Raw genomic sequence first — 72,089 nt, forward strand, 5'->3', positions numbered from 1 at the left:
TGTTTTACAGCGGTCTGAGTGTATGGGTGTGATGTGTGTATGTGTGTCAGGTGTGTGTAGTTTGAATTGTCCAATGTGGTGGTGTTTTATTAAATGTGTGTGTATTTTGAGCGCAGCGGTGTGTACCATGGTTGAAATACCGCTGCGGTGATTTGTGGGTCCTGATACTCTGGGCGTATTCCTGTTGGCATAACAGTGTGGGTTTTGGTACCACCAATGTATCACTGACCTTTGGTCTGGCAGACTTGTGTGGGTGTCTGTATAGTGGCGGATTTCTCTGTGTGGGTCATAATACCTGTAGCGGTATATCGCCACGGTCACGGTATCTTGGCAGCTGTCAGCACGGCTGTAGGTGGCATTTACCACCAGGGTTGTAATGAGGGCCATAGTGTTTATAGCTAACCTAAGAACCATGACCCATTGGTCACTAGTAGGTCCCCTCAATGCCCACTAAATGCAGTATTTAATGGGAACCCCTAGACCTGCAAATCAGATTCCAAGGACATAAGAATGCATGCAACAAAGACGACCCAAGGATCCAGAACTGCATTCTTGCTGCACAAAGATAAAGGTGCCAAGCCCTGCCTGCTGCACCCAGGACTTGACAATCGCTGCTGAGGGGTTGCACGGACATCAGATGGACTGTACAAAACCCCAGAAGACCTTGATCCTTCTGAAAATTGCCAAAGATATCTCTCCAGAGTGAAGGCATCACTCCCTATAACAAAGAAGCAAAAGATCAGTAAAGTTTAGTTCACTGACTGGCCACTGACCAAGGAACCAGACACAGCAGCTGGACCAAATTTCACCTGATAGACTCGGAGGACAAATCCTGCAAGTGTGCCATGTTTGGTGGCACTGCCATCTCCAGTGGCTGAACGGTGCAATAGGCAGGGGTACTAGATCCCTAATGTTGGACACTGAGCAGAAACGTCCAATCCGGACTCCAAAAGGACCAGGAGCAAGCCCAAGTTGTGGGACTTCATAACAAGTAAGAACCACCCCCCAGAATAGCCCACTGACTTGCAATCCACCCTCAAAATGACCTGCCTCCTGCTTCAAAGTGCACCTTTGCGCACAGCTCTGGGCTCACCTATCTGCTCTTCACTCGGCGTCTCTGGGCCTAGCACCGGAGAACCAGCTGTGCCCTAAGGGTCCCAGACCCCTTGTGACCTCTACACTGCAAGGGGACCCACTGGACTCACCTTGAAGCCCGCCTGTGCATTGCTTTTTCAAGTGATCCCCCGCAGTTGTCTTGCGCCAACTCCAAGGATTTTTCAGCAGCTCTTCCCGCAAAACCAGGAATCACCCGAACTCCACCGGCTGGCCCATAGGACTTCTTGATCACCTCAACCCAAAAATAAAAGGAGACATTAGTAAACACATTGCCCGATTTTATATGTATTTTAAACGTTTTCTCCCATTGATTCCTATGGTGCGTAATTATGCACAGAAAACAAAAGATCTCTAAACTTTGAAAAATCATAACTTAAAACAGAATTACCAGATGTTGATGACCTTGATCTTAAAACAATTGTAAAAATCTGAAGTACTTTTGTAAATTGGTCTTGAGTTATTCTTTTGAGTGTGTGTCCATATTTATTAATACTGTAAGTACAACAAATGCTTTGCACTTCTCCAAGATTGGCTTGAATGCTCAACAAAGCTACCATAAAAGTTAGGGCATGAAGGTCTAGTTTTAACCTTCGTGAACCAACGTGTGGTTGCCTGGACTCTCGGCACAGTATGGATGGTTTTGCACACTAAATAGAGAGCCAGCCTCCTACACAAAAGGCTTCCTGCAGCTACACTGCAGAGGAACTCTACCTGCTCCATGTTGGATGCTGCCATGAATGCTGCTGCCAAGCAGCACCTCAGTCTATGGTGGGACCCTTGGCCTGCTCGCATTGCCATTTCACCTGCCTACACACACACACCCTCTCACCATCCACACACACACACTGCATGCTTTGCCAAGCCAGAACTCAAGACCAGCAACTCACACAGCACCACACATACACCCCGCACAACAACACTCACTCGCATGCATGCTCCTCAACACACGCTCACTCGGCAAGCACCCCACCAAGATTTGGGATCTCATCGACTCCAACGCACCAGACCTCCTCTCCCTCACCAAAACCTGGCTCAACCCCATATTGGCACAGGAGATCCAAGCAGCTATCCCTCCTGGATACAAAATCCTGCACCAGGACCAACCCCATAAACCAGGAGGAGAACTCTCCATCATCCACAAAGACACCATGAAGTGTACCTCTTAAACTGACCTAGAGGCCACCTTTATGGAACTCATGCACTTAAAGCTTCAGATGGATTAAAAGCCACTACCAAAGGCACCCTCGCCTACCAGGCCTCAGGACCTCACACACACTTCAGCAACCTCCTCACCGACACCGCACTCCTTGCCCTGGGCACCAAAGACTTCATACTCCTAGGCGATCTCAACTTTCACCTTGACAACTCCACAGACTCCAATTCCACAGACTTACTTGAAAGTCGACAGAATATTAGCCTCACCCAGCTCATACACGGAACTAACCACATTGCCAGACACACCCCAGAACCCATCTTCTCCTCCAGCAACAAGGTTAAAGTCAGCCACATCACTCCAGTTACATAGATGGGCCACTCTATTGTCCACTTCCACATAACAGGACCACCAACCACCCCTATGGAATCTAGCAACACCCCAAGTCACTGCTCAAAGAAAGTTACAGAAACAAAATGTTTCAACACCCTCCAACTAAATTACCAAGGCCCCACGAGTGACATCATCAACGACACAAACAACTTCAACAACTGGATCATCACCTGCACTAATGCCCGAGCACCTCTGAAACTAAACTCAAAAGATCAAACAAGCATTCTAGCTTGTACAATGCTGACCTCAGAAACTACAAGAGCGTTTGCAAACAACTCAAAAGGAAATGGAGAACCACCCAAGGAACCACCCCAAGAAACACCTACAAGTTCTCACTTAGACATCATCACCATCAAGTGAATGAGACAAAAAAAAAGGCTGTGACCCTGAGAATCAAATCTAGCTCAAACAACGGTAAGGAACTTTTCATCATCACCAAGGTATTCACCACCCAAACAGCCACAACCTAAACCATCACCCCTACACAAGAACTCTGCAACAACCTCTCCGACTTCTACCATGAAAAAAACTGCTAGATCTACACCAACTTCGAACCCCAGCCACCACCCATCGACTGTCCCAGCCTGCTAACCTCATCAACCAAAGGTTACCAACGGACAGCATGGAATCCTCTATCCATCAAGGACACTGCAGCAACAATAATGACAGTCCACTTAGGGGTTCCCACAGACCACAACTCCCACCATATCTACAACCTGGCAAGAGCCACGATCAGTGCTGCATTCACTTCCATCATTAACACCTCCTTCAAGACAGCCACCTTCCCAGATAATTGAAAACATGCTGAAGTCACTGCCCTGCTCAAAAAACAAACCCTTAGTCGACCCTGAAGTACACAGCAACTACCAACCCATCTTACTTCTCCTCTTCCCAGCCAAAGTCAATGAGAAGACCATCAATAGGGAACTCTCTGACCGCGTAGAACACCACAGATTTCTGGATGACTCGCGATCAGGATTACAAAGTAACCACAGCACCGAAACAGCCCTCATCAATGCCACAAATGACATACGCACCATCCTCGACCTTGGACAGACCATGCCCTCATCCTCTTTGAAATTCCCGACGCCTTCCACACTGTCCCCCAACACACACTCATCGCCAGACTACACACAGCGGGAATATAGGGACCTTCACTCAAACTGATAGCTTCCTTCCTCTCTGGAAGGATACGAGTCAGGCTCTCGCCTTTCACATCAGAACTCAAGGACCTCATCTTTGAAGTCCCACAGGGATCATCACTCAGCCCCCACACTTTTGAACATATACATGACTCCTCTGGCAAACATCACGAGATCCCATACAATCAACATCATTTCCTATTCCAACGACAGCCAGCTCATTTTTTCCCTCTTAAACGACACAGCCACCACCAAGACAAACTTCATACAATGCAAGGCCAGCATGGCCAATTGGATGTAAGAAAACTGTCACAAGTTTGGGAATGAAAGCTCACCTCGGGATGCCACCTGGTGACTCATCAATCTTGGACCCACACCCAACCCAACCGACCATGCTAGTAACCTAGGCCTCATCCTGGACACCAACCTCACTATGAAGTCCTAGGTCAATGCCATCAGCTCCTTATGCTTCCACATCCTCTGCACATTACATAAAATCTTCAAGAGGCTCCCACTGGGCACCAGACATACCATCACATAGGCCCTAATCACAAGCAGATTGGAGTACAGCAACACACTCTACACTAGCATCCCAACCGAATCTTCTTCACAGACTTCAAACCATCCAAAACACTGCTGCCAGACTTATCCTCGACCTCCTGTGTGACATTGGGGTGTTAATAAGAAGGCCACAACCCAGACCCTGTATATTTTATTGAGCTCAGATGAATCATCTCTGCCCATTCATTACGGCCTATTGTGTGCTTCTGGGAGGAATTTCACACTTCTTTCTCACCTCATTCAAGGCTAAGCAGTGGTGGTTCAAGGTTAGCCAGAAAGGTAATGCAAATGAGACTCCTGAAAGCTCTAGTAGCTTGAGAGTAACTTTCTAAAAGTTAGTTTTCCTTAATATTAATTAACACTCAAACCTCACCACTGAATATGATTTTTTATGACAATTAAAATAGTGGTTTAATTATTGCACTATCTAGTCCTTTTCTTGAGTTAGCGGATTAAATATTTGAATCTGCCCTCTGTTTTCTACATATGACAGCTATGTGTGGAACAGTGAAAATAGCTTTTTGGGCCTTGTCACTGTAGGATCATGGCAACAATAATTTTCTATATGTCCAATTTTAAATACTATGCACACTACCTTGCAGGCCACAAAACATACAGAGGGGTGATTTACTAACATATGAAAGGGAGATTTTTTACACTGCAGCAGCCATTCCTTTGTCATACTAGTGGATGTCACAATAAGTACTGCAGTCCACAGGTGGCATTTTAACTTTCTATGCCATAAGTGTATTTTTCTGCACCGTATACTATGGCGCATAAGAAAGGTAACTAGGCCAGACAGGTATCAGTCAAATTCTAAATGCTTTAGGGGTCAGAACACATAAACTGGGCACTGGACAGCAGTGCCCCAGTATGCAGAGTCTAAAAACCAGCAAGAAGATTCAACAAGAAAATGAGGGTGACCACGCAAAAAAGGGACATTTTCTCACAGCCCTGCTCGAAACTTGATATTGTTTGCAATCTGGCTGACCATTCTGCCACAATTTCACAAGTTTTCCCATCTCAACATTATCCTGAATAAAATCCACCTATCTTTTACATTGGCCTTCTTCTTCTGGCTCTTGTCTGTGCATAACTGTCACCTCATGCTCACTTTCCGACCTTCTGTTTTTCTACAGTACACTAAACCTCTTTCTTCTCAATTAATTATATTTCCCCGGACCTCTGCCCGGCTCCAGTACTTTGTAGAGTGATTGACACCATTGCTTCAGCGCTCTCAATAGTTTGTCGTTTTTCCCTTGCTTGTTTTAACATTCCAACTCACTCGAAACGAGCCTTGGATGTCCCATTTAAAAATCTTCTGCAGACCCAAAGAATCAGATCAATTTTAGACCTATTTCCCTGTTCTCTTTCCTACTAAAATAGTTGAAAAGTCTGTCAATCCTTGATCAGCTCTATTCCTATAATAAGGACAACCAGCTGCTAGATGTTATGCAATCAGACTTTCATCCAATCTACATCACGGATGCAGCCTTGTTAGCCATCACAGCCATCACAGAGGACCCTAAACCCATCCTCGAAGAAGCGGATCAAGCAGACGACATTCCTCTTGTAGTAATTAAGACTTTTAGTATGACATCCCACCCTATTCAGCTCTGCCATTTATTCCAAGCTGATATTTGTGGCCCTGCCTTCCCTTGGTTTCAGTGACTCCTTTCTATTTATGCCTAGACCATTCTTCTCCCCTCCTTCTGGTCTTTTACTCAACACGATGTGGTATACATTACCCCACTGCTGACGCTCCTAAAATCGTTTGGACTCTCCCATATTCCATATGCTGATGATACTCATATTATAATTTATCTCGATGATAATACTGAAAGTGTTCAAAACAATTTGAAACTTGAGTTTTCACATGGCCAGCTGGATGCAAAATTGAGCTCTCAAACTAGACTGCACGAAAATGCACGTTCTTATCTTAGGCTGACTATCTACACTATAGTCTTCTTTGCGTTGGCAAAACAAACTATCTCTGCTCTACTGTTGGTCTCTACGGCGTGGAACTTCAGCATAATATTTTATAACCCATTGCAATCTTCTAGTCAGGTCATCAAATTCGTTTCTTTTTACACATACATATTTACCGCAAGCACTACCCTCATTGTTTGCTAAAATGGCTTTGCAGTGCTGTTTCGATTTCTAGGAAAAATCAAATGTAACAGACGTCGGATGGTAGGGCCTTCCAGTTCAGATGGCTTAGAAAAGGGAGTACTTACAACTTGGGGGTGACCCACAGTGGCTTAACTCTAAGCAAAAGGTTGAGGCTGGTGTATCAGAGGTTTCAAGTAGATGTCTGTCTTTAGTGAGGTAGGGTGGAGCCAGACAGTTTACTGTTTCGAACACAAGTGTCAGGAACTTGTACAAGGCTTAGCTTTTGGCATTAAGTCAGTTGACGTCATTCTGATAACTTGATGTTGGTGCATTTAGTGACATGAAGAAGTATACCAATAAATAGCCTAGTGCAAGAGCTATTCTGCTGAAAACAAACGTGATGATTAGTGACTTTTATGTGAGAGCGCTGCATAAGATTCTTTTCTAAGTCCCTGCAGGCTTCTACAAAACAATTGCTTAATCCATAACTTTATGCTAGCTAGTATACTGTAATTCTCTTTATTTTGTCATCTCTGCGTATTTACAGAATAATCTACACATTGTGGAAATTCAGTTGCATGTCTCACCCTGAGTCTGCCAGTATGCTCTTCCATTTCCAGTCACCACTTCTCCCTTAATTGGATTCATGTGGTAAAACGCTTAGGCCCATATTTATACTTTTTGACGCTAAACTGCGCTAACGCAGTTTAGCGTCAAAAAATTTTGCGCCGTCTAACGCCATTCTGAAGCGCCATGCGGGCGCCGTATTTATGGAATGGCGTTAGCCGGCGCAAGCAGACCGGCGCTGCCTGGTGTGCGTGGAAAAAAACCACGTAGACCAGGCAGCGCCGGCGTTGGGCAAAAATGACGTTAGGGCGTCTTAAAATGGGGCAAGTCAGGTTGAGGCAAAAAAATCGTCTTAACCCGACTTGCGCCATTTTTTAACGACGCCCATCCCCCATCAACATGACTCCTATCATTGTAAAGATAGGAGTCATGCCCCCTTGCCCAATGGCCATGCCCAGGGGACTTATGTCCCCTGGGCATGGTCATTGGGCATAGTGGCATGTAGGGGGGCACAAATCAGGCCCCCCTATGCCAAAAAAAATTATTAAAAAAAAAAAAAAAATACTTACCTGAACTTACCTGAATGTCCCTGGGGTGGGTCCCTCCAGCCTTGGGTGTCCTCCTGGGGTGGGCAAGGGTGGCAGGGGGGGTCCCTGGGGGCAGGGGAGGGCACTCTGGGCTCATTTTGAGCCCACTTGTCCCTTAACGCCATGCCTGACCCAGGCGTTAAAAAGCGGCGCAAATGCGCCGTTTTTAGCCACGCCCACTCCCGGGCGTCTCTTTTGCCCGGGAGTATAAATACCACGTAAAGGCCTGGGAGTCATTTTTTAAGACGGGAACGCCTCCCTTGCATATCATTAACGCAAGGAAGGGGTTCACGCTAAAAAATGACGCACATTCCGGGAACTTTGGCGCTAGACGCCTCTAACGCCATAGTATAAATATGGCGTTAGTTGGCGTTAGTTTAGCGTCGAATTTGCGTCGAAAAAAACGACGCAAATTCGGCGCAAACGGAGTATAAATACGGGCCTTAGTCTTTATGAATATTTTTTAGTGCCACGGGACCTTCTATGGCCATGGTCCGAATTATCTTTAGAATGTTCTTCTCTACAAGTTCCTGTAAGGACATCATGCCTTTCCTCTTATAAACTTTACAGATTCACAAAGTGAAGACAAGTTCAGAATTGGAGGATGGTGTTTTGTGTTTCAGGCACCAAATGTTGGAATTCCTCTCCAGTGAACTACACCTCATATCTAATCACCTTCAGTTCTGTAAACATATCAAATCCTGGCTATTTCCTATGACGTCTGCCTGATCTCAGCTGTTAGCACCCATTTCCGTTGGTAACAAACCACTTTACAAATGGCTGTTATTGAGATTAGGTTGTTCTTCAAGTCTCTGACCTTGTCCTATATTCCTCTCTCACGCCCTCTCCAATTACCAACAACCCTTTGCAGTAATATTTTAGAGGACGATACCTATGGCCGTGTTGATGATCTTTCTCATTGTCACTATCTAATACTATTCAGCACAGTTACTACATTCTAAAGCAGCCTCAAGGTATAGCAAGAGAACAAATTGCCTGGAAGAGAAAGAGAAAAGGGAACCACATCTCACACTGCTTGTTCATACAGTGGATAGGCAATCCTACCACTGTTTCACAACACTGAAGGCTGCATCCTCTTGCTTTTACGTTCCCCTCTTTCCCATTTTTGGTCCCCATGTAGCAATTCGAAGTAGCCTTGGGGTGCTTGCAGTTACACAAGCCCGAATATTCCACTCTTCCCTAAACTCTGTATCCTGCCTCACACTTCTCTTCCCTTTGAGCTAAAAGTCAACACTGCACTCTCTTAAACAGTGAGTTATCACATATCTTTGATGCCTATAGCCTTAGCTGAGGTACACTCTGCGGCACATCAAATAAAACAATTAGAGGCATCATTGATTTCCACCCTAGTAGGCAAGCATCGTTTGTCATATTAATACACAAACTTAACTTTCAGATGCAGAAATGGGTGGCTGACACTCAGGGTAAATTCACAATAATGGAGTGATAAAACCGGGAAGAACTCATCCTAATCCATATATACAGCCTGAATAGAGAATCCTCTGATTGATTAATTAGGAATTAACCCTAATACATGTACAGAATTTCAGGTTTGTCATATTATATGGGGAGGACCTTGCCCGTCTATTTCCACTAAAGCTTGATTGCCGAAATTATGATGTGTATATATTGTAATGTCAACATCCCCTAAGAAAGCAATTTACATTTTACTCCTCGGGCCTCAAATCAAGCTATTGAATGGTGTAGAGGGTACAAGATATAAAACTGATTTCAGGAACACTTTTTGGCCACTCCCCTATTCCTCTGACTTTTTAAAGCCCTTCCCAGTCACTGATATTGAGAACTTGGAGGTCACGCCCTATACTCAATGACTGTTTTAATATTTCTATTCCTGAATATCTCAAGAGAATGTTTAGATCTGTACCTAGAACTGAAACAATTTGGGGAATTTTTAAAAGTATTGTGCCCGTGGTATCCCAAAATTGTATACACCCGAGAATTTACCTCAATTAGAATGCCCACATTTCACTGGATCAATTGCGGTGTTAAACCTCAAATTCATGAGGTAATGAGTCCCCGTGTTAAGGCACCTCCCAAAGTATCAAAATCACAAATACAATTCATTGAGTAAATATACCCACTAAATATCGGAGTTCTAGATCAAATGAAAGTTAAAGAGTTTTATTACAAACTCAAAATAGGTGAAACAGGGTGAATGCCACGAAGTGTCTCGGTAAAAGTTGTTTGGAGAATGTAAAATCAGAAATTATACTAAGTCCCAAGTGGGCAGCAAAATTGAGCGAGTTATAGACAGCATGTCTAGTAGAACACAAAAGGCTTCTGGCTCACCCTCCAAATCAAGGGTTTTTACACATTATTTTTGCATATGAAATTACTGGTTCTACAGACTCTCTGAGGTGGGAGAAAATGCAGCATTTTATCATTAAATCAGAGCACATGACAAATAAACATCATATTTCCTTGCTACCTAGGCGCCACCCACGAGATGAATAATTATTTAGCATCCTTTAGCCTATGCTATGCTAATGTCGTCTGGAGATGCTAGAACATAACTAGATACATTAACATATGAATGAATATGGCACAGTGAACTAACAAAATTACATTGGTAATGTTGCAGGGTGTGACTGAGCTGGGGAACATTCATTGAGAGCAGAATAACAGTAGAAATACCAGTATATCTCAGCTTGACTGTGAGCTGCAGAGTTTGTGAGGAGAGAAATGGATGGAGGGGAAAGAAACTGAGTGACGGAGGTGACATTTCCTTTTTTAGAAAAGATGGTGTTTGTACCATATTTGTGGCCTGGTTAGCACATGGCAAGAAGCCGCATTTCTACGCATCATAAAGAATTTGTTCCAAAAACAATAGCATCATATTGGTATGTACATATGTAATCAAGTGCAGAAAAATATTATGTGTGTTGTTAATGATGCACAAAAATAAAATCCACAAAAATCTTGTACAGCATATATCTGGAGAGTATGGACTGCCAAAAAAGCTGAAACAACTGAGAATTCAGTTACACACAGTCTGGTCTAAACTCTTATAGCAGACATCCTGAAGGTACATAGAAAGCAGAGCAATATTTTACATATGCATGAACACAGAGGAAATCAACTATTCAATTAGCACTTCTATAATCAGTCAAGGAACCAATATGCTTCTTTTCTTATAGACCATGATCCCAATAGGATATTTGCTAAAATAGCTGCATGTAGGCTCATGCTGCTGATGTCTCAGATGATGTTGGTGGATCAATCTGGATTAATATCAAATGCATTCTTTACAATCTCTGCAGACTCACAGCTGTTCTCCATGGCATTGATCTGGCCTTCCTTACGGGTATTCCCTTTCTTGACGATGAGAAAGCATTTGGGGCCAGATGTCTGACATTTTTTTGCACTCTCAAACGGTGCGAATCGCAAAATTCGGCCGTTTACTAGTGCAAAAAAGTGGTCTGCGATGCATGAAAGGCATTCGCAGACCACAAATAAGAAATCGTAAAAATTTTGATTTCTTGCGTTGCAACCTGGTTTTGCGAGTCGCAATTTGCGATTTACAAAAACCAACTCGCAAGGAGATGCTGCAAAAAATCGTAAATTGCTATTTTTCGCAGAATGGCATTTTGCACATGCAAATGCCTCAACAGTTTGGGATTCTCACCCTTCTTCTGCATTAACCATCTGCGGGGTCTGTGGTCTGTCTGAACCCGGAAGAGAGTGCCAAACAGGTATGGCCTTAGCTTCTTCAGTGTCCAGACCACATCAAAGGCTTCCCTTTCAATCGCCCTCCACCTCTCTTACCCGGGAAGTAGTCTTCTACTGATGAAAGCTACAGGTTGATCCAGGCCTCTTCCTTTAGCTGTGAGAGCACGGCCCCTATGCCATGCTCTGAGGCGTCCATCTGTACAACAAACTTTCTGGAGAAATTGGGGACCTTGACTACAGATGCTGTGCACATTGCCACCTTCAGGGCTTCAAAAGCTTTCTGGCACGCCTCCATCCAGATCTCCTGATGTAGCTGCTTCTTGGAAGTCAGCTCTGTTAAGGAAGCAACTATAGTGCCATACTCCTTGATGAATCTCCTATAGCATATAGTGAGACTTAGGAAGGTCCTCACCTCTGTCTGTGCCTTGGGAGGTTCCCAAGTCAGAATGGTGTAAATTGTGGGTTGCAAGGGCCGCACCTTGTCACGCCCTACTTGGTTTCCCAAGTAGACCACCAAACCCTGCCCTATATGGCACTTACTTGCCTTGATAGTCAGACTTGCACTCTACAGAGCCTGAAGCACTTCCAACAGGTTGCACAGGTGGTCCTCCCAGCTAGAACCTCAATGACTTCTAGGTAGGTGGCACTGAAGTTCTACAGTCCAGCTAGGACCTGATTTACTAACCTTTAGAAGGCATTCTTTAACATGAAGGGCATGACCCAGAAGTGGAAGTGTCCTTCTGGTTTAGAGAATGCAGACTTCTATTTCGCTCCATCGGTCAAGGCAACCTGCCAGTACCCAGATGTTAGCTTATACCTTCTGAGGAAATTAGCAGCTCCAAGCCAATCTATGACGCTAATCAGCTCTGGGGAGGTGGTGTGCATCACTGCTGGTAACTGCATTGAGTCCACGGTAATCTACACAGAACCAGAGTTCAGATGTGACACCTGGTGGGGCAGCCTGAGGGACCAGCACCACTGGGCTGGCCGAAGGGCTGTTGGAGGGCTCAATAGCCTCAAGTGTTTGCATTTTGGAGACTTCCTTTTTAATGTCAGCCCTCACCTTGTCAGACAACCTGTACATTTTATTCTTCACAGGTGCACTGTCCCCTGTGTCATATCAATGGTGCACCATGTAGTGAGACCTGGACTAAGTAAGAATAGAGAGGTAACTGCCCTGGCAACTAGCGGCAGTCTCTCTGTTGGTCTAGGGTCAGTGTAGGGGAGAGGCTGACACCCTCCACTGGCCCATCCTGCACTTTGTAAGTCAGGGAGAAATTCACTCTCCTCTTCCACCCCATCATCAGTTACCCAGAGCATGGTAATATCGGACGGCTCACAGTGGGTCTTAATGCGGCTCACATGTAGAACTTCGAGTTCCTAGGAGTTTTGAGGTCCACCAGGTAGGTGACATTGCTCTTACGCTCCTTGACTTCATAGGGCCCAGACTAGCAGTCTGCGCCCAATGACCGGGGCTCCACAGGGGCTCCACGGGCTCCATCACCCACACTTTTTGGCCATGCTGTAACTCTATCAAAGTGGCATTCTCGTCGTACCAGCGTTTCATGTCCTCCTGGCTGGCTTTTAGGTTCTCTTGAACAAACTTCCTGAAGTGCGCTGTATGGTTGCGGAGGGACAGCATGTAGCTGACCCCATCCCAGACGGCCCGCCTGGGAATCTACTCCCAGCCCTCCTTCACCAGAAAAAGGCCCTCTCGCAGGGTGCCCATACAGAAGTTCTGCAGGGCTGTAGCCAACCTCCTTCCTTAGTACCTCCCTGTAGGCGAACAAAAGGCATGCAAGAGCATGTCCCACTTACACCGCATGGGTTCAGGTGGACCCAGAATCATGCCTTTGAGGGTTCGGTTTAATATCTCAACCAACCCATTGGTTTGAGGGGGTAAGGTGTGGAGAACTTGTATGTCAACCTGCACTCCTTTCACATAGCCTTCTTGTAGTTGTACATGATGTTAGTGCCTCTGTCAGAGACTACCTCATTGAGGAAACCCACACAGGTAAAGATCCCCATCAGTGCCCTGTCCACGGTGGGTACAGTCACTGTCCTCAGTGGGATAGCCTCAGGATACCAGGTGCCATGGTTCACCAAGACCAGAATGAATCTGTTGATTACAGCTGTCTTGGGATTCAGAGACCCCACAATGTCAATGTCAACCTGCTTAAAGGGGGTGCTAATGACAGGTAAAGGCTGCAGGGGGGCCTTTCACTTCCCCTCTGACAAGCCACTTGCCTGGCAGTTAGGACAGAACCTACCGTTTTCAGCTGAGGCCTGCCTCATTTGAGACCAATAAAAGTGGGTGACAACCCTCTCAAAGGTCTTGTCTTTCCCCAAATGACCTGTCAGTGGCACATCATGAGCCAGACCCAGTAGGAAGGTCCTGTAGCACTGGGAGACACCCACCATACAAGTTGCGCCGGGCCCAGGTTCCATAGGCTCGCTATACAGGAGATCATTCTCCACTAGATCAGTTGCTTGCTGGGGGTGTCACAAGCTGCCTGGGCCTGAGCCTGCTGCCGAAGACCCACAAGAGTAGGGCACTCTTTCTCCACCTTGCAGAAGTCCTACCTGGTGGGACCCCCTTCCTGTTGCCAGTTGGACAGCTCAGGTAGGTTCCCCAGTTTGGCTATCTCTTCCCCTGTAGGTATCAGGACTTCACCCTCTGAGTCTGTCTCCTTCCGGACCATGGAAATCTTAGAAGTGGGTTTCCCACACTCCTTGCCCTTCCTCTTCTTGGTAAGACTCTGGGCAGTTTTTCCAGGATCCAGGTTCACCCTCTCGAGCTGACATGGACTGTGTGGTCAGGCACACCTACTCAGGTAACCTAATAATCTCCAAGTGTGGCCTTAGCTCTACCTCCTTTCAGATGGTGTGCTCCATGTCATTGCCCAGTAGACAATCCACAGGTATGGAAGGGTTCACAGCTACCTTCAGCAGACCTGACCCCCCCCCCACTCAAAGGGAACCAGAGCCACTGCATAGTCAGTAGCAAGACTGATGGAAGATGTTATGGATACCTACTCTGAAGACATCAGATGACACTGGATGGTTGTCATGCTGGCTCCTGTGTCTCTCAGAGCCCCACCCTCTGCCCATTGATAGACAAATACTGTTAGGAATGGGGTCTTTGGTTGGCAGTCAGGTTACCCCCTGTCCAAGCAAGGACTCTCACTCTAGTCAGGGTAAAAGAGAATCACCCTCAGCTAACCCCTCCTTACCCCCTTGGTAGCTTGGCACGAGCAGTAGGCTTAACGCCAGAGCGCTAGGTGTAAAGTATTTGTACCAACACACACAGTAACTTAATGAAAACACTACAAAATGACACAACACAGGTTTAGAAAAAATAGAGAATATTTATCTAAACAAAACAAGATCAAAACAACGAAAATCCACAATACACAAGTCAAGTTATCAATTAAAAAGCAAAAAGAGTCTTTATGTATTTTAAAAGACACACTAACACTGTTAGCTTGAAAATTTACCTTGGGTGCATCAAAAATAACCTGCAAGGGTGAGTGTGCATCAAAAAGGGCTTGCGATGCGTCGATTTCACTCACGAGCAAGGCCTTGCGTTGTTTCTCCTTTCGTCGGTTCGGGGCGCGTCGTTTCTTCTCTCTGCAGGAGAGCGATGCGTCGATCGGGTCAGCACTCTCAGGTCTGGGCAGGCCTTACATTGTTTTTACATGCCCAGGGTGTTTTCGTCAGAAATCCAGCCACACGATGATCCGAAAACCACGCAGTGCGGGTTGCGATCTCCCAGCCTCCGTCAGCAATGCTGCGCATCATTTCTCCAGCTCTGTGTGTCGATTCTTTGGTTGTGTTACAGACGAGCGTCGATTTTCAGCTGCGAAGCCGGCGGCACGTTGATTTCCCAGCCGCAGATCGGAGTTGCGTCGATCTTTTCCTCGCACGGCATTCTGTGCGTGGATTTCTTCCTCTTAGGCTGCCAGCTTCTGCTGGCAGAGAGAAGTCTTTGCTGTCCCTGAAACTTCAAACAACAGGAGGCAAGCTCTAATCAAGCCCTTGGAGATCTTCACAAGATGGAAGGCACACAAAGTCGAGTCTTTGCCCTCTTACTCTGGCAAAAGCAGCAACTGCAGGATAGCTCCACAAAGCACAGTCAGAGGCAGGGCAGCTCTTCTTCCTCAGCTCTTCAGCTCTTCTTCAGGCAGAAGTTCCTCTTGGTTTCCAGAAGTGTTCTAAAGTCTGTGGTTTTGGTTGCCCTTCTTATACCCAATTTCTCCTTTGAAGTAGGCCTACTTCAAAGCAAAGTCTCTCTTGAATGTGAAATCCTGCCTTGCCCAGGCCAAGCCCCAGACACTCAACAGGGGTTTGGAGACTGCATTGTGAGAGGGCAGGCACAGCCCTTTCAGGTGTAAGTGACCACTCCTCCCCTACCTCCTAGCACAGATGGCTCATCATGAAATGCAGACTACACCCCAGCTCCCTTTGTGTAACTGTCTAGTGTGAGGTGCAACCATCCCAACTGTCAAACTGACCCAGACAGGGAATCCACAAACAAGCAGAGTCAAACAAATGGTATAAGCAAGAAAATGCTCACTTTCTAAAAAGTGGCATTTTCAAACACACTGGGGGTCATTCCTACATTGGCGGGTGGCGACCGGGAACCGCCGAATGACCGCACCGCGGTCAAAAGACCGCGGCGGCCATTCTGGCTTTCCCGCTGGGCCGGCGGGCGACCGCCAGAAGGCCGCCCGCCGGCCCAGCGGGAAACCCCCTTCTACGAGGATGCCGGCTCCGAATGGAGCCGGCAGAGTCGAAGGGGTGCGACGGGTGCAGTGGCACCCGTCACGATTTTCTGTGTCTGCTTTGGGGGCCCCACGACACCCGTTACCGCCATCCTGTTCCTGGCGGTGAAAACCGCCAGGAACAGGATGGCGGTAAGGGGGTCAGAATCCCCATGGAGGATTCCCTGGGACTGGGGTAAACCGGCGGGAAACCGCCGGTTGCCCTTTTCTGACCGCGGCTTTACCGCAGCGGTCAGAATGGCCAAGGAAGCCCCGCCAGCCTGTTGGCGGTGCTTCCGTCATTTTAGCCATGGCGGTCGCCGACCGCCAGGGTTAGAATGACCCCCACAATCTTAAAATCAACTTTACTAAAAAATGTATTTTTAAATTGTGAGCTCAGAGACCCCAAACTCCACATGTCCATCCGCTCCCAAAGGGAATCTACACTTTAATCAGATTTAAAGGTAGACCCCATGTTAACCTATGAGAGGGACAGGCCTTGCAACAGTGAAAAACAAATTTAGCAATATTTCAACGTCAGGACATATAAAACACATTACTATATAATCTACCTTAACCATACACTGCACCCTGCCCTTGGGGTTACCTAGGGCCTACCTTAGGGGTGTCTTATATGTAAGAAAAGGGAAGATTTAAGCCTGGCAAGTGGGTACACTTGCCAAGTCGAATTTACAGTTAAAACTGCAGTGGCAGGTCTGAGACATGATTACAGAGCTACTTAGGTGGATGGCACAACCAGTGCTGCAGGCCCACTAGTAGCATTTGATTTACAGGACCTGGGCACCTCTAGTGCACTGTACTAGGGACTTACTAATAAATCAAATATGCCAATGATGGATAGGCCAATTACATACACATCTTGTAAAGGAGCACTTGTATTTTAGCACTGGTTAGCAGTGGTAAAGTGCCCAGAGTAACAAAAACAGCAAAATCAGAGTCCAGCACACATCAACAACCTGGGAAACAGAGGCAAAAAGTTAAGGGAGACCACGCCAAAGATGAAAAGTCTAACACATATTGACTGTACTGTTTAGTATTTTCAGGCATGTTGGTTCTCTGGACCATCTCTTCATCACCCAGGGACACTAGGATCAATTCTACACTCCCCCAAAGCTATCTGAGGTAATCTCCTCCCCAAGCACTACACTAGCCAACCCCAGTGACTGCCCACTAGTGGGAGCTGTGCCCACTTGGGGTACTCTGCATCTCCCTTGTAGGACCCTTCCTGCTGACATTCATAACACTTCACAGGAGCCTTCCTTGCAAACTTGTTCTCAGGGAATCGCTCCTTCTTTTTCTCCGGGGGGAGGGGATTCTGTTCCACAGAACTGGTTTTGGGCCCTTTAGAGAGCTCCTTACTCTTTTGTCCCCCTTCTTTCTTCTGGTAAGGGCCCTGCTCAACTTTGGCATGATCTACCCCCCAGGTATCTTCTTAGGGAGGTGGGTACTAACCCAGCAGCCCAGCTCCTTAGCAAGGTCTCTGGGGTCATTGATCTCACTGTCCACAAGGTGTTGCTGTAAATCTGGAAAGCAAAAACTGAAAATGTGCTCTGTTGCAAACAAATTATACAACCCCTGGTAATCTTTTACCTCACTGCTCTTCACCCAACCATCCAGTGCCTTGCAAAAAGAATCCACACAATCCACCTAGGCCTGTTGAGAAATCTTTTGACTATGCCTGAATTTCTGTCTATACTTCTCTGGGGTTCACCCACAGTTTCTGATTAGGGCCTCCTTTGTGGAGGATACCTCATCCTGTCACTCCTTTCTAGGGCAAGTAGAGTGTTCCTCCCCTCACTAGGGATATGCCTCCACAAACTAGCTCCCCAATCTGCCTCAAGTACTTTGTGCATTTGCAGAACAATTCCGTAGGCCTCAAACCATCTGTCTATGTTGTCTCTCACCAAAAAATCAGACACCAGATCCTTGGGTTTGCGGACCCTACTGTCAGATGGTACAGAAGATTTGCTGCCACCACCACTACTGGCCTCTATCTGTCTGGCCTTGATGTCCAGCTGTCTCAAGCTCAGTTCCAGAGACAACATCATTTTCTTCTGTTCCATGGCCAGTCTTTACTCCCCTAAGGCCTGTTGCCTTTCCTCGAAGGCATTTTCTCTCTCTGAGCTTAGCATGCTCCAATTTCATTTCCCTCTCCTCCCTACTGTGCCCCAGCTCCTCTGGAGTTAGGCTTTTAGAGGACACACTGCTTCCTGCCCTGGGGAGGACCATCTCTCCTTGCATGCTGGTTGGCCCCTGTCCCAAATGCAGTCCCAGATTCTCAACAGAATCCTGGTTCAGCTCGTCATCCTCCTTTATTTCCACATGATCCTCCTCTGGGGTTTCATGTAGTGCATCCCTTTATTACAACCAGGCCCTCAGAACCTTTTGCAACTCCACCCTCTTGGTGAAGGCTTTAGTAGAAACCCCAAACTCCTTGCAAAAATTCTTGATCTGTTGCACCTTGTACTTCTCCAACTCAAAGTTCAGTTTTGCAGGTGTAGGTGTAGATGCAGTTATGGAACCTCGAATCAGAGACATGATTTAGAATAAAAAGTAAAAATGAGGGGGAATTGAAAATTAACAAATGCCAATTTAAAGAGAGCAGGAAAAAAGTGCCAAAGAACAACTGATTTGAATTGGTCTAGATGTGCATATTTGGTTACACCAAATTACTGTAAGGTACTGAACGAACGATATTTGCACCAAAAATTTAATCAAAAATATTTAGTAACAGAAATATTGAGTTTTTAATATTGTGACACATAAATGTTGTGATGCAGAAATATCGTTGAAATAAATATAGATTTTGAGGTAAGTAATATCATTTTCAATAATATCAGTGTTGTCAATATGGTTTTCAATGATATAATTGTTTTTAATTATTATTCTGTGTTTTAGTCATATTTTAATTGTTTGTCATATGAAGTTAGGTATTATTTTTATTTAAATGCTAATAGTAATTTATAGTGCTGTAATGGGTTGTGAGGATTGCAGGGGTGCAGGGTAGGAAGTTAATTAGGTATAAATAATTAACAATTAAAATGTAATAATTATTTATTATTTAAGTAATAATAATTATGGAAATGGTATTATTATTATATTTTTTAGGTTATATTTTAGGTGCATGTTATTGAATTTATAGGTGTGTACTGTGAGAAGGTAATTAAGTAATAATTAATTGTCAATTAATTATGCATTTTATTCCAATATTTAATTGAATTGTAATTATGTATATTGTTTAATAATTTTATGGTATATATTATTGGATTGTCGGGTTTGTAGGGATATAGGGTGGGAAGGTAATTAAGTAATGATTGATTAATATTTAATTATTAATTAGCTAATTTTAATTATGATATTTGTTGTTATATGTTAGGTGTCGGTTGTTGGGTTTCAAGGTGTATAGGGTGAGAAGATAATTATTTAATAGTTGATTATTAATTAATTCTTTATTTTTTATAAATTATTTAATTGATAATTATATATGTAAATTGTGTTATTATTAATATTGATTTTTGAATTTGTAGGGTAATAAGAAAGTATTTAAATAATAATTAATTATCGATTAATTATTATTATATTTTTTAATTACTTTATATGTTGTGTTTGTCTTTTTTCACTTTAATTATATTTTAATCTGGACTGCTAAATTTGTAGGAGTATGGTGTGGAAATTTAATTAAATAATCAATTAATAATTTGATTTTAGTTGATAATAATTAGTTAAAAAAATCAATAGTTCTGTCAAATGTTTAATTGTTTTTACATTTATGTATGTAATATGTATATTAACATTTTTATATTTTTGGTGAATTAATTGAATTATTGAATTATGTTATGTGTTTTAAGTGAACGCTTTCCCTACTGTTGCACAGACTGGCACAGGAAAAGTAAATTTGACCCCTTCTTAGTCCAACGCTTTCCCTTCAATTGCACAGATTGGAGTGGGAATAGTAAATGTTACTTCTTCCTAGTCCAATGCTTTCCAAACTGTTGCACAGACTGTAGTGGGAATAGTGACCTTTACCTCTCCTTAGTCCAACACTTTCCCTAATGTTGCACAGACTAGAGTGGGAATAGTAAATGTTAGTCTTCCTACTGTTGCATAAACTGGAATGGGAATAGTACATTTTACCCCTCCCTAGTCAAACACTATCCCTACTGTCCCACAGACTGGAGTTGGAATATTACATTTTACCCCTGTGGACCCCAACACTTTCCCTACTGTTGCACAGGTTGGAGTGGGAATAGTAAATTTCACTCCTGCTGAGACACATCCCTATTGTTGCAGAGACTGGAGTGGGAATGGTAAATGTAATGCCCCCTTGGAGTCCAACGCATCCCTACTGTTGCAGAGACTGGACTGGGAATAGTAGATTTTACCCCTCCATAGTCCAACACTTTCTTTACTGTTGCACAGACTGGAGTGGGAATAATACATTTTACACCTCCAAAGCCCAACACTTTCCCTACTGTTGCACAGACTGAAGTGGGAATAGTACACTTTTCCTTTCAGAGTCCAACACTTTTCCTACTGTTGCACTGACTGGAGTGTGAATACTAAATGTTACCCCTTTGGAGTATAATGCCATTATTGCTAGACTTTATTTTATTCATTATTATTGATTAACGATATGTAATCTTAATATTTGATTTTTCATGTTGTTTTATATTACCATTTTCATTTCCACACTTTTGGTTTTCTATGTATCTGAATTGTTACAAATAAAGGAATGATTGCCGCAAACAGACCTGGTTGTGCCTTCCGTCTCTTCACTGTCCATGGAAAATGTTGACATCAGTCAGGAAGACTGGTGCAGACCGAGACACATATGCATATATTATTTATAGCATTTTTTTTTTTAGTTTAATTATTTTGGTATTTAGGTATTTCATGTTTTGTATTTAATTTTGTTACAATTTTTATACTTTATATTTTAAGATATAAATTAAATATATATGTTTCTATAGTAGTGAATTGAAAGTAATTACAAAAAATATATAATGTGAAATATAAAATATATATTTTTAATAACTGTGTTATATTATATATATGTGTATGCATAAACATACACACACATATGTATTTATATGTTTACATAAGTGTATATTTATTTTTAATATTAAATGTTACTTAAATTTGTTTAATATACATTATATTATTGTTATGTATTAAACTACTTAACATTTACTATTTTAAACTATTTATAGAAAAACAATATTTTTGTGTTATATTTTACGATATTACAATTTTTTGAGGTATTTTTATGCTCACCATTGTAACTATAGAAAAATTATATTTTTGTCAACAATATTTTTCACATGATATTGGTGTAGCACAATATTTTTTGCCTCGATGTTATGTCACTGATCTGCACAAACATAGGTCTTGACCTAACCGGTGATCCCCAATGCAAGAAATTGGGTCTCTAGCTGGCAGAGGTGTGCCCCTTGTTCAAGTAGGGACTCACAATCATAGTCAGGCTTAGCTTAAAAGGCAATGTGTAAAGTATTTGTACCACCCTTAAATACAGTAACACAGTGAAAAACACCACAAAAAGAAGCCACACCAGTTTATAAAAATAGAAAATATTTATCTAGTAAAACAAGACCCAAATGATAAAGATCCAAACAGTACTTTGCAAGTTATAGCGTTTTCAAAATACACATGTAATATCACCGGGCTGAAGAAATGTGTTCCTGTGAGTGATAGAAAAGCCCTCACAATTACTGAGGTGTTGCAGTCTCACTTTGACCACAGTGATTGACAGGGGATCCCATCTGGAGATTGACAGGTATGTGAGCGGTAGTTGCACAAGCTTTTATGGCCGCACCCAAATGAGCCACAGGTCTCCTTGGACCAATAGAGGAAGGTTACTTAGCTGCTGTGAGGCTTGGGACGAACATAGAGCACGTCGCTGATCCCTTCCCTGAACCCAGTACCTCTCAGTGCAGGAGCAGTCCTCCTGATGCAAGTGGTCTGGTGTAGGGCCGTGCAAAGCTATCCTCTGCAGACGAAGCAGGTTCGGTGACTTCATTCTCCTTTGTGGTGTACAGTGCATCCTCAGCTGAGGGGTCGTCCTGGGGGAAGTCCAGTTGTTACGCAATGCTGGGAGACTTTTCTCAGTCCTGCAACATCTGCTTTCACCGAAGGCGGTGATTTGAATCAGCATATGTCGTTGATCTTGGTTGTAATTTAATAAGGGCGCGCTGGCTTCGGTGAAAGTGTAGTGCTGGATCCTTGCATCGAAGTCCTTCTTTGTGGAGGGCGGCGCGCTCGGGACATGCTTGTGATTGTAGAACATCTCCTGTAGCAGAGTAAGACAAAGTACAACACAAAGCCTTTGATGGCTCTGAGACTTCAAAAACAGTGAGAGAAGACAAGAAGCCCTTGGAATTACTGGGGGTTTAAAATGTTGTAGAGTAGGTTGCAGTCCTTCTCACTACCAGAGGCAGCAAGCAGCAGGCAAGCACAGCAGAGCAGGTTGCAAAGTGGCAGTCCCTCCTAGCAGCACAGCAGGCAGCAGGTCAACACAGCAAAGCAAATAGCAAAGTGGCAGACCCACCTGGCAGCATGGCTCCTCCTCTTTTTAGAGTCTCCTCAGGAGAAGTTAACTGATTTGGTGGGGTTTGGGGCCCAGTACATATACCCAAATGAGCCGTTGAAGTGGGGGCGACTTCAAAGAGGCCTTTGACAATCACAAAGTCCCTGCCCTTTCTCCCCTGGCTCCAGACAGTCTCCTGGGGGGTATGCAGCCCTTTGTGTGAGGAGAGGCAAAGCCCTATTCAGATTTAGGTATCAGCCCCTCCCTCCAATATAGCCCAGAAAGACCCATCAGCCTGTTGATGGGCCATCAGGATGAAGATATAACACCCAAGCTCCTTTTGTGTCTGATTGTCTAGAAAGAATGCACAAAGCCCAGCTTTCATCTACCCCAGACATGTATTCACAGACAGGCGGAGGCACAGAGGCCCATATTTATACTTTTTTAGCACCACATTTGCGTCATTTTTTGATGCTAAAGCGGCACAAACTTACAAAATGTAATTATGTTTTGTAACTTTGCACCGCTTTTGCATAAAAAAATGACGCAAATGCAGCCCTAAAAAAGTATAAATCAGGCCCAGAATGTTTAAAGTAAGAAAAGGACAACTTTCTGAAAGTGGCATTTTTAGACCTGCAATTTAAAAATAAACTTTACTAAAAGATGTGTTTTTAAATTGTTAGTCCAGAGACACCAAACTCCAAGTTTCTATCTGCTCCCAATGGGAAATTACACTTAAAGGTTGTTTTAAGGCAATCCCCTTGTTAACGTATGGTTGCAGTAGTGAAAACTGGATTTAGTAATTTTTCATTACCTAGACAAGTTAAATTTAAAAATACATGTCCAACCTTTAAGATACACCGCACCCTGCTCTCAGGGATAACCAGGGCCTACCTTAAGGGTGACTTATATGTAATAAAAAGAAGGTGCGGGCCGGGCAAGTAGGTGTACTTGCCAGGTAGAAATGGCAGTTTAAAACTGCCCACACAGACTCTGCAGTGGCAGGCCTGAGACATGTTAGAAGGGCTATGGTAGTGGGTGGCACAATCAGTGCTGCAGGTCCACCAGTAGTATTTAATTTACAGGCCCTGGGCACATACAGGTCACTTTACTAGGGTTGAAAGTAAATTAGATATGCCAGTTGTGGATAAGCAAATGTTACCATGTTTTAGAGTACAGAGCACATGCACTTTAGCACTGGACATCAGTGGTAACGTGTGCAGAATCCAAAAAGCCAGCAAAATGAGTCAGAAAAATAGGAGGTCAGAGTGTGAAAAGTTTGGGGAAACCACACCAAGGATGCCAGATCTAACATACAGCACAAACATTAGATAGTCTTGTATGTTGTCCTTGGCCATGGCGCACTCTGTGACAAGGCCATAAGATTTCTGGGACCCTTTTAATAACAATTTGATTTCTAGATATGGCTCAACTTATGAAGAGGATTCGTTGCATGAATTAGCCTAAAGAACGAATGCAGGTCAATTATTCCCACCGATTAAGGAAGTGGACTGTTGGTTCAGGTAACATGATACTGCCATGGGCACTAATGTCTTACTTCTATGTCTTTTAGTTAGAAGCCATTTTAGGGTAAATTTTTGATGACATGGCTACTGCAAATTGTCAGGATGAAAAGTAGAAAACAGGCCCGATGTGTGCATGATCTCTTGCATACAAGAATACTGGAGTTCTTGGTTTAAGATTGCTTAAAGAATGTAATATATAAGATGGGACATATACATATGTTGATACACATATAAATCATTTTTTTATAAATAATTGAACTTCGGCGATAATATAAATACATGTCATCTCACCAATGTTATAGAATTAAGTTAACCACACATGCTTGTCCATCATGCTCCTATAGCCCTAAGAAGCCAACCAAATATAACACGCCAGCGATGCATTCAATGCACTCTCTATAGTCCAAAAAATAGAAACATTCAGTCCAACAGTACTGACCTTATTATAGGTGCGTACTGAAACTAGACTCTGTTGTCCTACATAAAGCAATAAAACAGTGTCTATTTCTTGGAGAGCCATTCTTCACTTTTGTTATAATGTACTTTGTTATTTAATGCTCTGTAAAGTTGTGACACACACAAGGGGCCTCATTACGAGTGTGGCAGTCTGGACCGCCACAAATGCAGCAGTCTGACCGCCGCATTACAACCCTGGTGTTGGACCATCAGAGAACCACCAGCTCCGCCAGGATCTTGGATCCCAGGTGTCTGGAGGTGGAGGAGGTCTTAATCCACCAGGGCAGCGCTGCTTGTAGAGCTGCCCTGGGGATTAGGACCTCGTTCTCCGCCAGCGGTTTCATGACCGCCATGAAAGGCTGGCAGAGAACAGGTGTATGGGGACACAGGGGGCCCCTTCACTGCCTATGTCCTTGGCATGGGCAATGCAGCCCCCCCCCCTCGGCCAGCACCATCACAATGTCTGCTTGTATACATTGAACATTTCAAGGGTGCTGGTGCACCCTGCAGGCGACAGCATTGCTGCCGTCTCGATTACGAGCTGGAGACAATGCTGTAGCCTGTTTTCCAGTAGGCCAGTGGGCGGATACATGTCATCTCACCAATGTTATAGGATTAAGTTAACCACACATGCTTGTCCATCATGCTCCTATAGCCCTAAGAAGCCAACCAAATATAACACGCCAGCGATGCATTCAATGCACTCTCTATAGTCCAAAAAATAGAAACATTCAGTCCAACAGTACTGACCTTATTATAGGTGCGTACTGAAACTAGACTCTGTTGTCCTACATAAAGCAATAAAACAGTGTCTATTTCTTGGAGAGCCATTCTTCACTTTTGTTATAATGTACTTTGTTATTTAATGCTCTGTAAAGTTGTGACACACACAAGGGGCCTCATTACGAGTGTGGCAGTCTGGACCGCCACAAATGCAGCAGTCTGACCGCCGCATTACAACCCTTGTGTTGGACCATCAGAGAACCACCAGCTCCGCCAGGATCTTGGATCCCAGGTGTCTGGAGGTGGAGGAGGTCTTAATCCACCAGGGCAGCACTGCTTGTAGAGCTGCCCTGGGGATTAGGACCTCGTTCTCCGCCAGTGGTTTCATGACCGCCATGAAAGGCTGGCAGAGAACAGGTGTATGGGGACACAGGGGGCCCCTTTACTGCCTATGTCCTTGGCATGGGCAATGCAGCCCCCCCCCCCTCGGCCAGCACCATCACAATGTCTGCTTGTATACATTGAACATTTCAAGGGTGCTGGTGCACCCTGCAGGCGACAGCATTGCTGCCGTCTCGATTACGAGCTGGAGACAATGCTGTAGCCTGTTTTCCAGTAGGCCAGTGGGCGGAAACTTAGGTTTTTGCCCACTGACCTAGCAGGAAACCCATAATAGCTCTGGCGGGGAGGTCGCCACATAGGCGGCAGCCACCCTGTCGGGAGTTTGGCGGACAGAGTTTTCCACCCACCAAACTCATAATGAGGCCCAAAGTAATTCTTTAAAACGTGGAGGAATTTTGTTGACAAAGTATTTCAAAGCAGTATCATGTGTTGAAATTAGGACCTAATATGTTAACATTTGCTTGTGCCTGAAAACTAGTTATGCAAAGCAAAGTAATTAAATAAACTTGTTGCTTAAGGTAGAAATTTAGGAAAATGTAATGTAGAGTATATTGAGTTAATGACCAAGGTTTAATCCAAATGATTTGTAGAACAGGTGAAATGTTGCCAAAACTCAGAAAGTGATGTATACATTTCATGGAACTCAATTGGAGGATAATGATATCAGTGAACATTTTAAACAGTCAGTCACTCAAGTAGATGTATTCACCCATTGGCCAAGTGTTTTCAAAAGTGTTCTTGTAACTATTCTCTAATTTTAAATTGCTATTTTTCTTTAATCTCTGTGGCTCATGCTCATTGACCCTACACAATTCGGTGTGAACGAATTCTGCAATATGCGTTTTCGGAATTTCAGGTACAAGTAATAGTTCACTGTCTGTAGAAAGAGCCCATCGTATTGAAATAAAATAACCTGCGCATAATTTAAACTGCAATATTATGTATGAAAGGAAATCCCATTTTAGTTTCTAACTCGAATAATGGCATTGACCACCTCATGGATCTCCAGATACAGGCGATTTCTTCTACCATGACTAGGATTGATGAGCTCAAACATGATACCATTAACATTAGGGTGCATAATTGGGTGAGTGCATAATAATTGAGTCACTGCAATAAAGAAAGCCAGTAAACCTAATTTTTGATACAAGTGAATTAAAGCTTTAGCAAGGTCAATTGAGACCAGGCGATTGTCATGGCTGCATTTCTTTGGTCAAAAAAAAAACTAATGTCAAGAAGTATTTTGCATAACCTGTGCCCTGATATGTAATCATTTTAGTCGTCATAAATTAATTTGTCATTGATAGTAAGATTCTAGAGACTGTCATTTTAGTTGATACCTTTTATCTTGATTTAAAAGCATAAGGTGACAGCAGGATCCACAGCAATACTGGGGCAATCTGATGGTGAAATGTAAAAGCCCAACATATAAAAATTTGAACTTGAAAGACTCATTGTAATTGTAATTGTAATTGTAATCGTATTTATATAGCGCTTACTACCCCTGACGAGGCGTCAAAGCGCTTTTCGATGAGTAGCACGCTACTCCGGAACCCAACAAGAATTAGTGATGGATTAGTATCGTTAAATAATGAGTACAGTTTTAGTATTATCATGAGTTAATTTGAGCCGCGGATATGAGAGTTTGTTAGTTAGACTGGAGTAATGGAGGGGTGGAGGAGGAAATAAATCCAGAGGTGTTAATTGGGAGTATATCCTTCATTTACTCACCCAAAGGCTTGGGATGAGTAAAGGGGGGGTGGAGGGGGACGAGTATGTGGAAGGGTTAGGGAGAGCATAGTAGCAGGGTGAGATGAATGCAGGAGAATTTAGTAGGGTTGTGTGGGAGGTCACAGAGGTAGAGTGAGGTTTGGTGAGTTAGATGTGGAGGGAAGAGCTTAGGCAGAGATATTTAGGAGATGAAAGTGGTAGAAGGGATTTGGGATGAGTCAGAGTGAGAATGGAGGATAGTTTGATAGAGACATGACATAAGAGTGATGAGTAGATAAGTGTGATAAGATGAGAGCAGGAATTCATAGATATCTAGTATAACAACCCCAAAAAAAAAAAAAACAGGAGCCATGCAATGATCCACGAACATGCCAAGCACAGAAACAACATATACACATACACATACATATATATATACACATATATATACACACACACACACATATGCACATACAATACATAATTAGAATCATGGGTAAAAAATACTTAGTCAGACAGGTTTAAAGAGTGTGTGTGTATTTTATTGTTATGACATAGTAGCAATACATATTTTCCAAAGAAACTATAAATAAATAGAAATATACATATAATCTGAAAAAAATATTTATCCACATAGGCATATGCAGTTCATAGTTGTTTGAAAAAGGTGGTTATAAAGGAAAGAGCCAACTCTTGAGTAGTTTTCTGAAGACAAGAAAGTTATCTGTGGCTCTTATAGTTGGGGGTAATGAATTCCATAGTTTGGCTGCTTGGACGGAGAAGGATGTACCACCTATAGTCTTTTTCTTGTATGGTGATGTTCTAAGGCGGGGTGCCAGTCTTGAGCGGAGGGTTCTTTGTTGGATGTATTTGGTCATTTTCTTTCTGATAAAAAGCGGTCCTGTTCCATGTATAGCTTTGTGGGTGATACAAAGCAGCTTGAAAGTGCATCTTCTGGCAACGGGTAACCAGTGTAGTGCTCTCAAGGCAGGGGAGATGTGGGCTTGCGGCTTTATATGTAGTAGTAGCCTGGCTGTGGAATTCTGGATACGTTGTAGTTTTTTCATAACAGATAGAGATGATCAATGGTAGAGGCTATTGGCATAATCCAGTTTGGATAGTACAAGTGAGATGGTAGCTTGCACCTTGTGTGAAAATCCGAGGTGGGGGAAGATGCGTCGTAAAGTCTTTAAGGTGATGAAGCTTGTGCTTGCTAATTTGTCTACTTGGGCATTCATAGTTAACTTGGAATCCATGGTGTTTCCTAGGTTTTTAACTTCCTTGGATAATTGAGGAGGTGGTCCGAGATCGTCAGGCCAGACGCACAGAGGGTCATAACTTTTCCAGTCACCACATATGAGTATTTCTGTTTTGGAGGTATTTAGTTTGAGATGGCTCCAGGTCATCCACTGATCAACGGCTCTGGGGCAACTGAAGATTTGTGAGTTTTCAATGTTTTTTGGGGTCTTCTAATTTAAGTAGTATTTGTGTGTCATCTGCATAGTTGTAGCATGTGAGATGGAAATCATTGATCAGTTCTGGTAAAGATATCATGTAGATGTTGAAAAGCAAAGGTGAGATGATATACCCTTGGGGGACCCCTGCTTTTGTGAGGTAGGGTTCGGACGAGAAGGGGGGCGAGTGGATGATATTTGCTCTTTTTTAAAGATAGGAAATAATCCAGTCGAGAGCAATCCCTTGTATGCCGGCTTCATGGAGTCTTTGAGTTAGGGCGTCATGGTCAACCGTATCAAAGGCAGCCTGTATTCCTTCTGTTTCTTGTATATGAGACAATTATGTATTAAACTGTGTTGACATGCAGTTAGAAACAAACACATAAGGACCAGTGAGGGTTTAAAAGATTCGCAAGAACAGCAAGATAGCTAGACTTCGGAAGGGGATGTCAAGTGAGACCTTTCACTAGATTTAAGAGCGCTTTTCACTGAGCCGAGTTTAAAAACAACCCTGAATAAAGCAGACTTCATCCAGGGTGTGAAAACATACCAAGGTCTGGCAGAGGCATTGTGCTATAGTTGCATGTATACAGTGCTTCAGGTCCTGTCGAGATTTTGGACTGGTAGCAGGCTATTTTGTGGGATTGTTATGTTTTTTGTTGTTTTTTTGTTAGTGTTTTATAAAGGGAGAACCTTCTACTCTGTGTCTCCAGTAGCGGAAGATAGAACCCGCTTGTCACAGTCTTATACGGATTACGCTCCAGTACATCATCAATTCACCTCCAGGAAGGATTCTAGATTTTTTTCTGCTATGGAATCTCTGAGCGCAGAGCCTTCCTTTATCTTTGCCAAGCCCAAGAGTTAGGGTGGCTTGTCCTTTCCAGAAGCTGAGCTTCAACTGGGGCACCTGCTACGTTTATATTTGTAAGTGCTTCCTGTTGAGGTTTAGTTTCTGTAAAATGAGCATCATGGCCTACCCAACCGGAGTATTTTCTACGAGTAAGTCAGTAAGCGTTTACCTAGCATGTTTTATATGCCCTGTTTATATTGTACACTAAGGCTACGTGATGGGTCATGGGGGAAATGTCTCCAACAACCTTGTGTGCCTTTGGCAATGTGATTGTTACTAGTGCATCTTTGTGGAGATGTCCTCATGCTTCTGCGCATCAACAACGCACCACCTGAATCGGAGGTAAATGCAGTGGGGTCGTTTTGGAAAGCTGTCCATCATCCTGGTAAAAGGCGGGAATTCCTTTGCCTACTACGAGGGTGGACGGGGCGTGGCCCACCGGGCGGAGCTTACAGGTGACTTATAAAGGGAGAACCTTCTACTCTGTTTCTCCAGGAGAGTAAGATAGAACCCGCTATTCAAGTCAGATACAGATTTTGCTCCAGTACATCATCAATTCACCTCCAGGAAGGATTCTAGATCTTTTTCTGCTATGGAGTCTCTGAGCGCACAGCCTTGCTTTATCTTTGCCAAGCCCAGGAGTTAGGGTGGCTTGTCCTTTCCAGAAGCTGAGCTTCAACTGGGGCACCTGCTACGTTTATATTTGTAAGTGCTTCCTGTTGAGGTTTAGTTTCTGTAAAATGAGCATCATGGCATACCCAACCGGAGTATTTTCTACCAGTAAGTCAGTAAGCGTTACCTAGCATGTTTTATATGCACCGTTTATATTGTACACTAAAGCTACGTGAATGGACCACGGTGAAAACGTCTCCAGGAACCCTGTGTGTCCTTGGCAATGTGATTGTTACTAGTGCGTCTTTGTAGAGATGCCCTCGTGCTTCTGCGCATCAACAACGCACCACCTGAATCGGCGGTAAACGCAGTGGGGTCATTTTTTAAAGCTGTCCATCATCCTGGTAAAAGGCGGGAATTCCTTTGCCTACTACGAGGGTGGACGGGACGTGGCTCAGCGGGTGGATCTTACAGGTGATTTATAAAGGGAGAACCGTCTACTCTGTGTCTCCAGTAGCGGAAGATAGGACCCGCTCGTCACAGTCAGATACGGATTACGCTCCTAGTACATCATCAATTCACCTCCAGGAAGGATTCTAGATCTTTTTCTGCTATGGAATCTCTAAGCGCACAGCCTTGCTTTATCTTTGCCATTCACCACCAACCAGTGAAATGATTTGTGGGCCATGGAGACATGGTCTACCTTTTACAACAACATCCAGCCTTCAGGTCACACCAGGAGATATACATAAATTGATTGGTAGAAATTAAGTCCTGGTTTACAAGGGATTAATCACCATTGTCTAATGATTTTGAAGACAAAACTAGATAACATTTCAACCTAAACCATCATTTCATACCAGCATGATTCTGCCCAGCTACCCAGAGTATAATAGAATGAGCTTCAGTAGCATTACCATTTGGTCACAACAACATGCTTACTACCCAAGTAACTCTTCAACCAACCCTTGAGCTGCCTGTCTTTCCTCAATTACATCAAATCAATAGCTAAGCAGAATAACAAACTCACCATGAAATCACAGAAAAACACAGTCACCTCCATTTGTTCACTCAACCTGCTCATGCTATATAAGATCTTCATGTCTCTACCTCTACACACGAGGCACAATATGATACAGGCCCCAATCACCAGACAACTGGCCTATGGCAATGCTTTTGATGTAAGAATTGCAGCGCACCTTCTACGGAGACTTCAAACCATACAAAGTGACACAGCTAAACTCATCTTCAACCTCCCTGATGAACCCACATCACACCCCACCTCAGGCAACTCCACTGGCTCCACCTACAGAAGAGATGCAAATTCAAGCTACTGACCCATGTACACAAGACTCTACACAACCAAGTACCTGCCTACATTAACCATCGCCTGAACTTCCACCAACCGTTAAGAAGGGGGCGTGGTGTTTGTCGCTGGGACTTTCGTTGGCCACACTGCCTGGGTTGGGACCACATCCCCCAGGCTCCTTTGCTCCTCCAGGCGCTCTTAAGAGCATTTGACTTCGGGCCCGTAAACGCCCGTCATCGCCCGATAGAGGCTGGGCTGGGTGCATTCCTCTGACCTCTAGAAAGTAAGTTTTTCATTCCTGGAAGTTGACTTCTGTTTTTCCTCATTGTTTTGTTTATACCATCTATTGAACAGAGATGGGGAAACGTAAAGCTGTGGATGTACCCGCACACCTTAGTGGAATAAAAAAATCTAACAAACGGTCAAACAATAAAACCAGTTGCCTGTCTAACAAAGGAAGTAACCCCTTAGAAGACGTTGATATATTATTTGAAGAGGTAGAAGCCATTTTGTGAAGTAATTCCAACTTACCATCCACAAAACGCGGTACTTCTCCTACTTCTGTTAAAAAGATTCCTGACGCATTCAAGAAAAAGTCACAGCTGTCCAATCCCCCCATAGAGGATGAACCAAACATGGCACCTCAGGATTTAAGACCTAATTCTCCACCTGTGTTAAGCACTACCTTGTGCAGTGATTTGGTCATTACATCCTGTGCCGCAGGTGGCTCTCCTATGGGGAACATGGCTCCCCATCCTCCACTAAGTCCTGAGGTCTTGGGGATTCCCAATATTCAGTGTTTGAATCAGTATGGGCCTCTGGCGGAGAATGGGGGGGTCCTATGACTGCGACAAATATTTACATTCTGGAGCTTGTGTTGATGATAACGATGTGGCCAATTCGCCCCTGGACATGGACAGACTGTCACTGTCATGTGGGAAACCTGATTTGACCTCCATTCTTCAGAAATTGGACGAAGTTAAGAGCTTGGTGCTGTTGATGATGAACAATTTTACGGGGGAATTGGCACAGAAGTGTGCGTGCAAATGTATGAGGGTAAACAGGGTGGGATATTGCCTGCTCCAGGGGGCTTGCCCACTGTTTTTATTTCGCATGTATCCAGACCTTGAGTGGACAATCATCCCTGGGGCTAGTTACTATCTCCCCTCCTTAAAGTTTATTTGTACCTCGTGCTGAGGGACCTCATGTTGTGCCTGAAACTGTAAGCCGGAAGTACTGTTATCAAGGACAAATTTGAAGTGTTAGATGGGACTGAAAATCATAGGGAAGCCCAGCGCTCCAGGTCTAGTGTTTTGATAACTAGTTCGGAACTCTCTATTGGTCTGCTGACCTTATTATGGGCTTTCGGGAGGTTGCTGGCGCCCAGGTGCCTGCTGGAACAGCTACCTCCACAACTCATTTCATAAAGTCCTCTGATGATGCTTCACATCTGGTTGGAACGAGTTGACCAGCTTCTAAGAAACAGGGTCGAGGTTTGTGGAGTAAAGAAGGCACTATTTATATGGTTGAGGTACTGAAGTTGCCCTCTGGCTCTCTGGAAACCCAGGATTCTTTGATAAATGAGGTTATCTATTGGTTACGAGTCCAGCAAAATTGCCTTTCTGTTATTCATGCAGATATTCTTGAGGTGGGCAGACACAGTCGGTTTGGCTCAAACTTTAATTTAATTTCTATTTGTTTTGTAGGTAGGTTACTGGTGGATAATCCTATTGATTTCGAACCACACACTTGCTATCTCAGGAATCACAGAGGGGCGGGTATTAGACTCAAACTCTCCCCACCCACTGGTAGTCCACCTATCTTATGTGATGGTCCAGTAGGCAGGAAGAGTGATCCTAGCCAAAAGTGTGCTCTGGTTCCGACAGCAAATTACCTCCATACACGATCAGAAGTCGACTAACTATACTGGTCCTCACTTAATTTCCCCAAACATGATTTCTGAGGTCAAATTTGGAGTGTTAGATGGGACTGAAAATCATAGGGAAGCCCAGCGCTCCAGGCCTAGTGTTTTGATAACTAGTTCGTAACTCTCTATTATGTCTTGGAATTTGGCTGGGCTAGGCAGGAAGCTGGGAGATCCTGAGAGAGGGAAACTATATAAATAAGCAGGACATATGCCTATTCCAGGAGACTTGGGTTGAGGACCCGGTTTTACTGGATGGGTTTCTGTCATATTATGTTGTGGCCCAGTCAGCAGAGGGGGGTACCGGCCGCACCAAAGGGGGGTTTACTGATATTGCTAAACAAGAAATTACAGTGTGATCATTTTGCATTAAAAGTAGAATCCCCTGATATATTGGGTGTCCAGCTTGTATTTGACCATGATTTTAAGGTGATTATAAATCAAATCAAATCATTAACATTTATAAAGCGCGCTACTCACCCGTGCGGGTCTCAAGGCGCTCGGGGTAATGGGGGGTTACTGCTTCTCGAAAAGCCAGGTTTTGATGAGTCTCCGGAATGCGGAGTGGTCCTGGGTGGTCTTGAGGCTGGTGGGGAGGGAGTTTCAGGTCTTGGCTGCCAGGAAGGAGAAGGACCTCCCACCCGCCGTGGAGCGGCGGATGCGAGGGACGGCAGCGAGCGCGAGGCCAGAGGAACGGAGGAGACGGGTGGGGGCGTAGAAGCTGAGGCGACGGTTGAGGTATTCCAGTCCCTTGTTGTGGAGGGCTTTGTGTGCGTGGGTGAGAAGTCGGAAGGTGATCCTTTTGCTGACTGGGAGCCAATGCAGGTGTCTCAGGTGTGCGGAGAAGTGGCTGTTGCGCGGTACGTCGAGGATGAGGCGGGCCGAGGCGTTTTGAATACGTTGCAGGCGTTTTTGGAGTTTAGCGGTGGTCCCAGCATAGAGGGTGTTGCCGTAGTCCAGGCGGCTCGTGACGAGGGCGTGGGTCACGGTTTTTCTAGTGTCAGCGGGGATCCAGCGGAAGATTTTGCGGAGCATGCGGAGGGTGAGGAAGCAGGCGGAGGACACGCCGTTGACTTGCTTGGTCATGGTGAGAAGAGAGTCCAATATGAAGCCAAGGTTGCGGGCGTGGTCTGAGGGGGTCGGTGCGGTGCCGAAGGCCGTGGGCCACCAGGAGTCGTCCCAAGCGGACGGGGTGTTGCCGAGGATGAGGACTTCCGTTTTGTCAGAGTTCAGCTTTAGGCGGCTGAGCCTCATCCAATCTGCAACGTCCTTCATGCCCTCTTGTAGGTTGGTCTTGGCACTGGCGGGGTCCTTGGTGAGGGAGAGTATAAGTTGGGTGTCGTCGGCGTAGGAGGTGATGATGATGTCGTGCTTGCGTACAATGTCAGTGAGGGGGCTCATGTAGACATTGAAGAGTGTCGGGCTGAGCGATGAGCCTTGAGGGACGCCGCAGATGATCTCGGTGGGGTCTGAGCGAAACGGTGGGAGGTAAACTCTTTGAGATCGGTTTGAGAGGAAGGAGGCAATCCAGTCCAAGGCCTGGCCTTGGATCCCGGTGGAGCGAGGCGGGTTATTAGGGTGCGGTGACAGACAGTGTCGAAGGCAGCCGAGAGGTCGAGGAGGATGAGGGCGACTGTTTCACTGTTGTCCATCAGGGTTCTGATGTCGTCTGTGACTGAGATGAGGGCGGTTTCAGTGCTGTGGTTGGTTCGGAATCCAGTTTGTGAAGGGTCGAGCAGGTTGTTGTCTTCCAGGAAGGTGGTAAGCTGTTTGTTGACGGTCTTCTCTATTACCTTGGCAGGGAAGGGGAGGAGTGAGATGGGGTGGAAGTTTTTCAGGTCGCTAGGGTCAGCCGTAGGTTTCTCTAGTAGGGCGTTGACTTTGGCGTGTTTCCAGCTTTCGGGGAAGGTAGCAGAAGAAAAAGAAGAGTTGATGACGGCCTGGAGGTGCGGGACGATGATGTCGTCGGCTTTATTGAAGATGAAGTGAGGGCAGGGGTCCGATGGGGCGCCGGAGTGGATAGAGTTCATGGTGGTTTTGGTTTCTTCAGTGTTGATGTGGGTCCAGTCGTTGAGGGTGATGGCCGGGGGTGTGGGTTCGGTGATGCTTGGTTGGGTCTGGTGTCCGAAGCTGTCGTGGAGGTCGCTGATCTTGCGATGGAAGAAGGTGGCGAGGGAGTTGCACAAGTCTTGTGAGGGCGTGACGGCGTTGGCGTTGGTGTTGGGGTTGGAGAACTCTTTGACGATGCTGAAAAGTTCTCTGCTGTTGTGGCTGTTTTTGTCCAGTCTGTCGGTGAAAAAGTTCCTTTTGGCTGTGCGGATCAGGTGGTGGTGTTCGCGGGTTGCGTTTTTGAGGGTGGTCATGTTGTCGGCGGTGTGGTCCTTGCGCCAGGCCTTCTCGAGGGCGCGACATGTTTTCTTCGATTCTTTGAGGGTGTCAGAGAACCAGAGAGGTTTTTTGGTGGTGGCCTGTTGATGCGTGCGTCTGAGGGGAGCAAGGTTGTCTGCGCAGTTGGAGATCCAGTTCGAGAGGCTGAGGGCTGCGTCGTTGGGGTCGGTGGTGAGGGTGGGTTGGTTGACGGCGAGTGCAGAGAAGAGTTGCTCTTCGGGGATTTTGTTCCACTGTCGACGAGGGATGGGTTGAGTGCGGAGGTGGCGGGTCTCGCGTCGGAATGTGAAATGTACACAGCTGTGGTCGGTCCAGTGTAGAGCGGAGGTGTGGCTGAAGAAGACGTGTTTGCTGGCGGAGAAGATAGGGTCAAGCGTGTGTCCGGCGATGTGGGTGGCGGTGTTCACCAGTTGCTTGAGGCCGAGGTTGGCGAGGTTGTCGAGCAGGGCGGTGGTGTTGGGGTCGTTGTTTTGTTCCAGATGGAAGTTGAGGTCGCCTAGGAGGATGTAGTCCGGTGAGGCGAGGGCGTGCGGGGAGACGAAGTCGGTGATGGAGTCGCTGAAATGGGCGCGCGGTCCGGGGGGACGGTAGACAAGGGATCCTCTGAGGGTGGTCCTGGGGTTGGTGCGAATCTGGAAATGCAGGTGTTCAGCGGCGAGGGGGGAGTCTTCGGTGGAGGTGGTGACGCTGATGGAGTCTTTGAAGACAATGGCGATACCTCCTCCTACTTGGTTGGTGCGGTCTTTTCTGGAAATCTTGTAGCCTTCGGGGATGGCAGTGGTGATGTCTGGGGCCGAAGAGCCGTTCATCCAGGTCTCCGTGATGAAGGCGACGTCCGGTGCTGTGGAGTCCAGGAGGTCCCAGAGTTCAACGGCGTGCTTGTGGACAGATCGAGCGTTGACCAGGATGCACTTGAGGTGGTTGATGGCGCGTGGGCTGGTGGTCGTGGTAGTTGCGTGGTGGAAGATGTGTTTGCAGGAGTTACAGGCAAAGGGTCCATAGGTGCGTTTGGGGTGAGCTTGGAAGCAGGTGTTGGAGCGCCCTGGGTTGATGGCGTGGAGGGTGGTGGGGTCGTAGCGGAACAGCAGGGTTTGGGAGAGCTGGGGACCAGGGGTCGTGGCGCTGGGCGCGGGCCAGGAGAGGAGGGGCGCAGACGGCGCGCCAGCGGCGCGCCCGCTGCGGCCGCCATAAGAGGCAGGAGGGGGGGAGGGGTCAGCTGGGGGCGAATGGGAGCTGGGGGCGGGGGCGTGCAGGAGGTCGCGGCGGGAAAGCAGGAGGGAGGGGGGACAGGTAGAGTGAGAAGAGCTGGTGGAGGGCAGTTTAAGGGTGGAGGGGGGTGAGTGTTAGGAAGTTTAGGAGATTAGGGAGAGAGATAGGAGTAGGGTTGGGAAGATAGGGGAGTGGGGGTTTGTAGAGGTGGGTGAGGGTGAGAGGTAGAGTGAGAGGATAGGAAGATAGGTAACAGAGGGGGTGCCGGGAAGGGGGAGAGATAGAGAAATAGGTGGAGAGATAGAGAAATAGGTAGATAGGAGGAGGTGGTGAGTGAGGGAGATAGATAGTGAGATAGAGAGATAGGTAGATAGGCGGAGTGAGGGAGGCAAATAGCGAAAGGGGTAGATAGGGGTGATAGAGAGGGGGAGGCGAGTGAGGGAGGGAGATGAGACAGGAGCAGGAGGGCAGGCGCGGGAAGAACAGAAGACGGAGGGCGAAGAAAGCAGAAGAACAGAAGACAGAAGACAGAAGACAGAAGAACAGAAGAACAGAAGATGAAGAACAGAAGACAGAAGACAGAGGACGAAGAAGCAGAAGACAGAAGATCACAGAAGAAGATACAAAAGACGAAGAACAGAAGGCAGAAGACCACAGAAGAAGATGAAGAAGAAGAGAGGTGACAGGAGAGGCTGAGAAGCACACAGATGAAGAGAGAAGACGGGGAAAAGAAGAGTACAGAAGAAGATTACAGAAGAGGAGGAAGAACAGAGAGGAAGAAAAGAAGCAGGAGCAGGAGAGAGGGTGAGTAGCGTGGGGCAGGGCGAGGGGCTGGGAGGTGGGGGGTACTTACTGCGAGGTAGGTCTCAGGAACCTGGAGGAGCTGCAGCGGCAGGGGGAGCGACCTACCCTTGGGTCAAGGGGAATCAACGTATATGCCAGGTCTGTGTCACGGGGATTAGAGTCTCAGATTCTGGCTAAGCTGTCTGAATAGATGGACACCCTGCATTCTTCGACTAAACTAGTGGTTGCGGGGGATATCAATTGTACTTTTGAACCTCTCTGTTTAATTAGTGATCTGACGGCCAAAGAGGATGAATTTTGGGGCATTCCACAACTGATGAACAAGCCACAGTGTACTCGCTCATGTGCTGCCTTACAGTTGACATCCTTGTGTTTTAAATATGGACTTAGGGCTTGTAATGGCTGCACATGTTCCGACCTGAACACTGCACCAACTTTTAAGCGAGGTCTGTCCTCCAGTTTTATTGACTATTCTTAGTGGATGTCAGGCTATGGCCATTATTAAAAGACATGAAGGTGGATTTTCGTCACAAGAGTGATCATAATCCCCTGCTTCTCACCTTATATAGTGACATATTCAGGAGATCACAGAATATCCATCTCACTGTGGTCCCAGAACCACTTTTGGATAATAGCTAAACTTGTGTTAGTTGGCCAAAAGTTATCTCTAACCCTTATTTCATTAAGAAAATGTACGAACTGTTTGTTGATGTCATGGCTGATTATGAGGAGCGTGAGGTCAGCGACATTCCAATCCTCAGCATTCATGAAGAAATGATGAGGAAATTACAGGATTTTCTTTACAGAAAGACTATTACCAAGCAACTTGTTGAAAATCATAAAACCAGGGAGTGGTTCAATAAGGACTGTTCTACTGACAAATCAGTTCTAAAATCAGCTATTAGGTCTCGTTCACAGGGGGCGATTAGAACAGCTAGACTCACCTATAATAAAACCTTAACACAGGCAAAGAAAAGTTGGGAAGACATACCCTGGCAGAGATTGCTTGATGCTACTAAACGCAATGACAGCGTGACATTTTGGAAGCTACTGTCCAAGAGACATAGAGGGGATAAGGGCATAATCCACACTTATATTCAACCAGAAAGTTGGGTGGAATATTTTTATAAACTTTATGCTCTACCTAGTAATTTCGTGATACAAGGACCATCCCCTCAGCAGCCGACCAAAACTTGCTTTCTGCACCACGATTAAGCAATGGACTCTTCCAGCCATGACGATCTTATTGTTTTCACGTTGGGGGAAACCACAGCTGCTATTAACTCATTAAAATTTGCTAAAGCACCAGGCCCTGATAAGATACCGTGGGATCTTTTTAAATCTGAACCAGTAATTTGGTCCTGGTATATAAACATGATCACAAATGCCATAGCAGCAGGAGGCCCAATTCCCAGTACTTGGAAAGGGGCCGAAATAATCCTCATTCACATAAAGGGTGATGTGAGCTCTCCTGTTAACTACAGACCAATTAGTCTTATTAACAACCTCCAAAATGTTTTTACCAAACAGCTTTTGGATAGGCTATTGGACTGGGCACAAGACCACCAGGGGCTATCCCTACTCCAGTGGGGCTTTTGCCCGAAAACCAGTACGGTGGATCAGGTTTTTAGGCTGACCCTCCTATACTGGAAATATGTAGCCCTTGCGAAGCAAAACTTGTATGTTGTTTTTCTGGATCTTCGGTCTGCCTTTTACATGGTCCCCAGAGAAAGTTATGGGATGTCCTGTACAGAATGGGTACTCCTGCCAACATAATTTATTTATTACAACAGCATGTATGCCATGCGGCCACAAGGAACTTGCTAACAGGAAAAGGATTTTGAAGAGCGACACTTCACCTGTCTTAATTTGTGCTGTTAGCAAGTTCCTTGTGGCCGCATGGCATACATGTACTCGTCTTTTACAAATATGTATGCTGTAGGATATGAAATGAGAGGTTTTTTTTAATGCTGATTGATGATTTTTAACTCTTCTAATTTTTTTTAATTTAATATGTAATTTTGGATTATCGTGGCTTTTTCGCTTTTATGGTTATTTATGACTGAATAAAGCTTGTGTTGATTGATTGACTACGCTCTGCCTCCTTATCACTTCTCCACACTCTCTGCATCTACCGGAGCAAAAGTGGAGGACACTCCTTTTCCTACATTTCATTAAATACCTGAAAAAGGCCTCTCCTAACAGCTCCAGACCATCAACTCACTTGTGAAATTCCAAAGGGCTCTCAAAACCTGGCTGTTCAATTGAGCCCTCCGGGACCTGCAAGTGCCTGGATACCCTATAGGGTGATTAGCAGTGCTTTTTAAGTTCTATTTGATTGATTGATTGAATAAAACAACCACAGTTCATGTCCTCACACTGACTTTTACAAGTACCTGGTTAGCTGATCTGCTGGATCCAGTTTTAAGAACAGTGTGATGTACTAGTCCCACAGTACCTTTGCTCACTGAAATCTCACAAGAAATTAGCTCAGATCCACAATTCATCAGGAATGCAATACACAACATACAGTAGCATTTTAGAGAATTTTCTAATATTTCTGTACAAATTTAGCCCCTGCACCTTGGCACCTTGAATTCAGCTAATCTTATTCACTTGTTTTATTAGCCTTCAAACCACATCCTACCATACCAATGTCAATCACTTTAATGTGTCACCCCTAATCTGTTGGTCACCGTTAACCTAAATGTTTCAGATTTGTACTCATCCACACTACTCATATCCTCTGACAAGATTTCCTCCAATGACTTCAACTTATGGATTCAGTATGTATCAGAACGCTTACTGTTATTTCTTGGCTCACAACAGGGCCCAGGATGTACACAAATATTCTCACTAACAACACACACCACCCCCAAACACTTTTGAAACATTAAAGTAGATCCATTGTCTGTTTCTATGACCATTCCCAGCCAGTAACACCCCCTTCAACTTACCACTAATCACCCTCCCATTAAGACATGTACTCTCATGACTATTATTTGGAAAAACTAATCGGCTTCCTCTACAAATTAAAAATCACAAGCCAAGTGAGTTAACAACACAATCCTGAAAAAGCCATACCACTGGATAATTGTTTAAGGAAGTGTCTATTGTGTACCCTCCCACTCTGTAATTTGTTCTGAACTAGTTATGGTACCATTTTAATATTATTCCTAGCCCTGCCTGCTTACAAAAAAGGTGACCTGCTAGCATTTGAGAAGATAAAACAATGAGTTGTGTCACATGTTCTTAAAATGGCAATCTTTCCAAAGTCTCTGACCACTTAGTTTGGGTAGCAATGATTTACCCAACAGTTATTATCTGTTTGCCATTCTTCCCATTATAAATAAACACTCATTAAAGTACCCATGACAAACCACACCATCCCTGTTACTCTTAAATCAGGAATTGGTAATACCAGATATAAAGTGCCTACATTTTAAATTCCATATCTCAGCAAAGTCAAACTGCTGGTCTTGGCCGAAACAGTAGAAAAATTAGTAATCCCCAACATCAATAATATCTTCCAAATGCAAGCTTTACAATGACTTCTCTCTTAATTATTGAATTCCTCCACAGAACAAAGGGCCTGAGTATGGCAGTCCATAGGACCGCCGCACCTGCTGTGGCGGTCTGACCGCCTCATCCTAGGTGCTCCAAATGGCAGATTAGGATGCTGGAGGTCAGACCGCCACAACATCATCGGCACCACAAGGAGCATATATTCTGTGATGCCGTTGGTATAGAAAACTGTGGTCAAGCACGGAGGTGTCCATGGTGGCACCACTCTCATGATCACGACTTTCCTTTCTGACAGCTCATTCATGGTGGTGTCACTGCCATGAAAAGACTGGTGGAAAGGCAGAGTTGGTGTCACAGGGGGCCCCCCACCATGCTCACAACTGTTGTTGGCAGGGGCACCCCTGGCAGACAGCATGCATTCCGAGTCTGCCGTTTGCAGCGGCCTTGACCTCTGCTCTCTCTAAGAGCCAAAGTCAATGCTGTTGCACTGTTTCTGCCGGCCAGCCCAGCAAAAATATCATAATACGGTGGTGGGTTCGCTGCCAGCTTGGTGGCGGCCTCCCCACCACCGTATTGGAGGACCGGACGTCGAACCAACCGCCATCGTAACTGGGCCCAAATACATTTTCATATGTGGCACTAGTGGAGTAACAGCACTAGTACAACTAGACAACTTGGGTCACAGTACAGTAAGAAAACTAGATATTTAGGGGGTCATTACGACCTTGGCGGGCGGCATCAGCCGCCCGCCAAGATCTGACCGCCATGCGGCCGCCAATGCGGCCGCACCCCGCCGCGGCCATTGGGAGATCCCCGGTAGGCCGGCGGGCAGAAACCTGGTTTCCGCCCACCGGCCCAGCGGGGATCACGGCCACAACATAGGAGCTGGCTCCAAATGGAGCTGGCGGTGTTGCGGCCGTGCGACGGCTTTTCACTGTCTGCATAGACAGTGAAAAGCTGCATGGGGCCCTGTCAGGGGGCCCCTGCACTGCCCATGCCAGTGGATTGGGCAGTGCAGGGGCAGTTCAGGGGCCCCCAGGGGCCCCACGACTCCCCGTTCCGCCAGCCTTTTCCTGGCAGTGCAAACCGCCAGAAAAAGGCTGGCGGTCGGGGACTCGTAATCCCCTGGGCAGGCGGATTATCACCGCCAGGGCAAAAGTGGCGGAATACCGCCGGCCCCGGCAGTGCCGCGGTCGTAATACGCCTGGAAGCACCTCCAGCCTGTTGGCGGTGCTTCCGTCGTTTTAGCCCTGGCGGTCCCGTACGCCAGGGTCAAAATGACCCCCTTAGTGTTGTCAAGATTTTTGTCAGCAGTCTCAAAAAGGCAAAGATGAAGAACTAAAAGCATTACTTCCTGGTAGAAATGCAGAATTGGATAGTAATTATTAGGAGTGTGCATAATTTGTGTGATTTGGTTTTGCACTATATACATGTGAAATTATGCAGATTTATGCAAAATTATTATCACTACGGTAGCAGAACAAAATGGGTGCTAAGTGTGTAGCCACACACAAAAACCACACAAATACTTTGTGACGTCTTCATGCTTTGTGTGGATTTGCGAGGCAGTCCTTACTGTTAGGAAGTGTGTGATGCAGAAGCATGCATAGGGAGTTGTAGGAAATCTGCCTTTTCTACATGGACATCCTGGATTGTTTTCCTTTTGCTGGAACCTTTGTTTTTGCTGACTGTAGAACTCTGTACACTTCACCACTGCTAACCAGAAGTAAAGTGCCTGTGCTCTGCCTTTATACATGGTTGAATTTGCATATTCCTAATTGGTATATTTAACCTACCTATTAGACCCTACTATATGGTACAAGGTGTAGTAAGTGCCTGAAAGTTAAATGCCAATTTTGCTCTGCAGCACCAAGTGTGTCATTTACTATAGTGGAGGTGCAAACATTGCTTCAGGCCTACCATGGGCAGCCTGACTGTTGCAGTGTAAAAACTGAAATTCAACCTGCCAAAATAAAATCTTTTAACAGGTAACAACATGCATCGTAAATATGAATGTAATTTCTATTTAAGCCTAACCAACCTCAAGGCAGGGTGCATGGTATTTAAAAATAGGACATGTAGGCATTTAGGGGGTCATTACGACCCTGGCGGCCGGCGGTATGTTGGCGGTAACACCGCCAACAGGCTGGCGGTGTTCCGCCAGCAATTATGACCGTGGCGGAATTGCCACGGCCATACCGCCGGCACCTCCATTTTCCTGCCAGGATTCCGCCTGGCGGTCATAATCCCCAGGGCAGAGGTGCAAGCACTGCTGCCCTGGGGATTATGAGTCCCCGACCGCCGGCCTGTCCATGGCAGTACACACCGCCATTGAAAGGCCGGCGGTAAGGGGACTTGGGGTGCCCCTGGGGGCCCCTGCACTGCCCATGCACTTGGCATGGGCAGTGCAGGGGCCCCCAGGCATAGCCCCGTCGCGCATTTCACTGCCTGAATTTCGGGCAGTGAAATGCGCGACGGGTGCTACTGCACCTGCTGCACATCAGCATTGCCGCCGGCTCTATTACGAGCCGGCTGCAATGTTGATGTGACATTTCCGCTGGGCCAGCGGACGGTAACACTGTTACCGTCCGCTGGCCCAGCGGAAATGTGATAATAGGGAGACAGGAATACCGCCGGCAATGGCGGTATTCTGTCTCCCGCGGCCTCGGCGGTCTTTTCAAAAGACCGCCGAGGTCGTAATGACCCCCTTAATGTTAACATGCCTTAAAGTGACTAGCACCCAAAAGATATGTTTCACTGTGGCAGGCCTAGATGTCCTATGTAGAGACCGGAGTACAAATTAAAAATCCTAATACTGTGGAATGGGACTACTTAAAAAAATAATTAAACAACTATATTTGCTATTCATTAAAACATCAATTTAATGGTGAAGTTGGATATTTAATAACTATTAAGGAAAAGTAACTTTTTAAAAGTTCAAATTTCTATGCTTGAAGTTCCTCAAGGCTAATTTACATTGCTCTCAAACTTCTCCTATCCACTGATTAGCTTTTGAATAGATGTGAAAAAGGGGTGAAATGCCTTCCAAGGAGCATTAGGCTTGCCTGATTGGGCAGAGATGACTCTCGGAACTTCCCAGATTTAGCAGGGTAGGAGCCGTTAGCATCCTTTTTGCCATTACACTGTCAAGTCCTGCTTGAGTGTCAAAGCATGCTTGACAGGTTTACTGGGTTTACATTTAATACTTTGGGATGAACTTGAAAGTGAGAGAACAGGATAGTAAGACAATTGTCGTATGTCCACAGTCTAATTGCTGGTGAACCCTGTTTTGTTCTACCTGACTTTTTTCTCTGGGTGTACTGGCTGCCCCAAATTGCACTTTTGTGTCTGATGTGGGAGGACACTAGGATTACCACATTACACTCACCACACACATCCTTGGTCTTCAGAGACCAATTTTAGTGTGGCCGAAGACTTCTGTCATCATGAAAATGCCCAAAGTTGGTAGTGTTGGCCCCGGAAACTTTAACGTAATTGGTTAAGACATGCCCAGAGCTCATTCACACCCACTAGTTCACTCCATGCATAAATGTGACTCCTCTGGGAACCTACATGTGAACACTTATGGACCTGAGGAGAGAAAGCACAGAAGATGTCTGGAACTGCTGTCTTTGACCTGACCAGAGCCCTGCAAAACTGGACCTGCTCCGTCTTCTACACAGAATAAAGAAGGGGCCTTCAAGGGTCATAAGGCTGAACTCTTGTTCTAGCTACAGGGATACAACAAGCTACAGTGACCAGTGACAAATGGACCTGGACTGGACCCTGCTATTGGCCTTTGCCTCCCTCCCTCTAAGTGCCTCACCTCATATCCTCTGGGCTTTAGAAGTGTACTCCTGTGGTGGATTGGGACTCACATCATGAAGTCCGAAGGTAAAATCTTTGTGCTGGATATACCCAGTTGGTGTACCCAACCTGTGCTCCGTAGCGGTCAGCCTCAAATTATACCTAGGTCCTGACCTTTGACTATTATTGGCACTTTGTGCATCTTGTTGCTATTCTTCATTAAAAAAAATAAAAATCATATTTTCAGTTTCCCTTTTTTATTTTTGTAATTTGGTGTTATTTGGTTTGTTATACCCTACTCTAATGTGCTATTCCATTTTGAGATTTTTATTGGTTTGCATTTTTGACTTTTTTACTGGTTTGGTATACCTACCTTGCCTTTTTTGCCATTTGTGTACTTATTTGTCTCAGTCACACTTCTTATGTTATCATCCTTCTTTGTGCTGATGAATGTCACTATCATGACCTTTTCTGTTTTCTAGTTATTTCATTTTTCTTTTTGTTTCCCAAGGTTTGTGACTTTGAAGCCACACCAGTTGTATGACAGTGTGACTGTATGAAGGAGTGGGGGAAGAAATATTATTCTTAGGGCAATGATCTATTAGTAAAATGCGAGTGAAGAACGGTGGAGTTGTAAGATGGGTATAGTAACGTATCTGAAGTTCTAAACCAACCAGCATATGTCTGACTGTTTTTACTTCTTCTACATGTGCGTCCTGTTCTTTGTGTATTACTAATCAATTGTTTTGCTCTTTTTGAGACTCACAGATTTTGTGGAAATCTGGTTCTTCAACTGACTCTGCTTGGGACGCCAACACTGGTAAGTGACCTTTATTCATTCTTTATTTCTTAATCAGTCTATAAAGTATGTATGTATGCAAGTGGTATTTGTACAGTGCAAACCACGCCACAATACAGCAGAGTACTGCATATTGCCAAAGGCAGCAAGAGATTGGTGATTTAACTGAGTCAGAAGTGGATTGCTACTGCATCATAATGTAGTGTTCTTTGAAGCAGTGTGTCTTCAGCTCGTTTTTAATTTGAAGCAGGATGAGGGTGGGTACTCATGAATAGAAGGATGTCATTCCAGATCCTGCCTGAATAGCAGGAGAAGGGCTGTTGCCTTGTTTTTACTTCTTTGAACTTGTCTGTCAACAGTCCGAGGCAGTGCTGTGCTGAGAGCCACTGAAGATGGTGAGCATGTCAGCCAGATGTGGAGGGTTGCTGATTGTGATGGCCTTATATAATACACCTGGTTTTGAAGATGGTGTGATCCTTCAAGGGGAGCCAGTGGGGCTCCTTCTGTATGGTGGTGACATGGTCATATTTCTTGAAGCCCTGGATGAGAGGTGGTAGAGAATGTAGCATGCACTTCAGTGTCAACACTGTGGAGTCTGGGAGCCCATGGAGCAACAGATTGGCATCATTCTGATGCAACAGTATGTATGAGTCCTTGAACAGGAGTTCTGAAGTTGCTTTCTTTGAGTTATGGTATCATTTTTCAGTAGAGATAGCTATTACCAGACTTACTTTTTTTGACAATGTGTTCATTGAGGGTGAAATTGGTGTTCAGAGTGAATCCAAATGGTTGGTTAACAGCTGGGGTTTGAACCTGTCCAGATCTATGTCATTCAGCCAGGTTTGGACTAGTGTGTGCTTGTTGTTCTTGGCAAATACCAGGGATTCAGTCTGGGTGTGTTTTCGCTTTAGGTAGGCCATTTAAGTCATGATGAGGTTCAGGCAGTGTTTGAGGCAAAGGCTATCTGGTGCAAATAAGCCTTTAAAGTAGTGTTGTGTTTCACCAGCATTGTGGTTCTTTTATCAGTGAGTAGAGCATCAAGGTCTTTCATGTCATAGTTTAACTTCACTTGTGCACTATACAGCATGCCTCTGCCATGAAGGAAGTGTAAGAAGTTGGCATTGCCTGTGTTTCACAACCTCTCTTACTTTTTTAACTTTAGTCAGTTCCCATATTTACACAACTTTCAAAGTTTTAAAAAGAATGAAAAAGTAAGTATATTTGTCTTCACGTCATAGATGAATACATTTGAGAAAATGTATTATGTGAGTATATAAAAGTGTACTTTTTCACTTGATGGATTTATAAATGGAAGCACAAGACTTTAGAGACTATCAGTCAAAGATTACAGACTTCCATGTCTGCGACTGATCTCACTGTAGAGTAGTGGCCAAGGAAATGACAGCCTTTGGCTCGGAACGCTTTACAGGAGGAGGATGGCTTGACTGGAATGGTTAAGGCACAGAGAGTTCTTATGCAAACATCTGTGGATGTGGACTTGTCAACCACCGATATTTAATGTTAGGTAGTGCCTAGTTCGTGTCTGAAAAGTGATTTAGGTTTTGATGTACTCAGCATACATCTGAAAGTTAATGTGGCATAGATTGCTCACGTAGGTCACTGGTCTTATGTGCAAAGAGGAAGTGATACAGTGCTAATCCATTTAGTATACTGCAAGAAATACTGGCACAAAATATAACGATGACTTTCAACACAGGTGCCATCACCATTAGGGCGACATATGTCTCAAACACAACAAAAGCAATGATCCTTTTACTGGTAGGGTCTACAGCCCCCATAATTACCATCATCTACTTGTAAGATTAATACAGTGAGAATTTGCAGAAACCTGTTCGACAAAACTATTCTCACAGTCAAACACTCGCATTCCTTCGAAAAACACAATAACACCAACATGTCAATGTTTTCAAAAGTTTGCTGACATTCCTAATATAGAAAGTACAATTAAAAAAGTACTTAAATGAGAGTTAAACAAATGACAACAAACATTAACCACGTATAAAAAGATGATTCACCCAACGCTCCAAACAGCAAGGCATCGGCTTCTTTCTGCATAATGCACATAGTCATACTGCTCTATTATGGTTCCATCGGCACAGGGTCATGATATCCACAAGCCTGGATACTGCATTCTTTCGGATGGCACCCTGCTACATAGCTACAGCATGGAGCACTTGCTAGTCACTGGTAGGCCATGGGTTACTTTTCAATGTTCAACAATTGTCTAGGCATTTTTAAAATGTAGATTTTGCTTCAGTAGTCCAGTCGACTGTTATTAAACTGACTTCTAAGCACAGGTTCCCCCATTATGCCTGGTTCCCAACCAGCAAATCACTACTAGTGCTACTAGTACTATTACCGTTAACATTAATGTAACTCACAATATCCCACAGGGCCTCTAGGCGCTGAACATCTTGTGACCTCTGTGTGGCTACAAAAGAAAAGCTTTAAAATGCTTCAAAGAAAGTTGCCTGGGATGTCGATCTGAACACGTTAAGTGTGGTATATGTCAGGAAGAGGGACTGGAGGTACTGCTTACTTATTTGTATGGCCAAAGCCCGTGAGGGTGGTACACTAAATCCGCTCAAGCTGGTCCCTTACAGCTAAGAGAAGATTGGCGCCGGTGCTAATAGTACACAGACGATGCGCTGTGCGGCAGCACGTGGAAATGAACTGTGATTCCCAGCAGGCCACAAACTCTTGTGTACCCTAAAGAGAAGGCGGCTGTCTTTGATAATTGGGTATAATTCTCCTCATGGTTCATGGCATCCTTTGTTAGGTGTTTGGGATATAATGCAGTTACTACATTCAGGATCTCACTGCATGAATTCTGAATTTCCTTGCAAGGACCTGCTAATTTTCGAATAACTGGAATGAAATAACTACTAGATTCAGAGAATTAGTCTAAAATAGTGCTGTTGATGATAACAGATATTAAATTATTATCTTCAACGTTTGTGAATTATTAGACTAGGGTTATAGAATAGTAGATTACCCTGTGGAACAAACTCCAGGGAAAACACTTGAAGTGGACTATTGCATATGTATTTATGAATCTGATATTTAAGGCATTAGAGTTTCTGTAACCTTCTACAATTGACAAGATTAAAGAACAACAGGATGTTGATGGTACCGGTTATTTGCAATTTGCAATTCTCCATAAATCAGGTAGAAACTATAACTCATTTTCCACCAGTAGGGACTGTAGCGACGAAGCTTGACATGGTTATCTTGGCCATTTGAATAAATACTAATGCACATGTATAATTTGAGATACTTAGGGGGTCATTCCAACCCTGGCGGTCAATGACCGCCGGGTTGGAGGACCGCGGGAGCACCGCCGACAGGCCGGCGGTGCTCCCAAGGGCATTCCGACCGCGGCGGTAAAGCCGCGGTCGGACCGGCAACACTGGCGGTCTCCCGCCAGTGTACCGCCGCCCTTTGGAATCCTCCAAGGCGGCGCAGCTAGCTGCGCCGCCGAGGGGATTCCGACCCCCCCTACCGCCATCCAGTTCCCGGCGGTCCGCCCGCCGGGAACCGGATGGCGGTAGGGGGGGTTGCGGGGCCCCTGGGGGCCCCTGCAGTGCCCATGCCACTGGCAGGCGCACTGCAGGGGCCCCCGTAAGAGGGCCCCTACAAGTATTTCACTGTCTGCATGGCAGACAGTGAAATACGCGACAGGTGCAACAGCACCCGTCGCACCTTCCCACTCCGCCGGCTCGATTACGAGCCGGCATCCTCGTGGGAAGGGAGTTTTTCCCTGGGCTGGCGGGCGGTCTTTTGGCGACCGCCCGCCAGCCCAGGGAAAAACTTAGAATACCCTCCGCGGTCTTTCGACCGCGGAGCGGTATTTCGGAGGGGGGAATGACCCCCTAAGTTTCTATATATTTCATTTTTTCAGGAATCATCCACCCCATTTTGAGGTACACAGTGTGGCTTACATCGAGATAGCGCTCAGGTATATCTGTTCACAATTGCAGTTATGCTTAAGTTTCTGAATGTCAAGACACTTAAGGTATATTTTTGTCTTGTATGGTTTTCAATACATTCTGCAGATCTCGTTGAGCAGCCAAGTGACATGACAGCACTGGTGGAGTCCTGTGCGCATAGGCCGATGAACCTTTTGATTTGCATGGAGTATCCTAGCTAAGGTGTAACCAATGTCCATCAATAATCAATACTCAAACCAATAAGTAAAACATTAGTCAGTAGTTAATGACGCCAATATTAATAGAAAAGTCAATATACGTTTTAACAATTTTATTTTCCTATTAGCTACAATACTAATTCATGAGGTTAATTCAAAACTTTATTCAAATCCACTCAAGATTTATTCATTAGTGACCACCAATAACATAACCTAATCAGAGCTTGAGAAAATATGCATTCTAATGCCTCAACTTAAGCCAATAATGATGGCTATGTTAACATGAGTAGCAGAGTTCAGCAAATCAGTCCGTCAATCATTTGTCATCAATATATGTCAGTGTCTCAGAATAGGAACCCTACGTAACCATGATTAGCATTAGCATGTGGGACTTCATGCAAAAACAGTTTAGAACATGAATTTGGAAAAACATCTAGCTAAAAGAAAAACTATAAAACAGCGCAGTTAGTACCTAGAAAGGAAAGGCACAAAAAGTCAATCAGTCACATTGTCATAGCTACCTATCCACGGTATTGATCAGCAACAAAGTCAGTCTTCGTCCTCAGGTCATCAACCGATCAGCGTCACACCAGGCTCTCAATAACTTGAGCCCAATTACAGAATCTTGAATCTCTTCGAACATCCACACCTAACCTCAAACATCTATTCTCTCCATCTGTTCTCCTGTCCTCCCCCTTTGTCACAGCATTATATCAAAGTCACCCAGACTATCCCCCAAATCCTAATTGGTCAATTAGTCACCAGCTATGGCTCTACCCAATAATTTCAGTTTTTCAAATCTGTGTATTCTAGTATTACACGATTCTCAAGATGTCAATTGGTTCACTGTACGATGTTCTCATCACCCAGCTTGTAAGGTATCAAAAATGTTGCATCTTCTTCTCCAGTCAGTGTCTCCATTGTTCGAGTCCTGGGAAAGTACATCTCGTCTGCTCTACACAGTCCTTGTTACATTTATGATTCCATCATCCCCTGTCCGTCGGTTCATGCATAGGATTTTTACTGAGCAGATTTGTATTAAACAATAAGCAGTTCAGGGTGAGTTCAGCACATTAACTTCTCTACATTGCGCTAGTAATTCAGCTTCTGCATGAGGCCTGCCAAAACTAAGCCACAACTTTGGTTAATTAAACTCTACAATATAATGCAAAACATACGTTAAATATCTCAGTATGACATACTACTGCATAATTTTAATAATTTTTCTATATTTCATACATGTTATTCATTTTATTAGTACATTTGTGAATCTTGGTGACCACTCTCCAAGGGCACATTTTAAAACATAAACATGCGCATTATTTTCTACATTATTCTTTTCTACATTTTATTATTATTATTCAAAATGAATAAACACCTCATTAATATCTTTTATCAATATACTTGCTTCAACAGTCCCTGCTCTGATGACTAAATATGTCATCACACAAACCTTTCCCATTAACATTTCATAGCTCAATTTCTTCTGTATTTTGTCTCCTTCTCAAATCTTCCCTATAAAGTCTTTCCCTGTTTTGTTCTTCCCTCCTCTGATTATTTTTAGACCTTTTCAATTTAATCTTTTGACACAATTTACATGAACCCCATAATCCTAATATGCAAGCAATCCCATTTAATATTCCCTGTATGATTTTTAAGAATACCCCATTCCAAATGTTACTAAGCCAATTCCCTAGTGAAGAAAATCCCTTTCCAACCTTTTCCCAAACACCTGGTTCCTCCAGTTCCTTCAAATCCTTACTTGAGTTAGTCAGTTTAGTAATTAAGGGCCTTATTACAACTTTGGAGGACGGTGTTAATCCGTCCCAAATGTGACGGATATACCACCTACCGTATTCCGAGTTCCACAGGATATAATGGACTCGTAATACGGTAGGTGGTATATCCGTCACATTTGGGACGGATTAACACCGTCCTCCAAAGTTGTAATAAGGCCCTAAGTTTCTCATCTCTTTACTACTGTTAGGAATATACAAGCAACAATGCCCAGAGTTAATCATTTTACTCCGCCATCGTTTGCTAGAAGGATGTCTAAAGCAAGGCGATTCTGAAGCGTCATAGCTCTATCCACAGCTAATTCTGTATCTATCAGTAGTATTGCCCCTGTAAAATTTGTCAGCATGTTATCCACAATAATAGACAACTTTCGTAACTTGATTAAGCTCAGAATGACTCCCAGTGAAGGAATCATCACACCAAATATATCTCCAACAATAGCAGAAGAGGATTCCCTCCTCTGTCGCTTATGATGTAATACAGTCAATTTCTGAAACTTCTTTAAGTCATCTCTCTGATAACTATTTTGGGAAATCTATCCCCAAAAAACATGTCCCATACCATCCTCTTGGAAGGCGGTAATAAGCAGTAAGTCCACAAATATAATAGATACCAGGAATCGCAGGGTCCTGATGACCAGTCAACATAAAAGACCATTTACTCTGAAACAAAAACACATGCCTACATTTACTCGTTCCCACAAATAAAGTGTCAGTGCATGATTTTGGCCTGAATATACAAAGTTTCCCTATGTGTAATGCATCTAAAGCTAATTTCCCTTGCGTCTTAATTGCAGTGTAAGCATAATCATTCTTGTAGGAACTTTTCTCTAAACCTTTTTCTAATTTCTCCTTTAGTGCCTTTCTTCTATCATCAGTATGCTCTATAAAGCTCTTTTCAAAAGGTGTAAGCAAGCAATTGAGATTATTTTTTTGCGCGTAAGCAGTTCCAAATGTTAGTGTAGGCTCAAAGAATCCTCTAACTAATACTATGGGGGTCATGACGACCCTGGTGGTATAAGGCACTAACCGCCGTGCAGAAGACCGCCAATACACCGCCACGGCGGCGGTAGACCGCCACAGCTATCATGACACACATCACGGAATCTGCCGAAATTCAGACACCCACACAATACCGCCACACCAAAGGTCAGCGATAAACATGCAGAAACAAATCCTCCACCTCCACGCCAAACATAAACACGCCCATGCTATTACGACCCACGAATCCACGCGGCGGTATTTCAACAACAGTATTCCATTGGCGGTACACACCGCTGCGCTCAAAATTCACACACATCTCCAAAACACCACCACATTGGACATTTCGAAATACACACACCTGAGATACATTCACACACCACACCCACACATCCAATACAATATAAAACACACACACACATCACCCACAAACCCCTACAACCAGAAATTCTGAGAGGAGGCCAGAGAGAGAGCACAGAATAGACAACCCCATCACACAGAGGCACACAACACCATCACCCACACAACATCCAAGCACAAAATACCACATATCACTACACTCACCACACTCATCACCACATACACCACCCCACACATCACACACAACACCCCATGTCACGCCAAAGACACCCCCACTTCTCCGAGGAGGAGCTCAGGGTCATGGTGGAGGAAATCGTACGGGTAGAGCCACAGCTATTTGGCTCACAGGTACAGCACACATCAATTGCAAGGAAGATGGAGCTATGGCAAAGAATAGTGGGCAGGGTCAACGCAGTGGGAAAGCACCCAAGAAATAGGGAGGACATCAGGAAGAGGTGGAACGACCTACGGGGGAAGGTGCCTTCAACGGTATCCAGGCACCACATCGCGGTACAGCGGACTGGCGGCGGACCCCCAGCTCCTCCCCCTCAACTAACAACATGGGAGGAGCAAGTCTTGACCATCTTGCATCCTGAGGGCCTCGGAGGAGTTGTTGGAGGAACGGACACTGGTAAGCCAAATCTTAACTATCACATCCCCCACCCTACCTGCATGCTATCACACACCCCGACCCTCACACCCTCCGCTATCACCCAAACGCATCACTAATGTACTAATAACACCAACTACACATCCCAACCCCAAGACCTGCATGACACAACTAACCATGGACACCCATCACTAAAGCATGCCCACTGCACATACCCAGAACACCCCCCAACCATCAGCACACAACCCCACACACAGGAATGCCTGCACTGGGGTTCACCCACACCCAACCATTGCACACCATTACACACACACATGCAATAATCATGTACTCATACCCCAGCAGGAATCCGAAGGAACGTCACCACACCAGAGGGTCCAGACAACACCACTCCACCCCCAGAAGAGGCCCACAGTGACGACAGCAGCTCTGCCCTACTGGATCTTGATGACCAGCCCGGACCATCATGGGCCTCAGGACAGTCGGTTCCCCTTGCCCAGCCACAGCCCAACACCGAACTTCCACCCTCTGCTAACACCAGCACAGCACCCACCCAGCGGGCCCAAACCTCCCTACCCAGGACAGGTCAATCAGCGGTGTGTCCACCACTACAGGGCACCCAAGCTAACCCACCACCCCAACAACAACAGGGACCTGGGGGCAGTGGTAGTGGGCACACGGTCCAGGGGACGGAGGCACAGGAACACAGGGGAACTGGGAGGGCTGCTGTGCGACAGAGGGAGGACAGGCCAAGGGAACCAACTCTCCACGAGGCCCTCTCCTCCATCATGGGAGCATACCACCACTCCCAGGAGACGATGGCCACAGTCCTGGACAAGTTGTAGGAGACCCTGCGTCTGCAGGAGGAGCAGTATTTGGGGTTCAGGGAGGAGCTCAGGACCATCGGCTCCGCCCTGGGCACCATCGTAGGGGTGCTGACGGACATTCAAAAGACCTTGAGGGACACCGTGGCACTCCAAGGGGCCCCTGACACTAGCCACGATGATGAACTGCCTACCACCTCCGCCGGCGCTAGTGGACAGGACGTCCCGCCACAGGACCACCACACCAGCACCCCATCCCCTGCAGACAGACAACCACCATGCAAGCGGGCCCTGAGATCCAGGAACAGGACAGAGCAAGATGGCAAGACCCCCGCCAGGAAATGAGACCACCCTGATTGTCACCCCACTGTCCCACTTTGTTACCCTGTCCAAATCGGAACTGCCCCAGCTCAACTTCCAATGGGCAGATGTGCAATGTACCTGTTAGACTAATAGACTGGACTCTGCTATGGACATTCCTCCACCATCACCCGTCACCATTTTACAACCCCCCTTCATTTTTAGCACTTAAATAAACACCCTTGAAACACAAAAAAAACTGGAGTCAGTCTATGATTTGTAATTTTGTATTATCAATGACAGTGTCATAATGGGTTACCCATTGGAAGGCTAACATACCAATGTCACACATCACAAGCCCTTCAAGGATGCAAGCAGTTGACACGTAGGTAACCACATTTGTGAAACTGAAATGGAAGGGGACAACTCAGTTAACAACTAGTGAGTGAAATGTCGGTACAGGATAGAGGTAGACGTGTGAAAGTTAATGTAATGTTAAACCTGAAAATGTACTCACCTGAGTTTCACTGGAAATACTGCTGTATGACTGACTCCCTGTTGTCGTTTTCTTCTTCCTCAGCTTCATCCTCATCACTGTCCACAGGCTCCACAGACTCCACAGCTGCTACAACACCGTCATCTGGACCATCCTCCTGCAGAAAAGGCACCTGGCGTCGCAATGCTAAATTATGGAGCATGCGATGATGATGTCGCACACCTTCTTCGGTGAGTAGAATAGGGACCCACCTGTCATATGGAGGCACCTGAACCTGGCCTTAAGAAGGCCGAAGGTGCGTTCGATCACCCTCCTAGTCCGCCAATGGGCATCATTGTACCGTTCCTCTGCCCTGGTCCTGGGATTCCTCACTGGGGACAATAGCCAGGAAAGGTTGGGGTAACCAGAGTCCCCCAATAGCCATACACGGTGCCTCTGGTGTTGACCCATCATATCAGGGATGCTGCTATTGTGCAGGATGTAGGCGTCATGCACTGATCCAGGGAACATAGCATTTACCTGCAAGATGTACTGGTCTGCCAAACAGACCATCTGGACATTCATCGAATGATAACTCTTCCGGTTCCTGTACACCTGTTCACTCCTGCGGGGGGACCAGAGCTACATGGGTCCCATCAATGGCACCTATGACGTTGGGGATATGTCCAAGGGCATAGAAGTCACTTTTCACTGTAGGCAAATCCTCCACCTCAGGGAAAATTATGTATCTCCTTACGTGTTTCAGCAGGGCAGCCAACACTCTGGACAACACGTTGGAAAACATAGGCTGGGACATCCCTGATGCCATGGCCACAGTTGTCTGAAAAGACCCACTTGCAAGGAAATGGAGCACTGACAGCACCTGCACTTGAGGGGGTATTCCAGTCGGATGGCGGATTGGTGACATTAGGTCTGGCTCCAACTGGCTACATAGTTCCTGGATTGTGGCACGGTCAAACCTGTAGGTGACGATTAAATGTCTCTCTTCCATTGTCAACAGGTCCACCAGCGGTCGGTACACCGGAGGATTCTGCCATCTTCTCACATGTCCCAGCTGACGGTGCCTAAGAAGGACAACAGCGAAGAAACAGTCACTATTCCTCCAGGTATGTACCTACAGTCACACACAAGACTACACCAGAGAATGAACCCTTCCTGTATGTGTGTTGAGTGTAGGCCTCGGTATGTGTGACGCAGTTGAAAAAGAATCCATGTGGGCCCCTGAAATGGCGGCTGCCTGACCTCTAAACTGGGACAATGGGATTGTGGGGTACCAGCGCTGGCGTTGCACACCGTCGCGGTAGGCGGTCGTAGACCGCGGCGCACTGCTGCATTGGTTAACATTGGACCCTATGGGTCCCAGGAGCCAATGAACAGGTGCGCTGGCGGTGATGATGCGCACCGCCGCGGACGTCACCGCCACTGACGTCACCGCCATTTTCTATCTGTTCAATCACTAGATACCTGACCTTCGACAGGAGAGGAGCTACACTGCTAGTGCTGCTGTGACCGCGGTCTGGAAGCGACGATGGCTGCTGCGTCTGGGGAAAGGGCCCCTGCCTTCACTGCACAGGAGTTGGAGAAACTTGTGGATGGGGTCCTCCCCCAGTACATGCAACTCTACGGTCCTCCAGACCAACAGGTTAGTACACAGGGAGCACATTGTATGGGCTAGGCCTGGGTGGACAGGGCTGGGTGGAAGAGGGAAGGGGGCAGAGTTCATACTACAGTAAAGCATAGGAATAAATGGGCCACATGGTCAGAGTAGGTAGGGGGCCACTCACATTGATGGTGCAGTTGGTAATGACTGTTCCTCTTCCCTTGTGCATGTCATGTAGGTCAGCGCCCACCAGAAGAGGGACATTTGGCGTGCCATCGCCAAGGAGGTCCGGACCCTGGGGGCCCACCAGAGACGGGGCACCCACTGCCGGAAGAGATGGGAGGACATTTGCCGCTCCAGCAAGAAGACGGCGGAGGCTCAGCTGGGGATGGCCTCCCAACGTGGGAGGGGTGCCCGTCGCACCATGACCCCCCTGATGTTCCGGATCCTGGCGGTGGCGTACCCGGAGTTGGATGGGCGCTTGAGGACATCACAGCAGACACAAGGGGGTGAGTACAACCTCATTCTGTAGACTTTGCGTGCAGTGGAGGGCTCTGGGTGGGGGAGGTGGGCTGTGGGTGTCCCTAGGCCAGGGCGAGTTAGGTAGGCAAGGCCCCTCCGTAATGTAGGCCATGTGGCACTCTACCCCACCTCAAAAGAGTGCCAAGTTGAGGTATAGTTGCCCCTGTGGCATCTATGTGCGCAGATGTCCACCATTGCCATGTAGGCCATATCCCAGAAATTGCATGTGCAGAGGCCAGGAGCACGGCGTAATGCATGGGGCTACTGCGTCTGTCTTGTCTGCCAACGGTAGCCATATGCCATGCACTAAAACTCTCTTACTTCTGTCTCCCCCACATTTTCTGCTCTCCCTGTCCTTTTGTACATCAGCATCATCAGGCAGAGGTACAGTGGCACCGGAGCACGAGGGAGCTGCATCCCACATGGCCATGGAGGGCCACACCACAGACTCTGAATGCACCCGTGGGACGGAGGGCGAGGGGAGCTTCACATCGGCCACCGGATCAGCAACCAGCGACACGGACTCGTCCGACGATGGGAGCTCCCTTCTGGTGGCGGCACCATATGTGCCCCCACTTCTACAGGTACAGCCGCCACCTCCCCTACCAGCACCGCCCTTCCAGCAGCCCCTCAGCATTCGCCCCGTGCCCGCTCACCCAGGAGGGTGGGCATCACCTTCGCCGCAGGCACCTCAGGCCCTGCCCCAGTCACCCCTGCTGCCCTCAGTGAGGAGGCCATTGACCTCCTCAGGTCACTCACTGTTGGGCAGTCTACCATTGTGAATGCCATCCAGGGTGTAGAACGAGAGTTGCAACACGGTAATGCATTCCTGGAGGGCATTAATTCTGGTCAGGCTGCCCTTCAGCGAACCCTGCAATCTCTGGCCTCAGCACTGATGGCAGCCATTGTCCCTGTGTCTAGCCTCCCCCCTCCAACTTCCTCCACCCAGACCCAATCCCCTGTACCCCAGCCCATCCCAAGCACACCTACAGACCAGCATGCACACAAGTCAACACACCCAAGTAGCTCAAGCAAACATAGGCACCACACACCACAGGCACTCACACAAGCATCACACACATACAGATACAGCAACATCCACTGTCTCCACTGTGTCCCCCTCCTCCTCTTCTCCCTCCTCCCTCCCAGTCTCATCTACACACACACCTGCATGCACCACATCTACAGGCACTAGGACTCGCACCAGGACACCCAGCACCACAAGCCGCTCACCTGCACTCACCACCTCCACTGCCATTTACACGTCCCCTGTGTCCTCTCCCAGTGTGTCTGTGACGCCCCCTCCCAAAGTACCCAAACGCCGGCAGTCACTCACCCAACATCCATCCACCTCACAACAGCCTCCAGTACCTGCACCGGCACCCAAAACAGCTAAAGTGACACCTCCGACAACCACCTCCTCTTCCTCCACTCCCAGACCCCCTCCAGCTACCCATCCCACTGTCCGTCAGAAACTGTCCCTATGTCAAATTGACCTTTTTACCCCCACCCCCCCTCCAATTCATCAGTCCCGTCGTAGCGCCTCAGCCAAAAAGCCTCCAGTACCAGTGGTGCGTGTTCCAGGTTTTTGGAGTGCACCGTCCACCAGGGCAGGCAGTAGGACCCGGAGCCAAGGCACTGGCAGCCCACCCCCTGTAAAGGCTCTGAAATTGGAGAGTGGACGACGGGACTGTGTCAGGACTCCTGGTGGGACAACAAGTGAAATGGGATCGAAGGCGATTGGTGAGTCAGCTGTAACTCCAAAAAAGGTGGGGAAGGTCCCGAGGAAGTCTGCCCAGCCTGTTGTGAGTGTCACGGCGGAGAAGTGCGCCATCTTTTCCGGCGGTCCAGACACAACCGCCAGCACTGTCGTCACTGGTCCAGAGACCACCGCCGGAGTCACAGCCCAGGAGGGCCCAAGTATCGTCACTTGTCAGGAGACCACCGCCGGAGTCACAGCCCAGGAGGGCCCAAGTATCGTCACTGGTCCAGAGACCACCGCCGGAGTCACAGCCCAGGAGGGCCCAAGTATAGTCACTGGTCCAGAGACCACCGCCAGAGTCACAGCCCAGGAGGGCCCAAGTATCGTCACTGGTCAGGAGACCACCACCAGAGTCACAGCCCAGGAGGGCCCAAGTATCGTCACTGGTCAGGAGACCACCGCCGGAGTCACAGCCCAGGAGGGCCCAAGTATTGTCACTGGTCCAGAGACCACCGCCAGTGTCACAGCCCAGGAGGGGACAGGATGCCACAGCCCCGCTGGCCAATGATGGAACGTCATGCCACACACCAATGCCCAGTGTAGAGATCGTCATGCCACACACCAATGCCCAGTGTAGAGATCGTCATGCCACACACCAATGTCAGTATCAGGACCGCCATGGCAAAGCACCGCTGAACAGTCCTGAACCTCCATGGCAAAGCACCGCTGAACAGGGCAAAGACCGCCATGGCAAAGCACCGATGAACAGTCCTGAACCTCAATGGCAAAGCACCGCTGAACAGGGCAAAGACCGCCATGGCGAAGCACCGCTGAACAGTCCTGAACCTCAATGGCAAAGCACCGCTGAACAGGGCAAAGACCGCCATTGCAAAGCACTGCTGAACAGTCCTGAACCTCAATGGCAAAGCACTGCTGAACAATCCTGAACCTCAATGGCAAAGCACCGCTGAACAGGGCAAAGACCGCCATGGCAAAGCACCGCTGAACAGGGCAAAGACCGCCATGGCAAAGCACCGCTGAACAGTCCTGAACCTCAATGGCAAAGCACCGCTGAACAGGGCAAAGACTGTGTAGGAATGAATGGACCGCCACATCAGGCATCCTTATCCCATGTGCAGCTGGGACAGTGACAGGACAGGAACTTTCACAGGGAGACGCATCCAGTCTGGGCACCAGTCCCCCTCCAGAACAAGTGGAGACCTGCATCTACTTGAGAGACTGTGGCTTTGCACTCCCCAGGATGGCACAGTGGGCAAACCACCCACTGTAGAGACTTGAGAGACTGTGGCTTTGCACTCCCCAGGATGGCACAGTGGGAAAACCACCCACTGTAGAGACTTGATAGACTGTGGCTTTGCACTCCCCAGGATGGCACAGTGGGCAAACCACCCACTGTAGAGACTTGAGAGACTGTGGCTTTGCACTCCCCAGGATACATCAATGGGCATGGAGCCCCGTTGTGGATCTGGCTTCGCATTCATCTGGCTGACGTGCCTTCCCTTCCCCCTGAGGTGCCTGTTTTATTTCTATCTGATGCCCCGGCAGTGTTCTCTCCGATTTTGGTCAGGTATCGTTTGTGGGCTTCGCCCATGCATTTTTGGACTGTTGGTGCACGGACATTGTTGTGTACATATCTGCACTACTTCTTGTATTGTATATATAATTATGAGTGATTTAGACATATATATCTGTATATTTTTGTTTGACATGTATATTGGCACATTACAATGTTTGACCAAAATTCGCTTTGTGTTTTCATTCTTCCGGGGGGATTGTGGGTTGTTAATGTGATATTTTTGACTGCATTGGTGTGTATGTTGTACTATGCGAGGGTGGGGGTGGGGATGTTTGGTGGGTGTCCCCCTAACTTTTGCCTCTCCCTCCCTGTGTCGTAGATGCAGTACTCACCAGTATCTTCTGCGCCTACTTCTCTGTTGGTCGTAAAGGAGCAGAAAGACAAGGGCAGGTAGTATTTGGAGTTCGGGGTCCATGGAGTCGTCGTTCCTCGTGGGATATGTTCAGGTGAGCGTTTTCCCATAGCAAAAGCTGTTTCCGCCATGTTTTTATCCACGCTGAATCCGCCCCGGAAAAGGTGGCGGATTGGCGGGTTGTAATAGTGTGGGCGGTATATTGTCTCCCGTCTGTCTGTTGGCAGTGACCGCCGCGCTGCTTGTCTGTACCGCCGTGGCGGGTGGTGTGTTAAAGTGGCTGGCTTTGTTGGCGGTTTCCGCCGGGGTCATAATTCCCTTTTTTGTCCGTCGGCCTGTTTGCGGTATTACCGCACCTTTTACACCGTCCGCCAGGGTCGTAATGACACCCTATATCATGATCCTTAGCTACTCTACTTAGATACCTAATAATAGGAATAAACAAAAACACAGCATCGTAGTTAGATTAAAAATACTGTATATACTCTTGATTATAGAACCTTGTTAGTAGCAGACTACAGCTTATTCGGTAGGTTAATGGTAGGCTGTGGTACTTAACTCCTTCCTCTACCGACAAGGAATTTGCGTACACACAAGACAATCCCTTGCATCCATCATCTCAACATATTCACTCAACAAGTGATAGAAGACATTAGAAGAAAGCTCTCCTTGAGCATTAGTATAGTCATGCAAATGCTTCTCATCTAACTTAAACCTCTCTAAAGCCGTAAGTGTAGTAGTTTCAGGAACAGAAGTACAATTGGCTCCTTTCGTATCAAGAACAGAGATTCCCACAATCACTACTATAAAAAAAATCCCACACATAATCGTCAATCTAATGCTCATATATCTACAGCGCCTAGCATTCCTACGTTGATTATTTAACTCAGCCATGATCTGTAAAGAATCAGAAAGCAGAAAAAACTCTTACATGAGTGCAGTAAAAATCACAAAGAAGGAAAAATTATTCTCTCACAGTTGAGTTTCACATCCAGGAACCCTTTTCCTTGTCAAAACCGATTAGCAGCATGTCAAATCCCGTTTTATGTCAAATCAGGTTATCAATGTCTCTTCCGGGTTATTTTCAACAGTCTCTTTAAGGTATTTCAGATTGGTTCAACAATTCAGCTCCTTGTTCACCTTCAGGTTACATCAAAATACTGACTCAGAACCTCTCTATCAAAGCAAAAGGACATAAACTCATGTTGCCATTCATTAGTAGTTGCATACGTCCATTCAGGACCTTCATAACGCCAACTTGCTATTCTCTTTCTTTTCAACTTTTAATCAACACTTAGGGGGTCACCGCCAGGGCCGGGGACCACGGAAGCACCGCCAACAGGCTGGCGGTGCTTCCCAGCCCATTCTGACCGCGGCGGTAAAGCCGCGGTCAGAAAAGGGAATCCAGCGGTTTCCCGCCGGATTTCCCCTGCATGGGCTGAATCTCCATGCGCCATGGAGATTCCGACCCCCTTCCCGCCACCCTGTTTCTGGCGGTTTTTACTGCCAGGAACAGGATGGCGGGAACGGGTGTCGTGGGGCCCCTGGGGGCCCCTGCACTGCCCATGCCACTGGCATGGGCAGTGCAGGGGCCCCCTAACAGGGCCCCATAAAGATTTTCACTGTCTGCATTGCAGACAGTGAAAATCGCGATGGGTGCAACTGCACCCGTCGCACCCCTGCAACTCCGTCGGCTCCATTCGGAGCCGGCTTCATAGTTGCAGGGCCTTTCCCGCTGGGACGGCGGGCGCTCCTTTGGCGGGCGCCCGCCGGCCCGGCGGGAAAGCAAGAATGGCCACCGCGGTCTTTTGACCGCAGAGCGGTCTTTCGGCGGCCTGATTTTGGCGGGCGGCTATCGTAGTATCTACTTCTTCCTCTATTGTTCCATTTATGGCCACTCCCTTTCTTTTTTCTACTTGCGGTTCAGGCCATCTGTCTCCTTTTCTTAATCCTTCTGTTAATATTCTTCTAAAGATTGGACTCTTCTCCTTTTCTTTTTCTATGGTGTTCTCTCTTGATGGACCTGCAACAGTCTCAGGAGGAGTCGGATCACCTTGATTTTGTTCCATCTCAACTCCTTCCCCTCCTTGGTCTGGCACTTGCTCTGTCTGCTTTTTGGCACCGTCTGCTTCTGGGAGAACCCCTGCTGAGCTAGGCTCTCCTGTTGTATCCGTGGAGATTGATTCTTCTGCACCCTCCTGTAAGTCTTCACTTTCGTCTCTCACAGGGGTCATAGAACCATCTTCCACAAGCTCTTGTTCAGTTTCAGGTTCTCTTGGTTCTTTTTCTGGCTCAGGTGCGGCAACCTGTTTCACTGTTGTTGGTGCTCTCAACAACACTTCTTCATGATCCAGTGGACATGCCACTTTCTTTGTATGATTTACACAAATCCAGTTCAGAAGTCCTGAACACTTCACAGCTGTTGTAGTTGTTAGGAACACCTGGTAAGGCCCTCTCCAGCATGGCTCTAAACACGTCTTGCGAACATGTTTTCGAACATCAACCCAGTCACTGGCTCGCAGATTATGTCCTGGATTGTGGATGGGTGGCAGGGTAGTGGTTTGCAACTGCTGAAAGAAAGAGCAAACCACATCAGCCAGACCCTTGCACTAGTCCAACACCATATCATCTGTAATGTTTACAAGTGCATTTGCTGGAACTGCTGGTAACCTCATCGCTCTGCCCATAAGGATCTCGTGGGGCAACAGCCCTCTCTTCCTGTCAGGTGTATGTCTCATCGACATCAGCACCAAAGGCAATGCATCTGGCCATTTCAGATTTGTAGCTGCGCACATCTTAGCAATTCTGGATTTCAAAGTACCATTCATCTGTTCTACTAGTCTTGATGCTTCAGGGAGGTCACTACAATGCAATTTCTGCTCAATGTTTAGTGCTGTGAGTTTAATCACCTTGTTGTTGAAGTGAGTTCCTCTATCTGATTCTAAAGAGATCGGAAACCCAAAATGTGGTATAAATTCCCTGAGCAACAACTTTGCTACTGTGAGACTGTCATTCCTTCTTTTTTTTTTTTTTCGTCCTCATAAAAGTAAAGTAAGAAAATTCCCACCTTGCTACGTGAGGGTCATCAACCTGCGTCACGTAAGGTGATCCAATAAAGTCAGATCCAACCTGAGCAAACGCAGCCATTCACCTCTCCTTGCCAGTCCCAAACTCATGACCTGCAACACCAACAACCGGCAGCCAGCCAAGAGAGAGGGGCAGGGCAAGAAAGTGGACAGAAGGAGGTGGTAATAATCATTGGACTATATGTTTGAGGTGACAGTTTGCACAAAGTTCTCCCCAATGGCCCAACTTTCATCTCTGATACCCAACGGGCCCATGCGTTCCAAATCACAAAACTAATTAACAGATACAAACCAGTCATGTACATTCGGAGATGTAGATTTAACCCAATTTAAACATATTTGTCTTCTAGCCAGTAACATCAGTAAAAACATCATACCCTTATGTGATCTAGACAACTTAGAGTCCCCTGAGGTGCCGAAAGAAACCCTGAAAAACACCAATACTGGAGTCACTTCCACCTCTGTGCAAATAGCCTGTTTAAGAAAGCCATTGATCGAGGACCGAAAAGAAAAGAGGTTAGGGCAACTACAGAACATGTGTAAATCATCTGCATTGGTCTCCTCACAACGTGGGCACTTCTTTTCTACCTTCCCCAAAGCGGTAAACCTCTGGGGTGTCCAATAGACCCTATGTGTTGTATACAGATGGTTCTTCTGCAGGGCCACTGATCTAGTAACCGACCAAAGCATGGAAAATGAAAACTCCCAAATCTGTGCTATATCTGGGGCTGGCAAGACACTACCCCTCTTTTTCTCTGGGAGGGAGGCCTCTGAGTCCGAAGATTCAAGCAACGCTGATACCAGACTGAGATCTATTTATGAATCAAACCTGTTCACAGCCTCTCCTCCCAGTAGTTCTTAGTGCCCCCCCTCTTGAAGGGAAGCCGCCCAACTCAATAGCTGCAAGTATTTGAACTTGGAAAGCCTATAATCTGTTAGCTCCCCAAGCCTAAACCAGGATAGCAGCCTGGACTACTCCATAATTTGTCCCCAACTCATTCTACCCTTCAATGGAAGAGACAATTTATCTAAAAGAAATTCAGGAGTACCTGGCGATTCCCAAATTGGAGCCTGAAAGCTATAAGTATGAATACCTAGTACTTGCCGAGCCAGCCACCAGACTCTAGCGGCATCTTTGAGAAGTTTCAAACATTTTTTTTTAAAGAATTTGGGATGACCAAACTTATACAAGAAGAAACTACCAGCAGCTGAAAAGTCTTGAGTCAATGCAGCCCACAAAAAAGGGTATTTTGAGCTATCACGAAGTAAAAACCGAACATTCTTCAAATGAAAAGCCAAATAATATTTATAAAAATCTGGAGCCGCAATCCCCCCTTTGCCCTTAGTCCTACATAATTTATGCCAAGCGATCCTAATCCCTCTGGAGGACCATACAAAATAAGTTAAATCTGCTTGTATCTTTTTAAACCAACTTTTCTTGAATTCCAGAGGAATAGCATTAAACAAAAAAGTGAATTTGGGAAGAATAATCCTTTTAAGAACATTAAGGGGGTTATTACAACTTTGGAGGAGGTGGTAATCTGTCCCAAATGTGACGGATATACCACCAGCCGTATTATGAGTTCCATAGAATATAATGGACTCGTAATACGGCTGGTGGTATATCCGTCACTTTACCGTCCCTTTTGGGACGGATTAACACCTCCTCCAAAGTTGTAATAACCCCCTAACTCTCCCTATAAAAGATAAAGGAAGCCCAGCCCAGGTTTTAAGCAAAGCACGGGTCTCCTTACAAATTTTTTCAAAATTGAAATATGCTAGATCGTTCAAGTCTGAAATAACTTGAACCCCCAAATATCTCATCTGCTGCTTGACTAAAGGGCTATTATAAGTAGTGTTCAGCACATAATTTCAGTTTTCTCCTAATTACCAGACTAACCTGACAATTCACCAAAGTCTTTTAAACATTGCAGGATTCTAGGAAAAACAAGTGGCAAATAGCCAGTATAAATCATAAGATCGTCCGCATACAAAGCCACTTTTTTTCCCAACTCAGACACTTAAAGGAAGGTATGTCAATGTCTGCTCTAATTGTAGCAGCCAAAGGCTCAACATATAGATTAAAAAGAAGGGGAGACAGGGGACAACCCTGACGCGTCCCTCTTTCAATCCTAAATCTGGGGGAAACCCTATCATTTATTAAAATGCTGGTGAAAGGGGCCTTATATATAGCCTGAATAGTCCCAATAAATTTGAGCCCAGCCTAAAACCCTCCATAAAGCAACGCAAAAAACGCCAATTAATGCGATCAAAAGCTTTGGCAGCATCAAAGGTAAGGATTGACGAGGGAACTTCTTCAGAGGCCGCCAAATCCACCACACCCAGCAAACCATGGGTTAACTCATGCAGTTGTCTACCTCTAACGAATCCCTTCTGATCCATGTGTATCTACAGTATATACAAATCATATCCTGAAGCCTTTTAGACAAAATATGTGTATAGATTTTGTAATCCGAATTCAACAAGGGTTAGGCCTATATGAGCTACAAGAAGCTGGATCTTTCCCTGGCTTTAGAAGAAGAGTAATAGCCGCCTCCTCTCAGGATTTAGGCATGACACCCCCTTCCTGTAAGAGAAAGTTAAACAATTCTGTTAGGAATGGAATTAACTCCTCACATAAATTAAAATATAATTTGTTAGGCAAACCATCCGGGCCGGGAGCCTTCCCCTTCTTTAAGCTCTGAATTGCAGCCCGCACTTCCTCACCATCTATCTCCCTGACCATTAGTATTTGATCCTCTTCTGACAACTGAGGAAGATGAAGGGCACCCAAATAAGTTCTTACCGACGATTCAGAAACATTCAGTTCTTCATTGTAAAGGTTCTGAAAAAATCCTATAAATGCCTCCTCTATCTCAGCTTCAGTTGTAGCTAGGGCTCCAGTAACCTCTGATCTGTTGGAGGAAAAAAACTTCCTGGAGCAATCTGTTTTAGAAGCTTTCCACAACCTTCCGCGTACTCATAATGGGCAAACCTGCTACAATCCCACGACCTTCTAATTTTCTTCTCAAGATATAGCCCCAAATCCTTTCTGGCCCGCTCCAACTGAGCATTCAGAGAGTTCAACTGGCCCTGTTCAGCTTTTTGAATAGCCTCCTGCAAGACAGAGACCCGAGACTCTAGTTGTTTAAGCTGGTTCTTATCTTACTGATAATACCAATCAGCCAAAGCAACTAACCTGCCTCTAATGAATGCTTTATAAGCATCCCACTGTAGCTGCAGTGTAGTAGATCGATAATTAAATTTAAAAAAATCTCTAGTATCCCTCTTCAGACCCTCTACTATCACTGCGTCCAGGAAAGGAGCACGATTAACTGTCCACCAAGGAATGGATGGAACCCTTTCAAGACAAACCTGCATTCTGACAGCTGAATGGTCCGAAAGATGCACTGGTGTGTGAGTTACTGATCTAACCATATCCCTCAACTGTTGCTGTAACAAAAAGAAATCGATCCAAGAGTAATGGCCATACTTTTTGTTGTTAAAGGTGAACCGCGATCCTACCCCACCTTTCTGATGCCAAATATCTGTCAGTCCAAGATACAACATTCCTTGTTTTATACACTGCCAAGTTTTGGGTGAATTCACAGTGAGTCTTGTTGTGGATTTAGCTAAAGTGGGGTTTAATAAAATATTAAAGTCCCCCCCCCTACTAAAATCGGGTGCTTAGCAACCAGAAGATGGCTATAAAGGTCTTGAAACGGTGCAAGGTCATCAACATTGGGCCCATAATATCCAACAATAGTAAACCAAACCCCATAGAGGGCAACCTCCACAATCAACCACCTACCTTTGAAATCTTTTATAACTTTTACAACTTTCATAGTAACCGACTTCTAAATGAGAATGGCCACCCCCTTCACCACTCAAGATTGATTAGTGCATGCGCAGAATCCCACCCAATTCAAGTATTTGAGGTACTCTTCTAATAGGTGTGTTTCCTGTAAAATAATCACCTCTTCTTCTATCCTTTTCAAAAACTCAAATATTCTCCTCCTCCTCCCTGGAACCCGCAGGCCATTAACATTTCAAGATAAAAATTTCATCAACACCTTGTTTCGACTAGCCATCAGTCAAAAAGGAGGCCAGAAGGAAGGAAAAAAAAGTAAAGGAAAAATCATAAACACAAAAAATAACACAAGATCCCTCACACAGCCACTTGCCACATTCTTGAGGACTTTTTCCCCAAAAAGCATAATCCCGAACCCCCCCACCCCACATTCTTAGTGCTAACAACCCACCAACCAGCAAACCCCATGAACCTCAACCACCCACCCCCAACAGGGAACCTTCCCATACCTTCTAATTAGGTGAGTACAACCACCCATTTGAGCTTGGTTTCAGGCCGACTTTAACAAAGAAAAAGAAACAAGAAAAGCAAGCCATCAACCTGAAGACTTAGGGGGTCATTACGACCTTGGCGGGCGGCAGCGGTAACCGCGGCCCCATTACGACATCCCCGCTGGGCCGGCGGGGATGAGGCCGCAACATAGGAGCCGGCTCCTAATGTAGCCGGCGGTGTTGCAGCCGTGCGACGGGTGCAGTTGCACCCGTCGCGCTTTTCACTGTCTGCTATACAGACAGTGAAAAGCTGGCCGGGGCCCTGTTAGGGGGCCCCTGCACTGCCCATGCCAGTGGCATGGGCAGTGCAGGGGCCCCCAGGGGCCCCAGGACACCCCTTACCGCCAGCTTCTTCCTGGCGGTGCAAACCGCCAGAAACAGGCTGGCGGTAGGGGTGTCATAATCCCCAGGGCAGCGCTGCCCTGGTGGATTATCACCGCCGGGGCTAAAACGGCGGGAAACCGCCGGCCTCGGCGGTGCGACCGCGGTTTTTCTGCCGCGGTCGTAATAGGGCAGGAAGCAACGCCAGCCTGTTGGCGGTGCTTCCGTCATTTTAGCCCTGGCGGTCTCGAATCGCCATGGTCAAAATGACCCCCTTAATCTTATCAAGTAAAGCCCTAACATCTGCAGGGTCTCTAATATTAAACATAGTATTGTTCCACATAATCTTCAAAAATGCAGGAAATCTCATTTGAACCCTAGCCCCAAAAGACCTAAGCTCCTGCATATACTTCCCCAACTCCCATTGCCTGTCAAGCGTTGCCCTGGAAAGGTCTGAACGTATCTTAAACGACCAATCGCCCATTGAAAAACTGCCATCCTTTAGGGCCTCTGATAGTATTTTCTCCTTGATGGTATAAGTACCAAAGTTAACAAGAATTTTCCTCTGAGACTTCCCATCGGACTTTCTCCTAAAGGGGTCACTGATATCAACAAGTTCTGTTTGGCAGAATCCTGGGGAGGTGGACCCATTTCCACTACTTTATTCAATGTGGAGCCCTGAGCGCCGCCATATTCTGCAGGGGAGGGATATGTTACCTCTTTGTCGTTCGCCATCTCCCCAGAAAAGGGAGCAAGAGAGACCGGGGAGGGGGAAGATAATTCAGAGCTCTGTAAAGACTGCATTTCAGAGCCACGTATAGTCCTTCTAAGAAAGGGCATAAGAAGGAGACCAAACTAACTGCTCCTGACAGGTGGCCTTGAACACTAGAGGCCTTATGATAGTCACCTGAGTTACTACAGTGCCTGCCCACCGGTTTTGCCTCTAACTGCGGGTGAAACAAAAAGCACTCCTGATCGGGTACTATTTTTGCAGCTTCAACAGGACCCTCACAAGCGGGCCCACTACCCCCCTTAAAAAAATGCGGCTGCTGCTTTGACGCCAGTGATGGGCCACTGCTAACTCCCCGGACCCTTAACTTCACTGGCGTCTTGTGCAGAGCCTCTCCTACCGTGTAAGCTGAGGTTTTGGCCCCAAACTGGGTTCTGCTCACTGCCTCATTCCTCCAAAAAGAAGCCGTGGATACAGGGGCCCCCAGGCAGTGGCAAAGAGCCAGTCCACGTCTCCCTTGTTGGAAAACTCTTGCAGCGTCTGTCCAGGGCTTAATGCCCTAAGTACCGATCCTCTCCCCGGCGTTCCTGGCGTTCTTCATGTTCCTTGCCTCCCCGCGCTGCCCTACAGTGCGCCTGGGGCTAAGACCGCGGGGTAGGCACATCAAGAAACGTTCGCACAGCGCCAGCGTCTCCAACGTGCATCAGCCGGAGAAACTGGAAGCTAACGGCTGCGGTGCTACGCAGCCGTCATGTCCCCCGGAAACCGTCGAAAAAAAAACCGAGACTGTCATTCCTTCTTGTGGAGTATGCTTCAATCCAGTGACTAAAAATGCACACAATCACCAACACATACTTCAAACCTCCACACTCAGGCATCTCAATAAAATCCAATTGCATCCTGCTGAATGGACCTCCTGCTCTTCCAATGTGGCTCAAATTCACCACTGTCCCTTTTCCCACATTTAACTGCTGACAGATTATACAGCAATGACATACGGATTCTGCTGCTGCCTAAATTTAGTATCGAACCAGTCAATTTTAAACAATCGAACCATTGCATCCCTCCCAATTCGGGCCTGCCCATGATAATACTTGGCCATTTGCGACAATAAATAAGTATCAATCACTTTCGATGCAAAACTCGTACATGTATTAATTTATTCTGACATCAATTCCCACTTGTCTTTAAATGATATACAGTTCAATGCGCAAAACCTTGCGACGTGATCCGCAAATCCATTTCTTAGTGAGATGTAGTCTTGTGGCTTTAGATGTGCACTGCATTTCACCACAGCAATTTCTTCAGGTAACTGTATTGCATACAGCAGTTCTTTTATTCTGTCACCGTTTCTTACTGGCATACCAGTAGAGGTTAGGAAACCTCTTTGTGACCACAACTGACAAAAATCATGGACAATTCCAAATCCATATTGGCTATCTGTGTAGATGGTAACTCTCAATCTTGCAGATACTTGGCATGCTCTAGGAAGAGCTACCAATTCTGCTACTTGTGCAGAATATACACCTCGAAGCCAAGAAGCTTCTGAAGTACCTGTAATTGTGCATACAGCATATCCTGCCCTCAATATTCCTGTACCATCTCTGAGACATGAGCCATCAACAAAAACATTTTGGTCATTTTCTTCCAATCGTGTATCTCTGATATCAGTTCTGGGTTTCGTGCACAACTCAGTTACCTCAAGACAATCATGCTCAATGTCTTCTTGCTTTTCAATTTCAACAGTACCACTTGGAAGTAATGTTGCCGGGTTCCGCACTGTACATCTTTTCAATGCTATATTTAGAGCACCTAGAATGCTCATCTCATACCTTGTCATTCTGGCATCAGTCAAATACTGTGTTTTCGTCCTTGTCAGTAAAATCTCAACAGAGTGAGGTACCATTACCGTTAGAGGGTATCCCATACCTACTCCCTCACATTGTGAAAGGTTTTGACCAACTGCGGCAACTGCACTCAAACAACCTGGTAAGGCTGCTGCAACTGGGTCCAAGGTAGCTGAAAAATAGGCTACTGGGCGATAAGCACCTCCGTGGACCTGTGTAAAGACAGGCAGAGACCAAGCATCACGTTCATGACAAAGCAATATGAAT

This window comes from Pleurodeles waltl, chromosome 1_1 (genome assembly GCF_031143425.1).
Source record: "Pleurodeles waltl isolate 20211129_DDA chromosome 1_1, aPleWal1.hap1.20221129, whole genome shotgun sequence".
NCBI lineage: Eukaryota > Metazoa > Chordata > Amphibia > Caudata > Salamandridae > Pleurodeles > Pleurodeles waltl.